Here is a 72089-nt window from a genome sequence, read left to right as displayed (position 1 = left end):
AAAACAAAACGTGTGAACCAAGCAATTGACAACATCATAAAATATTTTCTATTTTCTTTATTGAATTAATAAAATGAGATTACATAGAATATTTTTATTTAGGGTATAAAATCCAACATAGAGAACATTCTATAAGATCTTGGTGTGAGTACTCATCAAAAAGCAAGGATAGGAAGATCATTGTTGTTTTCAAAAATATTGAAGGATACATTGATAGGTTTCAAGAAGTAAGTTATCTAATCCTTGATATTTAATATACGTGTGCATGTAGAATATATAAGATGTATATATATTTGAGTGTATGAGTATGTGTTGACGCTAAAAATTGGCCAACACTGTCTCTCTAGATTGGCAAGAAAAGTAATAGATGAAAGACATCAAATAAGAGAGACACCACAATTTATAGTAGTTCACTTTTCATGTCGCGATAGTAATAGAGCTACATCTACTTTGAGTTTTTATTGCTCGTAAGAATTACAAGAGAATTAGCTAAGGAGAGATCTCATATTCTAGAGAGAGACTAGAGAGAGATGCTCTGACCTTATGGAGACTTAACATAATGCGAAAAAATGAGCTAGCGGAACGCTCCTTTTATAAGCAAGGAGGTCCGTTAAAATATTAATAAAATAATACAAAAAATATGAACAAATCATCATGTGCTAAACTTGACCTTTAATGATGATGTAATGGTTAAAATGACTTTGTATGATAATCGTTAATTTTTAGAGCTCGAATCGCGTTTGTTGAATGATTTTTAGGCTTTTTGCGAAAAAAATTACACTTCGACTTGGGGATGATTTTTTGACTTAAAATCTTGAGAATTGAGATATGATTGTGAAACATGCATAAAAAGAGCTTGAAAAGAGCTTTCCAAGAACTTGGAATCATGTCAATCATAGTAGTATTGAGTAAGTTATAGTTGTTTTATTGATAGTAGTTCAACACCCAGTGCTCAGGTTGACATCCAGCGTCCAAGTGTACATTCTGACATCAACTTGGACGCTATATGAGTGGGAAATCATGAAGGAACTTTATTTGTGATGCTTTAGTGATATTTTGACATCACTTAGCCAATTTCTTAGGTTTGGTGAAGTCATTCACCAATTTTTAGAGTTTTGTATCTTTGCGGAATCGAAATACTCGAAACTACCCAATTTGTAACTATTTTGTTGATGTTTCACTCTGTTGAAAAAGGTGAAATATCAAAGTGTAAATTTAACTTGTCACAAGTCGTACCTCTTGTTTACTATAGATTATAATCAAATGCTTAAGATGGAATTGGAATCAGATAAGCAGATCCCAACGCACCAGGTCATATGTCAACCTGGGCGTTGGGTGCTCATTGTTGAGCTTCTCAAGACTCATTTTGGTACTTCTATGGTATTAGAAATTACGAATGAGGTCTCTCTTCCTATTTTGGACCAAGATAAGAAGAATTCCTGGAGTAGAATTTTCATTTGAGCAGCAGAACCAAGCAAATTAGGTTGGACGTCAACCTGAGCACAGTGACAAACGCCAGTTTCAACCTGTCATTGGGTCCCAAATGCTTTTGTTTACTTCCCGAGAACACTTGCATCTTTGTTATTGACAAAAAAGGAGAAAATGCCTGAGAGACTTCCTGAGAAGAATGCTTAGAACTGACCCAAGTTATGTCAACCTGGCTGCTAGGTCCTCTTTTGGCCACAAAGTGGCTCCATTTGTTTCTCGAAAGCACGCATATCTTAATTTTTTATGAATGTGGAGAATATGCTCAAAAGACTTTGTCAGAATTGTCATTGGAAATGGCAAGGTTGAGAAAATGTCAACCTGGGAGCTGGTGACTAGGCCCAGTGTTAACCTGGGTGCTAGGTCAGTCTTCTAGTGTAAAGACCGCTTAGCTATAATTTGGAAATTAGCAGATAATTAGGATTTAATTATGGAAATTATTTATTAATTTTGAATTATTAATTTATGATAATTTATTTGAATTCAGAATGCATTTTATATGTCATATATAGAAATTTCATAATTTTGCATGTTTTGTGCCCGGCAAAATTGGAACGCAGTTTTTGGCTATTAGAATCACATCCTAGTATTTTTAGTATAGCGGGACAATATAGTTACAAATTGGGAATATCGGGAATAGTCGAAATTTTTGAGTTGACAAAAATACCCTTGTGACCTTTAATGGCTTATAGTGTGGGAAGGGCAAAATTATTTTTTTGCCTATTAGAATTTCGTTTTATATGGATTTTAATTAAGCTTTAAATCAGATTTTTTAAATAAAGGATAAGCTGATATTTATCAAATTAAACTTATTTTATTCTTCATTTTTACAAAAATAGAAAAATTAGACATAAACACTTATCTCTCTCTTTCAACCTCTCTCTCCTTCGAACCCCCTAGACTAGCTAGGGTTCTTGATTTTCCTCTTCAATCCAGTTATTTCCAGCAGCTCATAGTGTAATCCAAGCCAAGGTAAAGTCTCTAGCAACCTCCTCTTTGATTTCTTGAATTGTAAGAAAAGGAATTTTTGCATGAAGTGAGGTTTTAGTTGCTGTTCTCACTGTTGTTGTTTGTTTTTGTTTTCAGAGGTTAAATTATGTTTAGATAGGTTGAATTGAGCATGTTTTAGTGGCTGTAAGTAGGTTTCATCAAGTTTTGAGTTTTAGAACTCAAACTTGGAGCTTTAATGGTGTTTTTCAATTCTGAGCTTGGGTAGTTGTGTTATTGCTTGAAAAATATTTATTGGGGTATAATATGCAGGTCTAGAAGGTTTGGTTAAGTTTGGAATCAATTTAATTATGGTTTAAAGTTTTAAGGGTTTTCTGGGTAAAACTGGCTAACCGGTTTTACAATACCTGTAAAACCAGTTACCCGGATTTTGCAGCAGGATTTCCCAAAAAATTCAGCTCGTCGATTCGTTCAAGTTTCAGGTTTCTGGTTGGTTAATTCCCTGCTAGTTTAGGGTATTTCCATATTAAGTTGCAGTAGATAGGTTTTTGGTTTAAAACCTAAGTCCCGGTTGTGATTTAGCGTGTCACTTATCCATGTTGTTGTCGATGTGATTTAGGAGTCTATAATTTGCCCAGCAGTTGTTCCACTCCAGCTAACCGGCACACCTGAATTCAGAATTGAGGTAAGATTAGTATAATGTCATGCATATGTTATTACATGTTTAGCATACATGTTGTTTATGCCTATTAGATTACATTGATATGAGTAATAATATACTTAGAGTTGTACTGATTACTGATAAATGTATGTTGGCTAAAATATTGATCGATGTTATCACATCAATATGGCTAGAGTATGACTAACATATTGAGTATAGGCTGACATTATGGTTGATAGTATTGTCGTATGAACGTTCTAGACTCAGTACCGTGTGGGACACGGGGATTGGGGTTATGATCGGGTGTATGGGCGCCAGGTTATAACCCGGGATATTAGTATGTTTTATGTTATGCTTTTCTTACTGAGTCTGTCGACTCACAGTGGTATTTCCATGTGTAGGTAAGGGCAAGGCTAAAGCTGATGAGCTGTGAGAGTGAGCAGGTGAAGATTGTGTTGGAATTATTTTACCAGGATCTTAGATTTACTAACAAGTATGTTATTTAACATCCTAAATATGAACTTCTAAAACGATATGAAATAAACACATATAAAGTATAAGAAACCTTCCAGTGGTTGCAGCGGAATATAATGTCTCCTTTCACTCAGATCTCTAACCCTTGTATCCTTTCTGAAGCAGAGTATCACTAAGATCTGAGTCCAAATCTCCTTCTCTTGAATCTGGATTCTTCACAGCCTTACACACTATGATTGAGTATTACTTGATGTGTGTGGGCACTCACTCTTTCACTATAGGCTCGATTAAGAAGAGAGGAAGAGAGGTTTCAGCTAGGGTTAGGAAGAAGGCTTTGAATTTTATCTGAAGGAATGAGATGCATCATCTTTTCCCTAAAGCCATCACTACCTATTTATAGGAAACCACCTAGGGTTAGGTTAGATTTAATTAGCATTAAAATAATGAAAAAATAAATGGTAAATTGCTACATAAGTGGCCAGCCATGATATGGATAATGGGCCCCACTTTGCAATTTTGCCATTTTGTCATTTTTCCATCTCATTTTCTCAAAAATGCTAATTTTCCAATTTAACCACTTAAAATGCCAATTCTAATTATTTAATAACTAAAAATTAATTATTAAATAATATTGTCATTTAATATATTTATTAATTAGACTAATCAAAGTCTCTTAATTAACAAATAAGCCCTAAAAACTCTTTCTTCACAATTAAGCCATTGCTTAGTGAAAATTCATAAACTAGACATAGTCTAATTTTAGAATTATAATTGATTAATCAAAATCAACTAACTGAGTCTTACAAGTAGTATTGTCTCAACTAGTATGGGGACCATGGGCTTATATATCTGAGCTTCAAATAAGCAGACCCAGAATTTACCAAGTAAATTCACTGACTTATTAATTCCTTGTTGCATCCACTCATAGAACTTGGAATTGCACTCTCAGTTATATAGAACGCTCTATATGTTCCACGATATAGATACGCTATTAGTTATCCATTGTTATAATCCCAATAATCAATAATCCTCTATAGATGATTTACATTGTATAGGGATTAAATTACCGTTACACCCTTCAATGCAGTTTATCCTTAAAAAACTTAGCCACCTATAAATGATATTTCAGTGAACTAAACATAATCACTTAAATGAGTACTCAACTATTTATCTCTATTTAGCCAAGCTCGAAGAAAATCATCATTTCACTTCTATGTGCTGATAGAAGCTATAGATTCCATATCTATGTTTAGCGCTCCCACTCAATTGCACTACCATGTTCCCAAAATGTACGTATCACCCTGACCAAAAAGTAAGCTTAACTAACAAATCAAAGAACATGTATAATACTCTTGAGATCGAACCTAATCATATCAGGATTAAGATCATTTGATCTAGGATCAACTAGGTGATATTGAATTGAATAGATTTTACGGTAAGATTATCATATCTGATTCAAGGTTCAATATCGGTCCCTTCCGATGCATACTCCATGCATCCAACCCAAGCTTTACATTAACCACTGCCCTGGAAAGGACATAACACTTATCCAAGGTGCAAGTAAACTATGTTGTAGATTATTATATCAGTTAAACCCTGTATACTGATAAATCTAGGAATATATATTTAATCACATAATCTTGATTACTTTCCACTGTGCTGGCGACACAATAAACAAGAATATAAATGTGATGAGGATTTGGATGAATTTATAAATCAAATAAACAAATAAATGATCACATGAACCAAATGACACACAAATAAGTGATGAAAATACTTCTGTTTCTTTATTGATATTTAAACAATAGAGATTACATTGAAATGGAGTTTTATTTAGGGCATAAACCCAAAAGATTGTACATGTCGAGGCACTTAGGCCTGGAGCGTACGATCTTTAGGACATAAGTGCTTTTGCTGATTTGTCGCTTGGTGACAAAACTTAAATATATAAATAGTAAACTTTTGTAATTGTATTTTGTAACAGGATCCCAAAATTTTATATATGTAATACTTTAAGTTTATTAATTAATAAGAAAGCTTTAATTAATCACGTTAACATGCCTAATTAGTTAGGGTGTTACATCTAGCCTCTAAGTTGGTCTGTTTGTTTCCTGAAAGCACTTGTATCTTCATTTGGGACGAAGATAGAGAAAATGCCCAGGAAACATTTCAACCTGGGTGTTGGGTGCATCGCCAGGTCAACCTCGGCGCTGGGTGCCCAGATGCTTCAAATAGGAAGCATTCTGAAATCGATTTAGATGGCTCTAACATGCTTGTGACAAGTCTTTTTCATGTCTAAGTATAAAGTTTGAGCAATATAAACTAAGACAAAGCTAAAAATTGAAACTCTAGGCACTCAAGTTGGCTACCAAGATGCCAAATTAACATCTTCCGATTCCCAAGTTCGCAACTTGAAGTCTTCTTGCCTTGTTGGTTCAGGATATTGAAGGATGGTGACTTGGAAACAACTTTACGGGATCCAAATATCCATTTTGGAGCTCCCGAAGTTAACCTGGGGGCAGGGCTAGGGACACTTCCTAGAGTTGACTGCTATGACTTAGGATGATTAACGCTATGAATATTTTCCTTCTTACCAAGTGTCAAACAATGATGTCCACGTCATTAGTGTCTGTTTTGGGATAAAAAAATGTATATAGCTATGTATGGGCAGATATATACTTTGCATGATTAACAATATAATATATTAATAAGATTATGCATTCTTGAAATATATAAATTGTTTATATATGGTAGAATTTTTTTTTGATATGTGCTCTGCCCACCATGAGGCCCATCACGCATTCCATTACGCATATGATTATATTCCAATATTTGCTTCCCCTAGAAAAGGTTGGGAGTGAGAGGTTATATCACATGAGTTGATGTTTGTAGTAGAGGTGTCTGTGATTACTTTTCTACCTTACGCATTATCAAGGTAATTTATCTACTTCTCCTTCTCCTTTCTAGCAGAGGTAGCTTCTCTTAACTTCTTTAGTTGAAGTACATCCACCTTTTTTGTGTTGTCCCAAAAAGGAAAAAAATTCTTCAATGCCCAACAGGTCAATAAGCGAAAGTTGGGTGATGCCTACTTCATTGGAATCTTTCATCTTGTCCTCCTCATCCACTACAATCCTCCGTTTCACCATAAGTTACATCCGAAGTTCTCCCTTCTTCGACTCTTCCCCTTGTTTAATTGATTTTGGGATTTCTCACTTTTGTCGAAAAATAGGATCCTTGCCTAAGCATTTCTTGAACATCCACTCTAGAAACTACTGTAGCATAAATCTGAATGATGATTGCTCAGGCGCATCACCAATTTTACCCAAGTTCCATACATTGGGAAGTAAGAAATTTTCTCACCCTTCACCACTATAGATGCTTTAAAACAATACTTCTGCTCACATTTAAGAAGTCCAAATTTGAAATACAATTTGTGTAGTTTTTCATACCTATATTGTAGCCATAGATTTTTTATGACTTCTCGGCGCAAAAAAAAAAAACTCAAAGAATAGAGGTTTATTCAGATCAATGGTTGCTCTAAAACGAAGAGTGTTATTTTTGACATTATCTTCAACATGGGGAGCAGCGCCGTCTCAAACAAACTTGTATAAGGCCTTAGACAAAAATTAAATTATCTAATTTTAACAAAATTATTAATTTTATTAAGATTTATTGAGATTTTATTTTTCACACAAATTAATTTTAAATTATTATTAATTTTTTTTTATATTAATTGCATATTATTCTTCACATGTTATATTAATAATCATGACTATTTTTTTTCTTCGCGAATGAACTTTAATTAATTTATAAAAATCTTTCATAAAAAATGAATCAATATCACAATAAAATAAATATTGTTATAAAATAATATAAAATAATATAAAGTAGATGAGAAGAAAGAAGAAGAAGATGAAGAGAGAAAGAGAAAGTGAATGAGAATTTCTGAGTTCTTTATTCCAATGGGGTGAACCCCTATTTATACAAATACAAGAGTGAGATATTAAGAAACTAAGAAAAAGGGAAACTAAGAAAAGAGTAATGTTAATTACAATTAATGGTAATAAATAAAAGATTTGGACATCCACATAATTAATAATATTTATAACACTCCCCCTTGAATGTCCATAATAACTGTCTTATTAAAAATCTTGCTGAAAACTTGATCAAAGGAAAAAGAGTATAGTGTAAACTAACTCCCCCTCATTTAGGCATTTGTGGAGATCTTCTAATCGACGAATTTCGATCTTGTCTGCTGTCTTCTCAAATGTTGATGTTGGTAATAACTTTGTGAATAAGTTTGTAAGATTGACACTTGATTGAATATGTTGAACACCAATATGCATTTTCTTGAAGCGTATAAAGAAGAATTTCGTGGAATGTGTTCTAACTCTATCTCCTTCAATGTACCCTCCTTTTAGTTGAGCTATGCAACCAATATTATCTTCATAGAGAACTATTTGTGTTGATACTTCTTTATAGAGTGCAATCCATATGTTTCCCGAATATGCTATGTCAATGATCTCACTCACACACATTCTCTACTTGCTTCATAAAATGCAAGTATGTTAACATGATTTATAGTTGCCTCGTTAAAAACCTTGCCAGAAAAACCCAGTGGGACAAAATCTGAGCTAGGGAAAAAGAGTACAATATATATTTCATATTCATAACTATTTGTAAGTTGCCTCGTTCACTACTACACAATTGATATTTGGCAACACTTAATCAAAAACACTTAATAAAAAAGTGTTGTTAATTTATTTACTTTTCTAATTCAACACACTTAAAAAGAAAGTGTTGCTAAATAATTCACACATTTTAGAAATTGTATTTAAAAAATAATTAATAATAAACTGTAGTAACACTTCTAAATAAGTGTTGTAATTAGTATATAAAAAAGTAAAGTATTGGCCACGTACATGCCATGTTTTTAATTCTGAGCTTAAACTGATTTAATTAGTGGATTATAACCTCTTTTAACCTACATCTGACATGAGCTACAACAAAAAAGAAAACATTATTATGTGCTTCTTAGGGGTGTTCACAAAGTATCCGATCCAATCCAATCCGCACGATCCAATCCAATCCAATCCGCAAAATGCGGATATCCGCACTTGTGCGGATTGGATTGGATTGAAAAATCTAAAATCCGCACTTGTGCGGATTGGATGTTGTTTGACCTCAAAAAGTAACCGATCCAATCCAATCCGCACTTAAATATATATTTTTAAAAAATTATAATATGTAATATATATTAATTAAAAAAAAACACAAACTTCTAATTTCTTAATCTTTTTTAGTAATATATTGAGTTGGTGTATTTTATTTATTTTGTAATAAAAAATACAAGAAAAATAATTCTTATTCACATAGACACATACACATAAAGTTTAAATATATATATACTAGTTTATTTATTTTAGTAATTAGATACATATATATTTTAGTGTAAATCTAAAGATAAGTATATATATATATTGATATATATGTATATTGGTTTAATTTGTATATAAATAGAGATGGAAATAGATTAGTATTGGAGATTAAGAAACAATAGTCTTTTTTTAATTTTTTTTTCTATGAAATATTAAATAATTTATTATTAAAAAAGTAACCGATCCAATCCGCACTATTGCGGATTGGATTGGATTGGATTTAAACTCTTATGCGGATCGGATTGGATCCAAAATATGAAATCCGCACTTAGTGCGGATTGGATGTTGTTTGACCAAAAAAGTGCGGATTGGATCGGATGAACACCCCTAGTGCTTCTCAAACAAAACTACCATATATATAGAGAATCTTCTAAAACACTGGATATGAGTAATATAATTCTTTAGATCATTTGAAGAATCCATCAGATTTTGAGCAATCGCATGGGGGTTTAATTGTTGCTCTTATATATTGACAAGCTTGCATTTTCTTTATTATTCTTAATTTAGAATATTTATTTAATTTCTTTTTAAGCATGATGATAATTTTGATCAATTACTTTCAAAAAATTTCTTCAATGTGTTAGGCTCTTCATTCATACTTTGATGTTTTTGAACAACGACTATAATGAGGTAATAAATTATATTAGATTAGATGGTATATTGATACTAAATTAATATATGCATATATTTGAATCAGTTACATGCATATAAAGAAATTATTCATTTGATAGCTTATACTAATTTTTTTTTCTTGTAGTGTTTCTTCCACAAACATATATATACACATCATGGATTAATGGAGAACTTTGGTGTTTTAGCGCAGGGAATGAGTTGAATAGCTTCTAGCGCCTTAAACATGGAATAGAAGGCTTTCGAAAACTAAAGTTGTGGCAAAATAATTTTTGTATTGGTGCTATGTATTCACTAGACTAAGAATATCATTGATATTAGTGTACAATTTTTTTTATGAAGAATTTCTTTGGTACTGTAAAAATGGTTGTAAACTTGCATTTTAATGAAAATAAAAGCTTTCAATTTACTTTCTAATTTTGACAAAAATAAATCGAATTTGAAATAATAATAATAATAATAATAATAATAATAATAATAATAATAATAATAATAATAATAATAATAATAATAAAAATTAATAAGAAATAATAATTAATTATTTTTTTAAAAAATAAAACTTATAAATACAAAAACATATATGGCAACACTTTTATTGGAAATGTTACAACATGTGTTTTTAAAGTAATGACATAAGGTAACACTTTTTTAAGTGTTGTCTTAAACCAATACTTTTGGCAACACTCTAGGAGGCAACACTTTTATAAGTGTTGTCTTTTAATTTTCTTTAGTTAAAAAAAAGTGTTACTAATTGTGTTTTTTCTAGTAGTGGTTAAAAACCTTGCCAGGAAAACCCATTGGGACAAAACCTGAACTAAGGGAAAAAGAGTGCAACATGAATATGTCTCCCCCTCATGCACATATGATCCATAATTCTTTTGGTGATAATATATCTCATAAGATTATTGTTATCACTTTTAAAATATCACCATATATAATCTTTGATCATATATTTTCTATAACTCTTCCAGAGTATGTATGGACTTCTAAATTATAGATGAGGGGTTCGTGGAACATTAATATTTATCCAACTAATTGTATCATTCATGTGTATATACAATCTTGTTCATACTAAAATTTAACATTTCAAGTAGATATGAACATAACACATTAATGATAATATAAATTTCATTTGTGACAATGATGGTACTCCAATATCATATATTTGTTCCATCTTGTTGTATGATCTTAATTTTCATATATCAAATGATCATATATCTATAATTCTTAATACATATGAAGTACTTCAGGACTTCAATACTAATGAACAAACTTTATACATTTAATATTTCTCGATATACAAAAGAAATAAAAGTTTGTTCTTCAATTAATCAAAAACTCTTCAAGAGTCTATCACAACGTATAATTTACGTATTTATACTGCATAGACAACCATACGTATTTTTCAAACAATAATTTACTTACATGTCTTTATTTCATACAAAGATCTTTGTCATATAGTGCGCGCAACTTAGAATTTATATCACTTAAGACATGTATTAAATTCTTCTAGAATTTTTAGATAAGGCTTATTTCAAATTCTCACTATATTAGGAGCTCCAAATAAATAATCTTTTGTTGCAACATTTATGTGACGCTTATAAATCCTCATAAAATATATTCCAGGCTATAATCAAATAATGATTATATTTTCTCAATATTTAAGCCTTACTTCAATCAATCTCATGTCTATGCAAACTTTGTACAACAATTCATTATGTACAAATACATATATGCAAATTTCTCATTAGAAATATTTATTTGCACACCCTACAGGTCTTACTTCACTTTATGTGAGTAAATTTTCCTGGACTGCGTCATAATATTTTGGCCAAAAATCAAAATGTATGTCGATAATTCTCGACAAATCTAATACAATGATCCTTGCTATCTCATGTTAGTTTATTGCATATGCACACATTCAATATTTATTGTCGACAAAAATTTCAATAAATGATAATTTCCTCCCATATTGACATAACTTATAGAGATCTCTTTAAATTACATATTTTCAAATATGTTTATCATTTATAGGTACCTATAACGAATCACTTCAGGGATTCAATTATGATTAAATGTGTTATGTCTAACTTCTCTTGGGAGTCTCTTCGAGTACCGTTTTCATCACGGTTATCATTTTAATACTTTATAACATTAAGGTATCTCCATGAGTACCTCTAGATTTAACAACTTCAGGACAAATCAAATGAACATTTACTAATAATTTCTATATTGTTCATTTACGCTTCAGGCGTTTTCAACTCATTCTATCTCAACTTTGAGTAATATTGATTTGCAGTTGGTATATATCATTTTGAACTATATCGTTCTTATATACTTTGTGCAAGGATCATTTTTTAAAAATTATCATCGATCTCAACTGCTTCTCTCCCCCTGATCGAGAGAATTTTAAGAAATTGTGATATCTAATAATATTAATACACTTGTAGGGATTTCAATATATCACAATGAATCAATATCTATTTAAACTCATATATATTATATGACATTGAACTTCAGGTTCAATAACTTCAGTTTCAAGTTCAATACTTATGAACTTAATTCATTTCTAAGAATGAGTCATACGTGTATAATTAGAAATACATAAATTTACACATTTTGTAAATGCATGATCATATAATCTTATCACATCGATAAGAAACTATGCAATAAAAATCTAACAATGGCTCAAGATTGTTAAAGAAATATAATTTAAATATTTTCTATGTGCAAATATATGCACATTCTTCTTTTGAGCCTTATAAATTAACAATGAGAAGAATCTTTTGTTTCTTCAACAAAATTTAGTCAAATTCTTTGACAATTTATTGCATATGATTGATCATGTCAAAATAATTCAATTCATGAACTTCATGTTCACTATAATTTGTATTTCAATGAAACTTTCAAAAGGTAATGTAAATTCATTACAACATATAAGTAATCATAAAAAGTTTCATTTTTATATACACGAATAATATAATTATATTATTCTCCAAAACATATACACTCTTCAGGAGTCACTATTATGTTTATCAAACTTTATATTTCTTCAGGAATCACTATCATCAATTCAATGATGTCTATAATTTAAAAAATACATGACAACTTCATCATGTTATTGTAATGGTCAAATAGATATAACCGTAATATATCATTCATTTTTCCTGATATCTTTTTAACAAGTCGTCTAATTTATTAATAGACTATTCATCAGTCTAATTATCATGACTTGATATATTATATATTTAAATGTACAATAAGTACATATAATAAGTTATTTCTTATCACTTTTATAACTAGATAAAAGTTATACATCTAAGTACATACAAATATATTTTACTACTCCAAGTAGCAATTGTATGTAAGACTTCTTCAGGAAGCTTTTCAAATAATCATTTTGTGATTCTTTATCACTTTGATTATATTGGATCACTAACAAATATTAGTAAATTATATATCCACTTTCGGGAATATGCAAACTGAATTATATAGTAACTATATATATACATATCCTGTACTAACAATAGTTTGAAACTATTGATTTCAAGAAATAATAAAATATGCATATATTAATTTGCTTCTGGCATTACCAATATATGTGAAATTTATATTCTTTGAAATAGAATTTCATGTCTATTCATTCTCTTCAGGGAATGATATTTAAATATTCTAAAAGTACAATCAATTTGTACAATTCACACTTATTCAATAATCAAATATACTTTTATCTTGATTATAAGTGTGTCCGTACTACAGGTACACGACTACTATTATTCAATCCCACACATGATATATAGATTTCATGCACTTTGATTGTGTGTGGTATTTCATCTTTTGGTTGTTTCCAATTTCTTCTGGAAATATTTGAGTAGCAAACAATGCCATTGATTATTTAAAATCATTACATTCACTTCGGGGAATGACGTTGAACAAGTAGAACATTATTATAAATTTCTTAAAAATTTATTACTTGTTCATATATAAAAAGAAATTACTCAACAATTTCTTTAACAATATTTCAAAGAATATATGAATACAATTTTTGCATAATCTCCAAGATGTATGCAAAATTTGATCTTTAATATATGTCACATGTAATAATTTCCAACATTGCAAGTAATAACAATGTATAGTAACATGACTAATACAAACAATCTTTAAAAGTAGTTGAATTCAATTCGTATCATTCTCTGCAGGGAATGATGAACAATAAATACATGTCTCATGTATTTAAATAATATTAGTCATGCTCACTGTTATTCTTATACTTTGATGTTTCAATGCAATTTTCTTAATATTCTTTTTAGGTATTCAAAACCCACTATAAAATTGCATCAATAATAATCATTTTTAATGATTCTTTAGTTGTATTCACATAAATACAATCATTTTTTTTGACAAATATAAAACATTTACTTCAGGAAATGTTTGTCAAAATGTATATCGATATTAGATTACTTTTCATTGTCCTCAAAGAATACAAGAACACATATATAAATATGTATTCATCTCTTTCATTATATATCCATCAACTATATAATGAATATTACGTTTGCATAATCTTCAGGATATATGCAAGATTTTATTGAGGACGCATAATCATCAGGATATATGCAATATTTTATCGAGGATGCATAATCTTCAGGATATATGCAATATTTTATCGATGATGCATTATCTTCAGGATATATGCAATATTTTATCGATGATGCATAATCTTCAGGATATATGCAATATTTTATCGATGATGCATAATCTTTAAGATATATGCAATATTTTATCGATGATACATAATCTTTCTGGATATATGTATAATTTATATAGATTTTCTCTATCATATCATAGGCAAACATATATTGTAAATATTATGAATGATAAGTACATAATATGTATATATATATGAATCAATAATAAATATATAAAAATATATACATACATATATAATATATAGATATATATATATAGATAAAAAGAAAAAAGAAAACAAAGGATTCTTGAAATTGTTTCAGTCAGATAAGTATATATATAAATATATATTTAGTGTATCGTGACTTTGAAACAATTCAAGAATTTTAACAAAATACTTACATTGGGTCTTAGGAAGAGACTCATGCTTGAAGCTTGGGCAGAGACTCGTGCTGATAACGTGTTATAAAATAATATAAAATAATATAAAGTAGATGAGAAGAAAGAAGAAGAAGATGAAGAGAGAAAGAGAAAGTGAATGAGAATTTCTGAGTTCTTTATTTCAATGGGGTGAACCCCTATTTATACAAATACAAGAGTGAGATGTTAAGAAACTAAGAAAAAGAGAAACTAAGAAAAGAGTAATGTTAATTACAATTAATGGTAATAAATAAAAGATTTGGAATATTTATAACAAATATAAATATAAGGAAGCATTATGATATTATTTAGATTTGTTTTATATATAAATTTTTTATTAAAAAAATTATTAATTATTAATTAATAGTTCTAAAATTTTAGATTTAAAATTAATTGAATTGTAATGTTGACTACTAATAGTGAATATTAATATTCAAATTAATTGAATGAAGAAAGCTTTTTTCATATACTTTTTTAATGTATATCACCTATATTATATATATAAAAAACAATGTATATTACCTTTAAAATTTAGGCTTAAATTTTGTGAAGCCTTAGGCTATTGTTTAAATTGCCTTATGGTTAAGCCGACCTTGACGGGGAGGAAGATTACATCATAGCTGCTTTGAAACCCAACTTATTTAGATCGAATAGGTTCCAAAAGAAAAGGGGATACTTTTTACTTTCACCTAAATAGGAGTTTTGTCAAACCACACTTTTAAAGAGATTAATCTAACAGGCTGCGACGTTACAACTAGAAATCATCCACATATGGACCATAGTCTGTGAATAAGCACATTCAAGGTAGCCTGAACATAAATTGGAGAATCTCTCCATTCAACTCCTTCCTCTTTCCATTCTTGATGCCATTATAGTCCAGTTTCAAAGAGCCATTAATAATTTTTTTTAAAAATTTTATCACGACACAATCAACTTGTTTGGTTCTTAGGGTTCATCAACTTTTCTTAGGTCACAATTGAAGGTGATATCATTTGTGGAAACTTTGAAGGGATTCTTCAAACAAATCACACATATAATCCATTGTATTTGTAATCAATATAGTAGGAACAATGAAATACCAGAGTTTAAATTCCTCTTTTTATGTCCTAAATAAAATCATGCAAAAAGATAAAATATAAAATGGAATACAAATACAAAACCCTAATGAATGGAATCAATTAGAGGATTTTAAAATCAATTTTTTTTTTTTTATATTTAAATCATTTGGATTAGGGAAAGGGACAAGAAAACCAGAAAAAAAATGTTACACTAATATGAAAATAATGTAATAGAAAGGGTAGTTGGGATAATTTACTAAAAGGATTACCTGTACTAGTATCTAGTTGATTTCCTTCACTAAATATTTTTTGCCCTTTATATAAGTAGCACCGAATCTAAAGAGTTTACGTGTCAGCCTTGGATTTTTACCTTACATGCACAAAATTAAAATAAAATAAAATAATTTCTATTTTCTATTTTTATATTATTACTAACATTGGTCTATTATCACTTGGTCAATTACCCTATTTCATAGGAATATTAATAAAGTATAGTGAACTGAATAAGAGCAATTAGCTTATTTAATTTTTGTAATAACAAAAAATAAAATAAAATAAAATTATTTACATTTCTTTCTAACTACATCACTGTATTTAATCCTCTCCTTCAAATTGGAAAAAACCCTAAGGGTTCTTGTAAGAACCAATCGCCGCCGGTCTGGTTAGTTTGTAAACCCAAAAATAGCCCTTACTACGTTCTGTGTCTCATCTCTCTATATATCTTCTCATTTTGTCTTCTATTTTGATCTCAGCTCGCTACTTCTCACTTCCCTTTTCATCTTTCTTGTTATACTTCTGTGTTTTTTTTTTGTTTAGGCTGTTTATTTAACATGAGAACATGTTGCAAAGAATTGTTTCAATAATTTATGATTAGGGAAATTTTTGGAGAAGAAGAAGAAACACAGTTTTTGTGTGGTGCAACTGTTTTTTCTTTTCCCTTTTGGGTGTATGGAGTTCTGGGTTGTCTTAAAGGTGTTGTATAATTTTTGGGCCGTGATCGGGTAAGAGGGAGAAATTCTTAGTTTGTAAATATGGGGTTTCCTTAAAGTTTAAGTTTTTTTCCTTTGGAATTTACTTTAGGAATCTGGGTCTGATTTGTTTTTATGTGGGTAGTGTTTAGTTAGAACTATTTAAGTTTTGTTTGATTTATGGTATTGTAAAAAAGTTTTCTTTAAAGATAATGCTGTCTGAATTGGGAAGAAGGCCAATGCTTGGAGGTAACGAGGGATCGTTTGGGGACGAGCTAGAGAAGGAGATTGGTTTGTTGCTCCGGGAGCAGCGGCGGCAAGACTCCTCCGATGATCGTGAACGTGAGCTGAATATGTGTAGAAGTGGATCAGCTCCTCCAACTGTTGAGGGCTCTTTAAATGCCGTGGGAGGATTGTTTGGCGGTGGAGGTGGGGGCGCTGCAGCTGCTGCTGCTGCCTTTGCAGAGTTGTCTGCAGCTAAGAATGGCAATGGTTTTGTCTCTGAGGAAGAGCTAAGGTCTGATCCAGCTTATCTTTCCTACTATTACACGAATGTTAATCTAAATCCTCGGTTACCACCTCCTTTGCTTTCAAAGGAGGATTGGAGGTTTTCCCAAAGGTTGAAAGGAGGGAACTCAGCTTTGGGGGGGATTGGAGACAGAAGAAAAGGAAATAGAGCTGATGATAACAGCGGTAGATCGATGTTTTCGATGCCGCCTGGTTTCAACTCGACGAAACAAGAGGGAGAGTTTGAGTTGGAGAAAATACGTGCCTCAGGAGAGTGGGGTGGCGATGGACTGATTGGTTTACCGGGTTTAGGACTTGGGAGCAAACAAAAGAGCCTTGCTGAAATTATTCAGGTCAGTTTATTCTATGGTCCTGCTCAATCTTTAACTGTATTTTCATACTGATATTGACTCTTATTTTATGTTATTATATTCATTTATTCTTCATGATAGCCTGAGCATCGAAGGCTGCTTTTAACAAGCTTATTGCCTAACTGATTTTTTTTGTCATCAACAAACTGCAATTTTTTTTTTCTGGAAATATTGGTAATTTATTAATGACATGTGGTCGCATGTGAGATTATCTATTGGTGTCTAGTTAAAGTTGGTATTTTTATTCGGATGCATCTGTTGTTTATAAATAGCAAAAATGTTTTGACTCTTTGTTGATTCTTGACATTTTGTTGTCCATAGTCAAGTTATCTTATGTAAATTATGACAATGATTCGATTACTGCTTTTTTTTTTAATGGCTTATTTAAACTGGATTTGGTCCTTTTCAAAAGGGCCAATCTTTGAGGTATTAAACTGGTAAAGGAATTTACACCCATTAACGTTTTTGTTCCTGTTACACAGAGATCTTTGTCAACACTTGTGTAGTCATGTTGTTGACATTGAGTGAATTTTGACTGGTAAGCTTATCTGTAAATAAACTTCATGATGTGTGTGTGTGTGTATTTCCTCTGAAATAAAACATGTAGCGGAAGACAATTTACTATGGGGAGGTACATTTTGAATATCTTAATTAGTATTTAAGATTTAAGAAATTGGTGGAAGGTTATTTATGTAGCCCTTTGTGCATCTAACTAATGTACTTTGAAAAGAGTCTGATCAATTTGATAAATTGGCATTCAAAAAATTGCATGCAGTCGAAGTGCGTGTGTGGTTCTTCATGTGAATTTTTGAAAAAGACTAATTGCAATTTTGCTATTTTATTCCTTTCCAATTCTATCATTATGGTGTAGTGTATTCTTTATTTTTTTTTTCTTTCTACTGTATTTTAGATCATGCTTATTTAAGTTTGCTGTCAATGCAGGATGACTTGGGGCGAGCAAGTCCTGCTGGCGGGCTTCCTTCTCGCCCTGCAAGCCGAAATGCTTTTGAGGAAAATGTAGACAACGTAAACTCTGCTGAAGCTGATCTGGCACATTTGCATCATGAAATGAGGACTTCTGATGGTGCAAATGGTAGTAAGGGTCAACAGTCTTCATATAGTTATGCTGCTGCTCTAGGTGCTTCCTTGTCCCGAAGCACTACTCCTGATCCCCAACTTGTTGCTAGGGCTCCCAGTCCTTGTCTTACACCTATTGGCGGAGGGAGGACTAGTGTCTCAGAGAAGAGAGGCATTACTAGCCCAAACTCCTTTAATGGTGTCTCATCTAACACTAACGAGTCTGCAGATTTGGTAGCTGCTTTGTCTGGAATGAACTTATCAACAAACGGTGTGATGGATGATGAGAATCATTTCTCATCACACATGAGACAAGATGTTGATAGTCATCAGAATTATCTCTTTGGCTTACAAGGTGGTGAGAATCATAACGGCCAACATCCCTACCTCAAGAAGTCTGAATCTGGGCAGATGCACATGTCATCTAATCAACAATCAGCAAAAAGTTTGTATTCTGACTTAGGGAAGAGCAATGGGAGTGGGTCAGACATGAGGAAGCCAATCGATCTTCACAAATCTGCTTCAAGCAACTCTTACTTGAAGGGGTCTCCTACTTCCACCCTCAATGGTGGAGGTGGCTTACATGCTCCATATCAGCAATTGGATGGTACAAATCCATCGTTTTCTAGTTATGGGTTGGGTGGATATTCTATGAATCCTGCATTAGCATCCATGATGGCTAGCCAACTTGGTAGTGGTAATGTGCCACCATTTTATGATAACGGTGCTGTGGCTTCAGCTGTGCAATCTCCTGTAATGGACTCAAGAGTGCTTGGAGGAGGTTTGACTTCTGGACAAAACCTAGCAGCTGCTGCATCTGATTCACACAATCTTGGTAGAATGGGGAGTCCAATGGGAGGAGGTGCTCTTCAGTCCCCTTTTGTGGATCCTATGTATCTTCAGTACATGAGGACATCTGAGTATGCTGCAGCACAGCTTAGTGCCCTTAATGATCCTTCTGCTGACAGGAGCTACTTAGGTAATTCCTATGTTAATTTACTTGAACTTCAAAAAGCATATCTATCTCTCTTATCGCCACAGAAATCTCAGTATGGTGTTCCCTTGGGTGGGAAGTCTGGTGGTTCTAATAATCTTGGTTACTATGGGAATTCTGCATATGGTGTTGGCATGTCTTATCCTGGAAGTCCTGTTCCGAATTCTCCTGTTGGTCCTGGTAGTCCTATGAGGCATAGTGAGCTTAATATGAGGTATCCTTCTGGAATGAGGAACTTGCCTGGGGGTCTCATGGGAGCTTGGCATCTGGATGGGGGTAACATGGATGAAAGCTTTGCATCCTCACTGCTGGAGGAGTTCAAGAGTAATAAAGCCAAATCATTTGAACTTTCAGAAATTTCTGGACATGTTGTTGAGTTCAGGTTGGTACTTTAATAATTTTATAGTATAATTTTAGATACTGTTCCAAAGGTGGTTATGTCATCTCTATTTGATTAACAGTGCGGATCAATATGGGAGTCGCTTTATTCAACAAAAACTTGAAACAGCCACCATAGAAGAGAAGAACATGGTTTATCAGGAAATCATGCCTCAAGCTCTTGCTTTGATGACTGATGTATTTGGCAATTATGTAATTCAGAAGGTACTTCTATTTATTCATTCTTTTGTAGTGCTGTGCTTTTCTAATTGGTATAATTATTTTACAAAAGATAAAAACAATTGGTGTTTTTCATACAGTTTTTCGAGCATGGGCTTGCACACCAAAGGAGGGAGCTAGCGAACAAGCTTTTTGGCCATGTCCTGACACTAAGCCTTCAAATGTATGGCTGTCGGGTGATCCAAAAGGTAGATTATTTTAATTGATGGGTGTTAACATTTTGTTGTTTCTGGTGTAGCCTGTGCTTCAGCCTGCATGATATGCTAGAATTTGTTTGGATTAGTTTAATATTAGCTCAGTTATGTGCTAATATTTTTATTATAATTTTTTCTGACATTCGTATATTCTGGTTATTCAAGAGTTTAACTTCAAGGTAACTATGTTGTGGTTAGTATCCTTACTTGCTGATCTGATTCATAAGATGCTTGTGCTATGTTTAGCTAAAATTGATGAATTTTATTATACATTCTACAGTGTGTTACCTGATCTGCCTTATGCTAATTTTTCAGGCAATAGAAGTTGTTGATCTGGACCAGAAGATTAAAATGGTCAAGGAGCTTGATGGTAATATCATGCGCTGTGTTCGTGATCAGAATGGGAACCATGTGATCCAGAAGTGTATTGAATGTGTTCCTGAAGATGCAATTCAGTTTATTGTTTCAACCTTTTATGATCAAGTGGTTACACTATCCACTCACCCTTATGGGTGTCGCGTCATACAGGTTCTTAAGCTTTTTCTACTTCATCTTTTGTTTAGCAGACAGTAAATTGGTGGCTTATGCTGATTTCTTTATTTGGCAGAGAGTCCTGGAGCATTGTGAGGATCCAACAACACAGAGTAAAGTGATGGATGAGATTTTAGGAGCTGTTAGCATGTTAGCTCAAGATCAGTATGGAAATTATGTTGTTCAGGTTCATTATCTTCCCCTCTGGTAGTTGTGATATGAATGCTCATTTACTCTAATGTTCACGGATTGGTTTAAACTGTATTTTGATGTTCTATTTCGTATGAGCAACTTTAAGGGAAAATTCTTCTTGCAAAGTCCATTTAGTCATTGAAGTATAGGAGATGGGAAATAACTTTTTAGTTCTTCTGTTTGGTTTTGTTTTGCTGTAGTTTTCTTTTCTGTGATATGATTCTTACTGTTTTCTCATAAGCTTTGTTGTACCCTCTACTTACTGTTAACAGCATGTGCTGGAGCATGGAAAACCTCATGAGCGTTCCGCCATCATCAAGGAATTAGCTGGGAAAATAGTTATAATGAGTCAACAGAAGTTTGCCTCTAATGTTGTAGAAAAATGTTTAACATTTGGTGGCCCTGCTGAACGTGAGTTATTAGTAAATGAAATGCTTGGCTCTACTGATGAAAATGAGCCTCTTCAGGTTTGTCACATTGATATTGTTATTCTACCTACTTTTCGTTAAGCCTAGTTGGCATAACCGTGCAAGCATAAAAGTTGTGATAAATTTATAGTAGAAGGTACATATTTTGACCCGTTTGTAATTGTATAATACCTGTTAATATGTATACCATCCTTTTCAGGTGGTTAGTTTTGGAAACACCTAGACACAATTTAGTAGTATAACTCTACATGTATTGTGAGAATCAAGATTGAATGGGATAACATTTATCTTCTCGGCATGTGAAACCAACTTGGTAAATATATGGTGGATTTGTATAGTGAATCTGGATTAGGAACATCAACAATGAAATCAAAATATGGTTGTAAGATAATGCATTTATTAGTTTAATATGTTAATTGTTGCATGTCTCAATATGTGTACCTGACTACTTTTTTGTCCGTCTCAATGAATATGCTCGACCATCTCTACTCAACTGTCTGTGTTAATGCAGGCAATGATGAAGGATCAGTTTGCCAACTATGTCGTACAGAAGGTATTGGAGACTTGTGATGACCAACAACGCGAGTTGATCCTTTCGCGTATTAAAGTTCATTTGAATGCATTGAAGAAATACACTTATGGGAAGCATATTGTTGCACGTGTAGAGAAACTTGTTGCTGCTGGAGGTACATTCATTCTTCTCATAAATTTTAAAATGCATAAGCTTTTGAGTTCTTTAAATTATTCGACATTTGTGGGTATATACCATTTTTATTGCATGCGGTAATTCTCACATAACATGTAATTGCTTCATAGATGCCATTTTGGCCAACAAACTTGGATTACTGTGTATTCTTCTTCCTAGCTTGTAATGTCTTTACAACACACTAGTAAATTGATAGTCTAAATGGTTTTTGGTTACAGAAAGGAGAATTGCAGCTCAGTCTCCACACCCTGCTGCACTGGTGGCTTAGGAAAGAAAGTTGTTTGTACAGCTAACTGAGGCTAGTGTGAGATTCCCTCTTGTTGTCGTCCTCCCCCGGTAGTTAGGAGCAAGAATGGCTGTACCTATCTTTCAAGACAGGTATTGAGAGCCTATTTGGAAATAAAAGAAAAAAGATGTTGCTTGTACTGAAACAAAATTGTACATTGTGTAGTTTAAAAAGTTTATACATAGAATCGATCGAGCAAAGGTCAGAGGTTTCATCAGATGTGGAGCGCACACACTGATAAAGATACCCTGCAGAGATAAGCAACTATACAAGTTCTTTTTTTAAGGGTGTAAAAAAAATATTAAGAAAATGATAAGAAGATGTTGAGGTAGTTTGTTACGTTAACGTGACTGTACAAATGTTTCCATTTCAATGTGGAGAGCTGTTTATGTTTTAGGTGAGAGAGGCCAGAGTTTCTTTTCAATGTATGCGTATTGACTTTTCTTTTTGATAACACAATTTTCTTATCTTCCCAAATGCTTTTCTTCTTGTATTTTTTTCTTTAAATTGTTTTCTTTTCTTTTATCTTCACTTCCGACTACAAAATATATATCTATACGACTATACCAACAGAAACCATGTTATTAATATAATACCATGAATATCATAAATTTTCATATACATATGTTTACTAGTACTACAAAATATGTACAGTACAAAATTAATGAAGGCGTCGCTTTATACTTATTTGAAGTTTATGGTATATATTATATAACATTAGGCTTTGCGGGCCAACCAAGTTTATTATCCTAGTATTCATTGTTGTTGCATATGGTCATGAAGGATGTCTTATAAAACATCATTATTCACTCCTTGTAAATATTGCGAAACAAGCCATATTATTATCACACAAAGAAACAACCGAATACAAAGTTTTAAGCCGAAAATTGTATGATCATCATTTGCTAATACTAGGCCTCGTTTTCATCATTAATGTTCCCAAAAATGAACACTAGACCTTCACCCTTCTAAGTTATAAGCTTAAATTTGCCAAACCAAATCCTCCAACTTTCATAACAATTTGTTTTTAAAATACTTTTGACTATACTCAAAGTGTAGGAACTAGGAAAAGGAATTTAAAAGTGGGAAAGCTTCAATTACAAGTTACAAACGGAATGAAAAAGCTTACTTGGAGCATTTCCCACACCAATCATCACATTCACATTACATTAAAAATCTTCGTCCTCTACAATTTTTTGGCCGAATCCTCTTGGACCAGCTCTTGCTTTTACCTTCTTCTTCTTACCACCCTTCTTGGATTTAGCTGCCTCTTCTTTCTCAAACTTATCTCTCTCCCTTTTCTGCAAGAAATCCGTCACACCAATGTAGATAACCTGAACCAGAAAACCAAATCCACCAACACCTACAACTTAGCTATAAGAGTCCATCTTCACAAAATCACAAATTTAGCCCAAAATCACAACTTGATTTTCATTTTCATGCTATAATACAGCTCGGAGGAAAATTAAAACTTACCCCTACTGTGACAATAGATAGACCAACAAAGGCAATAATGAGAAGAGCAGAAATGATGTTGGCAGTGAGCTCGTCCCCGGTGGAGACAATTTGCTGAGAAGTCTCAAGTGGGGTGGCTTCTAATGGAGGAGTTTCACCGGCCGTGGCATAAATTCTCCAAATTGGGTTGTTTTGTTTTCTGATTTTGAAAAGTGGGTTGTGGAAAGTTTGAGTCTTTTTGGATGAGAAAGTGGTTATGGGTGAGAAGGATTGCTTATGGGGTTTAAGAAATAGACAAGGTTTGTGGTGGAGCATGGAGATGAAATCTGGTGGTGATAGAGATATGGATGTGGTGGCAGCCATGGTTCATCTGCTACCACTTCACTCTCCCTTTCTCTCTCTTGCTCAAGTTCCGAGCCAGAGGAGCTGTTACTTCTACTACTTGGACTATTTGGATTTCTTTTACAAAAAGAAAAAGTTCTATTTGGATATTGGATTTGAAAGGCCCAAATGCTCCTCGGCTTCTTGGAACAACAAACTATAGTTGGAAGAGAAGAAAAGCCCAATATAAAACAAGGCAGGCCTCACAAGTTAGAATTTGGATTTAGAGATAAAAAAAAAAGAATGGTCAATAGCTTCTTCTCAAAGGGAATTTGAACAAAATTAGATTTGATCATAGTCGGTAAGTACTAATGTATAAATAGCCAGAATAGTTTAATAAGGGAACATTTGGTTAATGGATACTAGAATTTAAAGGTGTTTGATTTAGTGCAAGGTGAGAATGTGTGTAGGATTAGTCAATTATTAATTTATTATTTCATACAAAATGAGATTTGTCTAATTTTCTTTTATAGATTAAAGTTCCAAGGACAAGAACAATTTTGAACTCTGGTGGGACACATAAGACACTTTAATATTATTATTATTTTTTTTAAAAAAAAATTATTTTTATTTGGTCTTAGTATTTTTTTTTTATGACTTTTTTATTATTATTGTTAATAATACATTGGAATATGGAGCATTGGAAAACTTACAATTTCTTATTTCACAAGGAAAAGAAAAATTGTCTGACCTTTACACTAACTTTAAAAGCCACTAATAAGATTAAAAAATAAATGAATTGAAAGGCACTAATCAAACCAATCTCAACTCAGTATCTAAAACAAAGCACACAACAATCTCATGACTAAATTATCATATTTATTAAAAATAACTAAATAATGTAAGAAAGAACCGACCCCGAATTCTCATCCGTACGATATAAGCTCGGAAATGGATCAACTTGATAATCAACCGTCGATCATTAAATTGAGGGCAACGGCAACGTTGTGTTGTCCAAGCTTGTCCACGTCTTCCGTACCAGCTGTACACCAATATCTCTCTTTCTATTGGTTTAATTAATGTTAAGCAAAATAATTAGACACTAATTAATTAAAATTTGTTAGGGCCAAAGTCGGTGATTAATATTTACAATAACTTTAAATTACTGAAACAACCCTAAAAGCGGAAGCGCGTTGCTTAGTTACTTTTGACTCTTTCTAACTAACAAACATAAAGAGTGGTTGACTTCGTTCTAGTCGCAAGGTTATTTTCGGTAATTTAAAATGCCTTATCTGAATGAGGAATTATAATTGTCTAAATTGGCCTGGGTAGCAGCGAATTGAGATTAAAAAAGTGAAATAGATATTTAGAAGATCAAAAATATCTGGCTAAGTCGTCCACGTTGGCACAATCACTAGACCCAGGTGGAATGAGATATTGCACTTTTTCACAAAGCGTAATAAGAAAATTAATACTAATTTTTCTTCCTCATTTTCTTTTCTCCCAAACACACACTCCTCAATCCCCCGAATCTCACGAAAATATCTTCGAAACTCTGAAACTCGTTAATTGTCTTCTTCTTAGTCTGACCTTCTCCTTGTTTTTCTCTGATTCGATCTAATTCCGAACTAGACTCTCAAACCCTAAACTAAACCTCAAGACGTTTCTTTATATAATAATTAATTGGTTCAAAAGAAAAATTGAAACGGTGACGAACTGAAGAAGTAATTTTGGATTTTGATATGGGTGAGGAGGTGAGGATGGGTGAATACGAGGGCGGTATAGACGATGGTGGTGCTGATGAAGAGCGAGTTCTGGAATGGGAAGCTGGGTTACCGAGCGTTGACGATCTAACGCCTTTGTCGCAGCCGTTGATCCCTCCGGAGCTGGCGTCAGCGTTTAGTATTTCGCCGGTGCAGTGTCGGTCGCTGGTCGATGTCAATCGCGCGTCGAGGGATACGTTATCGTCGCTTCGTGGTATGCAATCGCAGGCTTTCTCGTCGAATAATTTCAAGTCATTTGGTGACAGCCCTGATTCTATGGTAGTTGAGAACGACGAGAATGAGAACGAGAACGAGAACGATGATGATGATAATCGAGATGGTTCTGGATCCGATTCAAGGAAATCTAGGAAAATTGACTCTGTCGAGGAGGCTGATTTAGCTCTCCCGACTGATAATTCGACCGACGACCCTTCAGCTCGGACCCTCAAGAGGCCTCGCCTTGTATGGACTCCTCAGCTCCATAAGCGGTTCGTCGATGTCGTGGCACATCTGGGTATCAAGAACGCGGTTCCTAAGACCATTATGCAGTTGATGAACGTGGAGGGCTTGACCCGTGAGAACGTGGCTAGCCATTTGCAGAAGTACCGGCTCTACTTAAAGAGGATGCAGGGTTTATCGAACGATGATCCTTCGTCTTCGGACCAGCTCTTTTCTTCCACACCGGTACCGCAGAGCTTTAACGAATCCGGTGGGAGCGGTCACTCGCATGGAAACGGACACTTGCAGATACCGATGCCGATTCCATACCAGTCGATGATGTCTATGCCGGTTTTAGGAATGAGTCATGGTGGCCATGGACAAATGGGCATTCCCGTTGGGGCTCCCAATGGTGCCGTGGGTTACCATGGGTTCGAGTCGCATCATCCGTACAGCATGTTGCAGCAGCGAGATTGGTCTGGAAATAAGTACGGTTCAGTGGTAACTTACCCACATGTTGCTCCAAGTGAGAAATAGAACTCTTGATATATTATTGACACCATAACCTGAGGTGAGTTGGTTTCCTCGTAGCCAAACTCTGTTGTAGATGTCATCATAGTTGTCTGATATTGCCTTTTGTGTACTCGATTATGTATTTAAAATACATAATGAATGAGTTTGATTTTGAGAAATATTTTTTTATTCGTTTATTATGTTATCTAAGATTATGCTTCATGAATTGAACCAATCAGTATGATTACTTAAACTGTTGGTATCTGGCTTCCAAAGATATAGCTATAGGGATGCAGCGTTTATGTAAATTGGTTTTATCCCACAGCGTTGCTGTTTGGTAGCTATTGAACTTTGAGTCTCCTGTCTTGTTCATACTGTATCTGTATCTATATTTGTATTTTTACCCTCTATAATTTTACCCTTTCTAGGACAAATTTTCACTTTCCTGTCTTGTTCTATTCGTATTTTTACCCTTTTTAGGATAATTTTTTTTTACGATTGCATGTATGTGCAGTGGTATTTAGATGAGTGCGTATTGATAGCAGTAAAAGAAATACCTTTTTATAGTCTGCCCATTTTGAACTAGGTCAATATCATTACTTTTTGGGGCTCCCACACCTGCTGTTCGCCTTTAATTGGCGAAACTTTCTGCTGAAGGTGGCAAAAGAATTTCAAGATGATTTATTATATGTTTTTGTGTAGATTCAGAAGTTGAGCAAGTTGGTTGAAGTTAACTCTTGGTGCTCAACTAGTAAGGTTGCTAGATTGCTAATCTTGAACTTGACAGGCATGTGAAGGGAAGGGTTGTTAGGTGCTACATGAAGACACTAGATGCATACTTGATATGATATGGGATCACAAAACGTGCTTAAATACATACATATCAAATATATTATATAAATTCTTTATAGTGCAGGAGATACACGGAGTTGTACTTCTAGTCCTCATGTTGACAGCTCGTCATTAGGTCTACATTAAATCTGTTTTTCAATTTATATGTGCCATTCGCTTTTTCTATTAATCAATGTATGAAACTTCTTTCTCAGCAGCAAAGCAAAAGTTCAGCTGTTCTACCTGGCTGAGTTGAATGCTTTATCAACTTTTAGCCTCTTGTCATGTACGAAATTCCTTCCAATTCTATATATGTGCAAATTAGCTGATTATAATATCAATTGCTTCTCTAAGGTTGACCTGTTAGGAGTTTCTGCTTTCTTTTGATGGTACTCTGAATTGCAAGTTTGTATAATTCCTAGTACATTTGTTGAAGACCTTATAACAGAATAGTTTAAAAATCAACATATCATAATATGTTCACTCCTAATCTTCTCATGAACTAAAATGAACATTATTAAATGCACTTTCAGACCACATTTGTAAAATTTTCAGCTCTCGAGGAACTTCCTAAAAGAAGCTTTTGCATTGTTTTGATTTAGCTGGTCCCTGATGTGGTTGTTGGAAAACTTATAATATCTTTGACCATTCACAGTGTGTATAATCAAGGAACTTTTTTCAAAATTTTTAGCTTTCTCTTGTTCAAATGTAAAATGTATATTATGTGTGTACTGGAGGGTGCATTTGTGATGTAGATGCATTGATCTATTTCGTTGAACTAAATTGACTGGTGTCGCTGTTCTTTTTCTGCCTGAAGTATGTGGAAATTGGTAAACATAGCCAATTCAGTGAATAATGCTGAGGGTTCCCTCTAGTATGTTTTTGTATTTTCATTGAAGGTCACATACTCTTTAACCCAATGGTATTGCATTTTTTTGTCATGCTTTGCCTCCAATTATGGTGGTAGTAAGAAATAATTCCATTTGAAATACAGAACTCAGAAAGATTAAAGAAATCTTTTGCTCATGATTCTGGATTTTGGAGCATTTTCCAAAATGTGTTCTTCATTTTAGCTAGGAACCACACTTTAGATAACTGTTTTAGTTAAGGAGATAAGAAAGTAAGTGGGTTAGATATGGAAAAATTATACAACATCGATTAATAGAGAACTTTGAAAACGATTCTTCGTCATGAACTTTTACTGGAGCTCTTCTCTTCATTATGTATTTTACCTGAGTGGGTTGTTCATTGGTGGTATCCAATTGCTAATCTGGAGTGAATCTTTAAGGAGGGTGAGTGAATTATTTCAAAGTTGAGTTTAGATCTACGTTTTTTTCTTTCCAAGTGTGAGTTTAGATCCATGTGTTTTTCTTTTCAAGTGTTTGAGTACATTGTGTGCTCTCTTATGATTGCTGAATTAATATCGTGTGTACGTTGCTTGCAGATGCTTATTGTTCGACATTATTATGGAGGGCAGTTCATTCAAGTCTGCGAGCCCTCTACAATGTTAATTACTTATGAATTGCTGATATAGAAATCAACGTAGTGCTGTTGTTACTGTATTTTTGTGATGATATTTGAAATAATTACCATTGTGTTTTTACTGTTATTTTCTTTTCGATTTGTGATCATGTTATTATATTTCACGGGGACTTAACTTGCTAGATGTGTTTAGTAAAGAAACAGGTGCTGAACTTACTCTGTACGAGCTTCGACTGTTACAAGATCGACTTGTTACTTTTCTGCTTAAAATGTGTTGCTGATGTTGGTTTTGTTGGATATTTGGTTTAGTATTTTCATTGCTTCTAAAGAATTTATTTTTCACTCGTAGCAATAAAGGAATAGGCATGACTTTATATTTGTGTGACAAAATCATCTTGAAATTGTTTGATACAAGAATGACTCTACTATCATTTAAGCAAATATTACAGGTAATTCTGTACTAATTACATGTCAGGTCTCTATCCAACTGCAGCCAGGAAATTTTCTCAACTTTTTTCTGTTTATAGTTTTCTTCAACCTTGCTACATTTGCCCAGTTACCTGCATCAGCATATAGATTTGATAGCAGTAGTTTGTTGCCTGCACTCTCAGGCTCTAGCTCCCTCAAATGCTTAGCTGCTATTTCAGCAATATCTATATTCCCGTAGTTCCTGCAAGCCCCAAGTAATGCTCCCCATATAAACAAATCTGGCTCAATTGGCATTGTCTTAACCATGTCATAAGCTTCAGTGAGTTTTCCAGCTCGACCGAGGAGATCAACAACACAAGCATAATGCTCAAGTCTTGGATTGATTTTGTACTCTTCTTGCATCAAGTTGAACAGACTTTGTCCAAGATCAACCATGCCCATATGGCTACAAGCAGTGAGAACTGCAGTGAAAGTCAGGTGATCAAGTTTCTTGTTGTCTTCCTCCATCATCTGTTTGAAAAGCTCAATTGCTTCACCGCAGAATCCATTATTTGCGTACCCAAAAATCATTGAGTTCCAAGTTACTGTGTTTCTTTCTGTCATCTTGAAGAACAATGCCCTGGCATCATGTATGAATCCACATTTAGCATACATGTCAACTAAAGCACTTCTTACGAATATATTATCTTCAACACCAGTCACCAATGCATAACCATGAATCTCCTTCCCTCGCGCAACATTTGCCACAACCGAACAGGCAGACAAGAGACTACTCATAGTAGCTGAAGTTGGAGATAACCCATGAGCCAACATCTCCTTAAAAGTATCAAATGCTTCATCATTACGAAAATTCTTCACCAATCCAGATATAATTGAAGTCCAAGACACAACATCAGGTTTGATCTCTCGATCAACCATCTTCTTAAAAAGTTGGGAAACCATTACCTCATCACCCTTTTGAGAAAACCCAGCTACCAAAGTGTTCCAAGTTACTATATTAGGTGTTACTGCTCCTTCTATTTGCATTTTCCCTACCAAATCTAACGCTTGTTCAGGTAATCCACGTTGAGCATAGCCTGAAAGAAGAGCATTAAACGCCACCAAATCTTTTTCCTCCATGGTATCAAAAACCCCGCGTGCTTTCTCTACTTGTCCAGTCTTCGAGTACATATCAATGAGTGAACTGTTAACAAAAATGTCATAGTCAAACGAGTGTTTAAGTATCATAGCGTGAAGATTCTCTCCTATTCGTGAATCGGAGAGGTGACCGCAGGCTTTGAGAACGCTAGGAACGATAAATATGTTGGGCTTAATACCCATTTTTTGCATTTCTCTGTACAAATTAAGTGCCTGTTGATGAAATCCATATCGAGCATAGGCCCCAATAAGGACAATATAACGGCGAATATTTGTTTCAGGAATTTTGTCGAACACTTTTCGTGCATTGTTTAGTTTGCCACAAACAACGTATAATGCTATAAGCTTAGAAGCGATATGGGTGCGACGAATCAACCCATTAATAATTAGGTGAGAGTGGAGCACTCTTCCTGAGTTCAAGTCTCGATCACGGTCATAGATTTCGATGACCTTCGCATATGTATCAACTGATGTCTGAAACAATTTACGATGGATTATGATGGGATTGCTCCGATGGATTACGAATAACGTCGGCCCTCGAATGCAACGGCGCATTGCATAAGCAGTTACCGGTGGTGAAAACTAAAGAATTAAGAACCCAACACTAGAATTCTGTCAGAACGAAAAAGAACTCATTTTGGCTTGTTTTGACATAAAGGCAGGACTCGCATCCACCTAAAAAAAAGAATCAGAATCATTAGATCAATCACAGGATCATGGACTAGAAACATCAAATTAGGAATGTCAATCGGGTTGAGTTGGGTCGGACCCAGCCCAATATCACTTTGGCCCGACCCGCCCCGGCCCGACTACACCCTTCAACCTGTCGGGTCAGGCTCGGTTCGATATAAATGGGTCGGACCCGACCCGACCTGCCCATTCCTATCTATTTATTTGTTTTTAAAGAAAAATAGTTGGATTCATTTGGTAGTAAAATTCATTAGGTAAAAATTTAATTTCTTTTTTTGTATGAAAATTAGTATGATTCAATTATGCATAATAGAGGAAAATTTGAGATTGGACTTTTGTTCCTAATAATATTAGGTACAACGATAATAACTACTAACTGTAAACTCAAATACTAAACACTACATTTTGTCCTCCACTTATATTTTGTTCTCATCCATGTCCTCACTCATATCCTAAAAATAAAAACAATGTATATTCTAATAATCAAGATCAACTACGTAAGGCTCCCGCAAAAAATTAAAAACAAAGAAAAGTATAGTAATAAAAATGAGTTTTTTCATTTTTACACTTGAAAACAATTTTTTTTTGGTATTTTTACGGAATTCTACATAAAAACTTTCATAACAACTAACAAAACACATAGCAACCCACATAAAAATCAATGGAGAAACCACCGAAGCAACCCAAACCGTAAATTTGAAAAAAAAAAATTAAAAAACAGTATATAGAATAATTTTCCTAATACTAGCTTTTGAACGTGCGTTGCACGTGTAACATATATTATTAAAGATCGTATTCAGCTCTGATTTATATTTTTTTTTTGACTAAATGTAGACATGAAATATTAAATTTTCCTTATTTAAAAGAATACGTTCAAATAATTTGATTAATGCAACACATGATATGACAAATAAATGATCGATGTGTTTAGCTTAAACTATATAATATATATAAATAATGAGAATGCTAAATACACATTTAAATTTTACACATTTATTATTTATAATAATATGAATTAAATATTATTTATATATACTTTTAAGTATTATATCACATTTTATTGTACTTGAGATTAATTATACAGTGTAAAATATGTGTAATTTGAATATTTCTCAATATTTATAACTTAACTAATTTTAATGTGTTAACCAATAATTTTGGAACAAAAAATATATAAAATAATAAAAATTTATATCAATTTAATTATAGACTTTGTTGGTGAAATAAAAATGGTATAGTAAAAATAGATTTAAAGGTTAAAAAAAGGATAACATAAAAAGAAAAAAAAAAGAAAGGTCTCCCCTGCTATGTTAAATTCTATTTCGGATCTTCTGTTTAAAAAATAATAAAAATGATCACATGATAATTCAAATGTTAAAAAATAATCCCCTTAACATATTTTTAGTGAATTTTTTTCATTAAAAAAAGTAACAGTATTATTTATTTTTAATAATTATAATTTTTAAATTATTTAAAATTTAGTTGAAGCTCAATTAAAAAAAAGAATTGCTTAAAACAAAATTCAACTAAAATTGTGTCTAAAAGATTATAAAAAAAATTGAGATTCCAAATTAGAGTTTATGTAAAATAGAGGAGACCTTTTTTTTATTATCCCAAAATAAAAAATCTAAATATTAAAGAAAAATATATTTTTTTTTTTCAAAAAAAAATATAATAAATTATAGAAGTTTTGATTTAATTCATTATATATATTTTTTTAAAATAAGGGATATTTGCGGCGAAACTTTTTTAACATTTGTAATTGTGTACTAATAAAAAAAAGTATGGCAGAAGTACCTTACATGTAATACCCGGAATTAAGAAATGGATTAGCAAAACCCTAACTAGATAATTATGTATAATTGAGGAAATTATATTATTATATAATTTAATATATGTGAAATTATATGAATTTTATTATGTTAAGACCCCGTTGGTGAGCCAGGGGCATTTTAGTAATTATGACCCGAGAAGGGTAAAATTATGAAATTAATTTGATTACGTGCTTAATGGAACTATATTATTATATAGTATACCTGTGTTGTCTCTTCAGGTGTGTTCTGACAGGTTAGCGCGGTATAGTCACAACCGGGAATTTCGGTAGGCACCGGGTTCGGGCCCGAAATGTAAATTGGATTGATAATTTGGCATTTTATTTGATGAATGATAATCTGAAATTTATTTGAAATTAATTGAGTATTGAAATGACTTATTTACCCTTGTGAGGGTGTAGGTGTGAATAATAAGCCATGAGGGCATTTTGGTCATTTCACCCCTAATTATTATGTTTGATTAAAATTGATTTTTGATGAAATGAAAAGCAATTTTCTGGTTTTGCTTTCCTCTTGGCCGACCCCCTCTCTCTCCCAAACCCTCTTGTTATTTCAAGTTGAATTTGAAGAAAATTAGTGTGAATTGGAGCTAATTTTTGGAGCTTGATTGTGGGGATTATTCTTGCTTAGTCTTGAGGTATTCTCTACAGTTTTTAATTGAGTTTCTAATTGATTTTCCTTGCTGAATTTTATGCTTTAATAGCATGTATAGTTGATGTGTTCTTGTGTATGCATGTTGTTAAGTTTGGTGTTTAATCTTGGTGAAATTGCATGATTTAGTTGGGACTTATGTTTGTTGAGTTTGGAGTAAGATTTTAGGGTATTTTCTAGGTTGAAAATACATGTTTTATTTGGTCTTGAGGCTGTTTGGAAAATATTGGAAAGATGTTAGTTTGAAGCTCAAGTTTAGAGCTTGAAGTTTTGGAGTTTAAGGCATGATTTTAATTATTGTGCAATCTGAAATTATGGGGTTTATTGTTGAATTTTGATGCATAAATATGTGTTTTAGACCCTATAATATTTCCTAGGCGCTTTCTAAGTGGATTAATTGTGATTTTGGTTGTGAAAAGCAAGCTTGAGTTCATGGAACTCAAGCTTGGTGCTTTAATGGCACTTTTTGATTTTTAGTGCAATTGTTGGGTTTAAGTTGTGGAATATGTTTATTATGACATATATTGATGCTCTGGAAAGTTTGGGAATGTTTGGGAATGATTTGAGTGAGTTTTGGGGGTTTAAAGATTGAGAAATTTCGTGTTCTGCCCAGACAACCGGAATTCCGGTTGGTTCATCCGGAATTCCGGTTGGAGTTCATCGGGAAATGCTGAAATTTGTTTTGGCCATAACTTTTGACTCGGGACTCCGTTTGGGACGTTCTTTATACCGTTGGAAAGCTCTTTTCGAGCTCTATGTGATTATCTATATTTGAAATGCCATGAATTTATTTTATGAATGTGAAATCAGGGGTTAACCCTATTTGTGAAAATCCCGGATTGTGTGTGACTAGGATTACCGGCACCTGGTCAGGAGCACCCGGGGATTTGGAATCTCTACTATTGCGGGACAACAGGTAAGACAGTGATTAGCACGTAGAGTATGCGCAGTGGCGCTTATGTTGAGAATGATATGCATGAATGTTAAGTAACCGGGATTAGGGTTATTGCCCTAATAGGAACGGTCTAATAGCCTAGGATTATTACCCTAGTGATATATGTGTATAAATGCCATGCCATGTTAATTGAAATGAGATTTAAGGATTATGTGCTCAAGGCATAATCAGGTTGGACTCGGTACTCATAACCGAGATGAACCGCTTCTAAGGCCTTAATGTATTTAGATGTGTGAGAGTAACACGTGGGTCTACGTCACGTAGATTTAATTAGATGTGTGAGCGCAACACATAGGTCTACGCCACGTAGACATAAATGGGCATGATGAAATAATGATCAGGTCTGTGCTATACAGACATATGTGAATGAGCATAATATATTTGTTATGATTTATCTTGTCTGCTGGGCTTGGCTCACGGGTGCTCTCTTTGTGCGGGAAAGGGTAAGGCATTGGGCGATCGGCCATGAGTTTCGGGAGCGGGGGCGAAGAATGTACATGTTCATGCCACTTCGGACAGCGGGTTATGGGTCTAACGGTGTTGACTTTTGTATTCGTTTTGCCGCTTAGGTCGGCTAGTAAGAAAGAACTTGTAATAAGTTTGTAAATATTTTTGGGATCCCAACTATTTTGAAAAGTTTAAATATATTACAAGTTTATTTTCAGTCTGTTTAATATAAAAGTTTAAATTCTGCGCTATTTTAATTAGTAATCCCGGTTAGGGGATTAGGGCCTTATAAGTATTTTGGGTAGCGTGCCTAATTATTTAGGGCGTTACAATTTGGTATCAGAGGGCCAAGGTTTTTAAACTTCCTGTAGACCGGCCGAACATGTACATTCGTCGTCAGAGATAGGCTCGACTCATGGTGCAGTAAGTATTGAGAGTAAATACTTGACTGTATGTGTGATCATCTGTTTACCGCTTTCCATTTTAGGCAGTATGCAAGCATCTAGAGTATGTATGTGTTATGTGATGCCATGCTATAAATGCTATTTGTTTATGTAAATATGTATGAGGTAAATAGATGAGTTAGGGTTTAAGGCAATAAGTGCGTAAGTGTGGTATTGGTGCTTAACTCGCTGGGGTTGTTGATTACAGGGGTACTAGTAATGGACCTCGCGATCATCTGAACCACGGGCGAGCAAGTAGAGCCGGGGTTACCCAAACCGATCCACCGAAGCTGCCTCCACCTCCGCAAAATCCGGGAGATAATGCGGGGGCGGTTAATCTTAATCCTCCTGTGACCGGCGGCGGATGTTTCATGAAATGCGAAGTGTCATACTTCGTCAAGAGGAAGAGTTGCAACGTTTAAGGCAACAAGCCGCCCTAGTAAATCGAGGGTTACCACCAGCTCTGTGCCGGTGGTGGGTAACCAAGGGTATATTATGCGCACCGGGACTACGTGTTCGAGCGGTTTGTGAAGCCGCAACCTCCGGCTTTTACGGGAGGCATTGATATTATTAAGGCCGATCGATGGATGAGCTCTTGTTACCCGTATCCTCGATAATATGGGGGTGACGGGAGCGAGAGGGTGAATTGTGCGGCCTTTATGTTTCAAGATCATGCCCGCGTATGGTGGGATATAGTGAATCAGACTCGAGATGTCAGTGTGATGACATGGGAAGAGTTCAAGAAACTTTTTGAAGAAAAGTTTTATAACGTTGTAGTGAGGACTTCACAGAAGATTTTGTGAAGTTGACTCGGGGGAAAATGTACGTGACGGCGAATATACTACGGAATTCGATCGGTTATCTAAATTCTTGGTGATCTGGTGCCTACAGATTTTACCAGAAAGCAGAAATATATTCGAGGACTAAATGCTACAATTAGTCGGGACTTGAAGATTACCACATCACATGACACTCTGTATAAGAGAGTGGTAGACTTGACCTTAATTGCAGAGGAGGCCGAGCAGCAAGTAATGAAGGAGCGAGGCGCAAAGGATGCGCCATGGCATCAAACCCTCTGCGGTGGTAATGTCGTAAGGGGACCGACGGTGGCAACCACGAGCACGAAACGGAAGGTGAGGCTTCGGAGCTTCAGGGGAAAATAGAAAGTTTCGGGGAAACGAGAGGTGGCCGGATCGGGGTCGCGGGTCCTCATTCCGATCATATCCGAATGTCCTAAATGCAAGAAGCATCATCCTGGTGAGTGCCGAGCCAAGGCATGTTTCCAGTGTGGCATGGTGGGCCACTTTATCAGAGACTGTCCCCAAGCCAAGAGAGAAGAGCCTAAGAAGAATGTTGCTCAGAACCCGGGGCGACTTTTCACTATAACTCAGGCAGATGCTGATGCTAGTCCGTCAGTTGTGACAGGTCAGTTATCTATTAATGGTTGTGCTTATACTGTGTTAGTTGATTCGGGAGCTACTCATTCATATGTATCGAGTAGAGTGATAGAAAGTTTACATAAGCCATGTGATATTTATGTTTCGGGGTTTGGAACCCTGTTACCCTCGGGAGACCTGATAATATCCACAAGGTGGATTCGGTCCTTGTCTTTTTGGATTGACGGGTGTGAGTTGACCGCCAATCTAATTGAGCCGCAATTATACGATTTTGACATAATCCTGGGAATGGATTTTCGTCTAAATATGGAGCGATGATTGATCGCAAACGGAAGATGGTGGTGTTTGAGCCGACGGTGCTAACCCGGCGGTGTTCGTGGGTAAAGTTCAAGGGGCACGCATACCGAGAATATCACTGTTGAAAGCTAAAGACCTGATGGGTAGAGGTTGTCTAGGGTTCATAGTTACTACAGTGGACACTAGCCAACCTGTGACATCAGGGCCTGAGAATACGAGATTGGTATGTGAGTTCCTTGATGTCTTTCCAGAAGATTTGCCGGGATTGCCACCTGTTCGGGAAATTGAATTTGTTATTGAATTGGCTCCGGGAGTGGATCCAGTGTCTAAAGCACCGTATCGAATGGCTCCAGCTGAGTTGAAGGAATTGAAGATACAATTGCAAGAGTTACTGAATCTGGGATTCATCAGACCGAGCTACTCACCTTGGGGTGCTCCGGTTTTGTTTCTGAAGAAGAAAGATGGAACCCTGCGAATGTGTATTGACTACCGGGAGTTGAATAAGCTCACCATCAAGAACAAGTATCCTTTACCTCGAATAGATGATCTGTTCGACCAACTGAAGGGAAGACGGTATTTTCCAAGATCGATATTCGCTCAAGCTATCATCAGTTGAGAATTCGAGAGGAAGATATCCCGAAAATTGCGTTCCGTACTCGGTATGGACACTATGAATTTCTTGTGATGTCGTTTGGACTCACTAATGCCCCGCGGCATTCATGGATTTGATGAATCGGGTGTTTAAGGATTACCTGGATAGGTTTGTGATTGTGTTTATCGATGACATTTTGGTGTACTCTGAGACAGAAGAAGAGCATGAGTTGCATCTCAGAGCGGTTTTGCAAAGATTACGGGATCATAAGCTTTATGCTAAGTTCAAAAAGTGTGAATTACGGATTTATCTCGTGTCTCATTTTTGGGGCACGTAGTGGATAAAGATGGGATCATGGTGGATCCGGCTAAAATTGAAGTTTGTACGGGATTGGCCGATGCGAAGTCGGCTACGGAGGTCGAGGAAGTTTTGCACGGTTTGGTGGTTATTATCGTCGGTTCGTTGAGGGTTTTTCAAAGATTGTTGTACCCTTAACGGAGCTGACCCGAAAGAACCAGAAGTTTGTTTGGACTGATCGGTGTGAGAAAAGTTTCCTGGAGTTAAAGCAACGCTTGATTACCGCTCCTGTACTAACTCTTCCTTCAGATAAGGAAAAGTTTGTGGTATATTGTGATGCCTCGAGACAGGGTCTCGGCTGTGTGCTTATGCAGGCTGGGAGGGTAATAGCTTATGCTTCTCGGCAGTTAAAGGAGTACGAGCAGAGGTACCCTACTCACGATTTAGAACTCGCAGCAGTGGTATTTGCGCTAAAGATTTGGCGGCATTACCTTTATGGCGAGAAATGTGAGATATATACTGATCATAAAAGTCTGAAATACTTCTTCACCCAGAAGGACTTGAATATGAGACAAAGACGTTGGCTAGAATTGGTGAAGGATTATGATTGTGAGATCCTTTATCATCCTGGTAAAGCCAATGTGGTTGCTGACGCTTTGAGTAGAAAAGGTCAGAGTCAGTTGAGTACTATGAAGCAAATCTCCCGACAGTTAGCAAATGAAATGACTCGAGCTCAGATTGAGTTGGTTGTGGGGCAATTGGCTAATATTACCCTACAATCCACTCTTTTAGAGAGAATTAAAGAAGCACAAAAGCAAGATTCAGAGTTGATAAAAACCCGAGCTAGGGTTTTGGCTGGGAAGGCTAGTGATTTCTCAGTAGATGAAACGGGAATGTTGAGATTTGGAAGTCGAGTTTGTGTGCCTATGGTCGACAAAGATGTACCAAGACCTGAAAGCCATGTTTTGGTGGCCAGGCATGAAGAATGACATCGCTGAGTATGTTGCAAAGTGCCTTACATGTCAGCAAGTGAAAGCTGAACACCAGCGACCTGCAGGGTTGCTGCAACCACTGAAAATACCAGAATGGAAATGGGAAGATATAGCTATGGACTTCGTGGTAGGTATGCCTAGAACAACGGGACAATTTGACTCTGTGTGGGTCATAGTGGACAGGTTTACAAAGTCTGCTCACTTTTTACCTGTTCGGACGAATTTCTCCATTGATCAGTATGCTGAATTATATGTTAGAGAAATTGTTCGTCTGCACGGTGTCCAAAAGTCCATTGTGTCGGATAGAGATCCGAAGTTTACATCGAGATTCTGGGAGAGTCTGCATCGAGCTATGGGAACTCAGTTAAAGTTCAGCACAGCTTTTCATCCTCAGACGGATGGGCAATCCGAGAGGACCATTCAGATTTTAGAGGACATGCTACGGGCATGTGTGCTTGACTTTGAGGGATCATGGGTAAAGTACCTTCCCCTGATCGAGTTTTCTTATAATAACAGCTATCAGGCAACAATCGGGATGGCTCCTTATGAACTTTTGTATGGAAGAAGATGTAGATCGCCCATTCACTGGGATGAAGTGGGTGAAAGAAAGTTCTATGGTCCCGAAGCTGTTCAGAAAACAAGTGAGGCAGTTGATAAGATTAGAGCGCGAATGCTCGCGGCTCAGAGTAGGCAAAAGAGTTATGCTGATCCAAAGCGTCGAGATATTGATTTTCAAGTCGGGGACATGGTATTTCTCCGAATATCTCCGATGAAAGGCATAAAACGCTTTGGGAAGAAAGGAAAACTTAGCCCGAGGTTCATTGGACCTTTTGAAATCCTTGAGAGGATAGGGCAAGTAGCGTACAGGTTGGCTATGCCCCCAGCGCTGGCAGCTGTACATAATGTGTTTCATGTTTCAATGCTTCGGAAATATGTCTCAGACTTGTCCCATGTTCTGAGTTATGAAGCATTGAAACTTCAGCCGGACTTGTCATACGAGGAACAACCAGTGCAAATACTTGATAGAGGAGAAAAAGTCTTGAGAAGCAAGACAGTGGCACTGGTGAAAGTACTGTGGAGGAACAGTAAAGTAGAAGAGGCAACTTGGGAACTCGAGACGGATATGCAGCAGAAATATCCGGAGTTGTTCAGGTAAATTTCGGGAGGAAATTTCTATAAGGAGGGGGTAATTGTAATACCCGGAATTAAGAAATGGATTAGCAAAACCCTAACTAGATAATTATGTATAATTGAGGAAATTATATTATTATATAATTTAATATATGTGAAATTATATGAATTTTATTATGTTAAGACCCCGTTGGTGAGCCAGGGGCATTTTAGTAATTATGACCTGAGAAGGGTAAAATTATGAAATTAATTTGATTACGTGCTTAATGGAACTATATTATTATATAGTATACCTGTGTTGTCTCTTCAGGTGTGTTCTGACAGGTTAGCGCGGTATAGTCACAACCGGGAATTTCGGGCCGAACCGGGTTCGGGCCCGAAATGTAAATTGGATTGATAATTTGGCATTTTATTTGATGAATGATAATCAGAAATTTATTTGAAATTAATTGAGTATTGAAATGACTTATTTACCCTTGTGAGGGTGTAGGTGTGAATAATAAGCCATGAGGGCATTTTGGTCATTTCACCCCTAATTATTATGTTTGATTAAAATTGATTTTTGATGAAATGAAAAGCAATTTTCTGGTTTTGCTTTCCTCTTGGCCGACCCCCTCTCTCTCCCAAACCCTCTTGTTATTTCAAGTTGAATTTGAAGAAAATTAGTGTGAATTGGAGCTAATTTTTGGAGCTTGATTGTGGGGATTATTCTTGCTTAGTCTTGAGGTATTCTCTACAGTTTTTAATTGAGTTTCTAATTGATTTTCCTTGCTGAATTTTATGCTTTAATAGCATGTATAGTTGATGTGTTCTTGTGTATGCATGTTGTTAAGTTTGGTGTTTAATCTTGGTGAAATTGCATGATTTAGTTGGGACTTATGTTTGTTGAGTTTGGAGTAAGATTTTAGGGTATTTTCTAGGTTGAAAATACATGTTTTATTTGGTCTTGAGCTGCTGGAAAATATTGGAAAGATGTTAGTTTGAAGCTCAAGTTTAGAGCTTGAAGTTTTGGAGTTTAAGGCATGATTTTAATTATTGTGCAATCTGAAATTATGGGGTTTATTGTTGGATTTTGATGCATAATTAAATGTTTTAGACCCTATAATATTTGCTAAAATTTGCTTTCTAAGTGGATTAATTGTGATTTTGGTTGTGAAAAGCAAGCTTGAGTTCATGGAACTCAAGCTTGGTGCTTTAATGGCACTTTTTGATTTTTAGTGCAATTGTTGGGTTTAAGTTGTGGAATATGTTTATTATGACATATATTGATGCTCTGGAAAGTTTGGGAATGTTTGGGAATGATTTGAGTGAGTTTTGGAGGTTTAAAGATTGAGAAATTTCGTGTTCTGCGCGGACAACCGGAATTAGGTTGGTTCATCCGGACTTCCGGTTGGAGTTCATCGGGAAATGCGGAAATTTGTTTTGGCCATAACTTTTGACTCGGGACTCCGTTTGGGACGTTAACTTTATACCGTTGGAAAGCTCTTTTCGAGCTCTATGTGATTATCTGTATTTGAAATGCCATGAATTTATTTTATGAATGTGAAATCAGGGGTTAACCCTATTTGTGAAAATCCCGGATTGTGTGTGACTAGGATTACCGGCACCTGGTCAGGAGCACCCGGGGATTTGGAATCTCTACTATTGCGGGACAACAGGTAAGACAGTGATTAGCACGTAGAGTATGCGCAGTGGCGCTTATGTTGAGAATGATATGCATGAATGTTAAGTAACCGGGATTAGGGTTATTGCCCTAATAGGAACGGTCTAATAGCCTAGGGTTATTACCCTAGTGATATATGTGTATAAATGCCATGCCATGTTAATTGAAATGAGATTTAAGGATTATGTGCTCAAGGCATAATCAGGTTGGACTCGGTACTCATAACCGAGATGAACCGCTTCTAAGGCCTTAATGTATTTCGACGTGTGAGAGTAACACGTGGGTCTACGTCACGTAGATTTAATTAGATGTGTGAGCGCAACACATAGGTCTACGCCACGTAGACATAAATGGGCATGATGAAATAATGATCAGGTCTGTGCTATACAGACATATGTGAATGAGCATAATATATTTGTTATGATTTATACTGTCTTGCTGGGCTTGGCTCACGGGTGCTCTACTGTGCAGGAAAGGGTAAGGCATTAGCTGATCAGCCATGAGTTTCAGGAGCAGGGCGAAGAATGTACATGTTCATGCCACTTCAGACCAAGCGGGTTATGGGTCTAACAGTGTTGACTTTTGTATTCTGTTTTGCCGCTTAGGTCGGCTAGTAAGAAAGAACTTGTAATAAGTTTGTAAATATTTTTGGGATCCCAACTATTTTGAAAAGTTTAAATATATTACAAGTTTATTTTCAGTCTGTTTAATATAAAAGTTTAAATTCTGCGCTATTTTAATTAGTAATCCCGATTAGGGGATTAGGGCCTTATAAGTATTTTGGGTAGCGTGCCTAATTATTTAGGGCGTTACATTACCTTACGATTTTGTTGTAGTATTACTATTTTTTTATTGTTAAGTGTCAATTTAGCCCGTTAAGTGACAACTCAGAAACTTGTAGTGACATATTTCTTTAGCTTATTTAATACGTGATCTAATAATGTGTCACCACGTGTTTTTGAATTGACACTTCAATCAAAAAATAGTACAATTGTAACAATTAACAAAATCATAAGATAAGATATTTTTGCTACCTTTTTTTATTAGGGTCACATGTGTAACAATTGTAAATATTAAAAGAATTTCGCCATAAATATCCCGTAAAATAAAAATGCTATGGTGGAAATATGTTCAAAGGAAAAAAATCAAGGTTTAGACAAATTATTTCTTGTTATAGTATTGGTATTTAGACATCTTTAGAGCACTTAGAAATAAGATATAATAGACTCAACAAAATAGTTATGGGTGATTCCTACAATGCATCCTCTTAAAAAATGTGTAATGGTGCACCTCTATTTGTTTCGGTATGCAGAAAATTTTTTAGTCTAATTGTTTTTATAATCACATACATTATAATTATTTGAGATATTCTATAAAATTTTGAGAAATTCAGAATAATTTATAAAATAGAAAATAATATTTAAACAGTCTATTTCATATACGTATAAAATAAAAATCATGATTTGTTTAATTTAATTTTTTAAAATCTTGCAAGTTGTCTTATATAATTACAACTTGTATTGTCATAAAAAAAATTAAATAAAAATTTTTTCTCTCGAAACCAATATTAGTGTATTAATATATTCCTTTTAGAAAATACATAGAATTTTCTAATAGTTATAATAGCTTAAAATATGATGTTGGTGATTCTACAATACATCCCCTTAAAATAGATGTACTGATGCACCCTCTATTTATTTCGGCATCCAGAGAAAATATTTAGTTTAATATTTTTTTTATATACATTATAGCTATTTAAGATATCCTACAAAATTTTGAGAAATTCGGAATAATTTACAATATAGAAAATAATGTTCAAACACTCTATTTTACACGCATATAAAATAAAATAGTCATGCGTGCAACACACTGTTTGAACGCAATTTTTGGTGTGTTAAATTTTTTCGAATTTCTTAAAATTTTGCAATATGTCTTAAATAATTATAATTTACATGATCATGAGAAAAAACTTGACTAAAATATTATTTCGGATGCTAAAACAGATAGAGATGTATCGGTGTATCTCTTTTAAGGGGGTGTATTATAGAATTTTCGAAAGAGATTTTTCAAATTGATGAAGAAAAAATATATATAGTTATAATAGCTTAATTAAAAGATGTTTAACCAAATTAATGAAGAAAATATATATATATATAGATATTTATATATACCTTAGCTTGGAATGTGAAAAACGGACAAAAATAGCACTTTAAAAATAAAAAATGAAAAATGAAAAATGAAAGTTACCCTCTCACATCACATGCAAGGATCACTCTATACCAAACTACTCTTGGAAAGTAATAAAAACGCACCGTTTTGGTTGACGTTTTGGATCAATAGTATATGTATTCACTCTTTTTATACATGTAAGAAAAAAATTAACTAATTATCATTGTTGGATTAACATTATTATTTTTATCATTCACTATTGCAAAAAAATAAAACAATAATTAATTCTAATAATAAAATAAATATATATTTATATATATATATATAATTGTTATATCAATAATCAATAACATTAATAAAAAAAATTGATGTTCACTACCAAACAAAAAATGACTTGTTTTTTTCATTTGTGATCTCCTTTTTTTTTAATGTTTATGTATTATTTATTTATTATTTTATTTTTGTGATTTTTTTTAATTGTTATCTTTTTATTTTTTTGTATAGTTATTTTTTTATTTATTTGTTATTTGTTATTTAATTTATTTTTTAAAATTTTATTTATTTGTTATTTTTTTTTTTTTTATGTTTTATGCAAAATTAAGAGAATTACATTGTCCAGATTCCTTCCTACACCTTCGCTCATTTTGACAATCTTAGAGACCGTGTGTTAGTTATAGGGGTCTTATACCTCAACCTTCCTTAATTGGGTCATCAATAACAATGCTTTTTTTTTTTATTCTTTTCTTTTAATTTTTTATGAATGATATTTTTTTCTATTATTTTTAAAAGGCTAATTAGATTTTTACCCCCTAAATTTTAACATGTATCAAATCATGTTCCCTGAACTTTTTTTGCAGTTAAAAATTCTCCATGAACTATTGAGATTATTAGATTTAAGGACTTTTGTCTAATTTCATTCAATTTTACTATTTCAGTAATTGTTTATATACTAAACTATGCTCCCCAGACTTTGATATCTACCCAATCATGCCCCTCGAACTTTGACATGTACTAAATCATGCCCCCTGAACTTTCATCCATGTTAGAATTTTTTTACTAAAATTAGACAAAAGTCCTTAAATTCAACAATCTCAATAGTTCAGAGACATTTTTAACGACCTTAAAAGTTCAGGGGGCATGATTTGATACATGTCAAAGTTCAGGGAAAAAAAAATCTTAATTAATCTTTTTAAAATGATCTTTTGTAGTATGTTTTTTATTTTTTGCTCATAAATATATTTTGTTTTTTTATCAATGATTTTTTCTTTTTAATTTTATGAATGATCTTTTTTTTTTTCTTTTCAATATCATGGAAAATGGATACGATGATATTTTCTTTATTAAGTACATATCTGTTGACCTCAAAAAGTGATCAATCGACAGCGGGGTCGTATGGATTTGGCAGGTCACTATAGCTCCACCAAGAGGAGGCCAGCCTTTTGCAAGTTGAGGACAACTTTGTACACCATTTCCTTATAGAGGTCAGATTCCCTTTGTCAAACGAAAGCTCCCTTAGTCCGAAAGTCACTTCTTGGCCGACCCGCTTGTGCACAGATCATGACCGGCCTATAAGCTCACCCTGGCCGACCTATAGGCTTTTCTTGGCTGGTCAAGGATGTTGGTACAACTCCTTGAGGACTCGCTTCACTCCATTCAGTTGCTGCTTGACGGTTTTGCTATATCTTGCATGGAGGCCCTATTCTGCTATTAACAGGGTTGTACTCCACCCGTACTCTATCTTTAGCTTACATGGACATGTCATATCAGGTGGACAAAATTTGAGATCATTTTTATTTATTTTAATTAGAATTTTAACTTTTGTTCAATTATACATAAATTTATAAGTTTTTTTAATTTTTTTTTATTTTTGTCTTATTTATACTGTCTATATATTTAGTTAATTGTTATTAATATATATTTATATATATAAATAGCGGCTTTTCATATTATTTATTAAATCAAAATTTACGAGACCCGATATTGAAATATACTAATCTCCCCCATTAGCAAAATCATTACTAATCACTTAAGGCTAACTCAAGTGGCCATACGAGAGTGTGTGTTAGAGGTCCTGAGTTCAAATCACAAATTATGTTGTAATATATAAACGCAAAAAAAAAGTCCTTACTAATGGTAAGGCCTAATATAATACTGTACTAAAACCTACTCTAGTCAATAGCAACCATTTTCACTACTATAAACAAAAACAACAGCTATGTTTTAGCTATGTTTTAGAACAAAATAGAAAACCCAAGTTAATTTGTATCAGCCCCATAAAAACACATGAATAGTTACTTTTCAAAAAAAAAAAAAAAAATCATTAGCATATAACCCTAATCGATTACATACATTCGAAATTGTAAAAACACAATATTTGATAAAATATAATCAGAGAAATGGAAAAAGTAAAATATTGTTCGATAAATCTTGAGAACATTAAAATTAATGCAATTGAAAAGTTACTTCAAACCCTAATAATAGCATATAAATATTATTAGTAAAACAAGTAATGTTGCCAATAGAACTCACGGATTTTGTTCTGTACGAGTTCAGTCTTTAATCGCCATTGGAGACCCTTGCAACGCCGGAGTCTTTAGAAAAAAATCATGAATCAATGAAATATATTTATGGATCTAAAGTTTGGAATAGAGAGAAAGAGATTTTGAGCTTACAGCAACCGCAATACAAGCAGAAAATTTATCTACGATGCAAGTAACAGAGAGAAAGAAGACCATGAAAATCTGTATATGAAATTCTCAGATTTTTTATTTAGGGATTTAATCGGGCCGGGCCGGATCGGGTGAATGACTCGAATTAAGTCCGATTGTCACGGGCCAAAGACCGTTCTGTGTCGGGCGAAAAAAGCCCAAATTTCCATTCCTAAATTCTTAGCCGAGTCAGATTCAGTGTGCTGTAATTCGTTTACGCCACGAGTTGTTACCATCCAAAAACTCTATCAAAGGCTTGAGGCTAACAAAAGCTTAACATAGTGCGTGGTAGTGGAGCTGAAGGAACCAACTCACATTTGAGTCTTCCCCATATGCCTTGCCTCACCACCAGGGCTATGATATCCTATAAAGTGTTATCGTAGATTCCTTGATGGACATGTGTGGTTTGGCTTCGCCGTTGCCTCTAACGCGGGACCGTACAAGCCTCTGTTTCTTTAACGGGTTATATCGATTTTCCTTGTGTCAGTTGCAAAATCCTGCGAAATCTTCATTGCCCATTTGCAGTTACAGCTCAATTGGTGGCCTGAACGTGTTTTTATCAGCTGGTTTGTCCTCCACATCTGGTTTCTGGGATTTCAAAAGGAGACGGAGAAGGGAACGGTGCATTACAAGGGCTAGTCGTAGAGAATCTCCTTATGAAGTTTTAGGTGTGTCCCCATCTGCATCTAGCGACGAAATCAAAAGGGCTTATCGGAAACTAGCTCTCAAGTTTCATCCTGATGTGAATAAGGAGGTAACTGAAGGCGACTCAATATTGTTATTACATATGATTTGGTGCTTTGCTAAATTGGTTTTGCTTTGTTTCTTCTTCTACTTTGGTTAGCTTTGCCATTGATGATTTTGGTTCAATATGTTTTGTTATTTCTTCTTCTACTTTGATTTGCCAAAGAGTGAATTCATTTGGTGCACGATATGCTTTGTTATTGGGATTGGGACTGAGACAAAGAAAGGCAATGAGAGTGAGGTTCATTCTATGTTTCTTCAGTTTAGACATTATGGATCTTCCATTTGAGTGTAGATTTGCCTCTATAAAACTTATACGCAGAAAGGAAAATTATTTGTCTGCCTCCATTTTTGGTCTCATTTGTCTAAAAGTAGTCTTTTCACAGGCGAATGCGCAGGAGAAATTTATGAGAATTAAACACGCCTACAACACATTGCTGAGTTCAGAATCACGTAGGAAATATGATTATGGGAACCGTGATTCCAATTATTCCTATTCATCAACTCAAAGAAGTAGAGTTTCACAAGATGAAGAAGAGTTCTATGGCCTTGGTAAGAACTAATTGTTAACGTAAACTTCAATTGTGTATAATGGCATGCCAACCCTGTTTCAATATGGGATTTCATCTACACATGTCTTGCAAGTTTGCCCAAAATCAGAAATACAGTCAAAAACAAAGTTTGATGACCTGTTGTCCATACATATCCTCATTCTCATAGTTAGGTTTTTTGTTTACAAGTTCTTATTAATAACACCTTCATTATGCAGGTAATTTTTTGAGAGATGTTCAAATAACAATAGGTAGATTTGTCTACTTCACGAGGGCATCATTCCATTAGTCACGAACCATGAACTTACCTTCTTTTACATCTGACTGAAGATATTTGTTTTGCCTTTCTTATGTTGAGAGTAATTTAAGTCTCTCTGGTGACAGAGGATTTATTCAAAGATCTTCAAGAAGAATTTAGGAACTGGGAAGCTACTGCCTCCAAAGGAAAACCAAAAAGTCTTTGGGAGGAATTAGCAGTAAGAATTTTTATATATTTTTACTTTAACATGAAAACCATAGGAAGTTAGACACGGGGTACCTCGTATTTAACATGCGAGTCTACACTTTACAGGAAATTGGAGAAGAATTTGTGGAATTTCTTGAGAAGGAACTCAATATATCAGATGATGAGGACAAAACAGATAATTACAATACAGGGCCTCAGAAAGGCAATCCTTCAAGAAGTCCTGGGACAGAGAAAATGGAAGGTGAAATTCGAAATGAGGCAGGAAAAGGGAGCACCATTGAGGACAACATTGATGAGATAGAGGCTACCCTTGCTCAGTTAAAAAAAGAATTGGGTTTGTAAAGTATTAGAAATTTTATTATTTGCCACTTTTATAACATCCAAGAAAGTGAATTCTCAGCTCTAAACAACACAATCGATTGCTGTTTTGGCCATAATAGAAGGAAACGTTACTACATCTACAAAATCTGTTTGATTAGCTCATTGTTGTAGCAAAATCAGAAAAATAAGCATTAAAACTGTATCGAGCCAGTAAGCTGTCTAATCTGTTTGATTAGCTAATTGTTGTAACAAAATCATAAAATAAGCATTGAAACTGTATCGAGCCATTCAGCTGTCTGTGTAAAGTGGGGACAATAACATTCTAGAACAGCAAAATCTTATGTGGCTTTAAAAAAACAAAGGTTAGTCCGTGATGAAGATTAAAAGTAAAGCAAATTTATTAAGAAAATTTTTCATTCCATTTGAATCATGTCTAGTGCAAACTAACACCAATAAATTAACTCAAGTACACTTAGTACAGTTGAAAAGTCTTTGATCTTTATCTTCAATATGAAATCCTAGACAATCGCAATGTAATCGATGAAACAAAAAAGACTAAATCTAATCACATCTCAAAATCTCTCTCCAAATCGGAAAAATAAAGCACCGGTGCCCGAGTTATGATCAACAGCATACTCAGCTCTCACTAAACCTAGTTTCACGCCACAACCATAAGATGAACCTTTACCCATTCTCCTGTATACTTCTGTGGGATTTCCCTTGACATCCTTAGAACTTCCAAGATCGTTCCCATGTTCGGCAAAAGCATATACATGTGTACCTCTCACTGGAATCCTCAGCTCAGCTGCAAGCTGTAATAAGCAAAAATAGAAATGAAACAATCCGGTTTGTGATCCTTTCCCTCTCCAAATTTTAAGGTAAAAAAAGGATTATCATAGTAAGTTAAGACTTATGCGAGCTCCTACCTCAAGGATGTTTCTTGCTGCGCCTATCTCACCCATGTTATAACCTCTCACAGAATAGGGGCCACCAAGGGTGAAAGCATCATAACTTGGAAGGTCACCGACACAACCACCATAGTGCCCATGAAGTACAAGAACAGGTGGGGGTGGTTTACCAGCACCTTCCTCCACTTCTTTCAGCTGGAAAAATCGAGTGAGTGTCAACTGGTGACGATTAAAGAACGGAAAATTGCTACCAACGCCAAGACCTTGGTCCACCTACACATAAAATAGATTTTGCAAGTTAGAGAATTAAGGCAATTACATTATGAAGATCAAACAAACGGGAAGAAAACTTGAATTATAAGTAGAATGTAGACAAACTTGTTTTTCCTAACCTTTAAACCCAGATTAGTGTGCTTTATAGTTTTTTTGTTACAGTTTAGACATTACAATTTAAGAAAACTTTTAAATAACAAAAAATTATTTTAATATGTATATTTATTTCATTTTTTTTTTTTTTGAAAGGTAAAATCAAATCTTTATTAACCTTCGAAATCAGTCACCAAAACAGGTAACAAATCAGTTGGAATGTTTTCCATACTGAAAGTACAATCAGGATGTAATATGTATATTTATTTCTATTACTTGCAATAAAGAAAAAAAAACAAACCCTTACTTTTCAAAAATCAGTCCTTGTCAATCTAAAAAATTTGATTTTTAATATCAAAATATAATATAGAGTAACTAGTCTTATTACTCTCCCTATAAGTGTCCAGTTGAAGTAGATATTGTTCACGTTTCAGAGAGCTTTTACTTTTGCTTATACAGAAGAAGATAATTAAAAAAAATTGGCTTATTTTTTTCTATGTAAATAACAATAATATAAAAAAAATTTCAGGAAAAGTTTTTTTTATTTCCTGTGTTTGGATAATCAGTAAGAAGGCCCTTATAAAGGTAAATTAAGATTTATGAAAATGATTCTAATTTAGAAAGTAACTATACAAAAGGGTTTTTGGGAGAAAGACTCTAGCCTCTCCTAAAACAATCATTTAAATTAGAAAATAACTTTTTAGTTTACCCAAACACTTCTGAAGGTACTACTTTTCAATTCTAAAAAAGCTTATTCGAACAGGGTCATTTATATATTTAAAATTAACCTTTTGACACGCCACTTTTCAAAGTTAACCCAATCAGTCTCAAAAGAACTTTGGAAGCAACCTTGAATCTATTCCAACATTACCAGTTCATATTCAAATCATGTCATGGAAAGCACAACAGTAAATTATGACCAAATGACCCTCACCTGAAATACATTTCTCTGACCAACAATGGTACCATTTACGAACTTGGTATTATCACGAGTAATATTTGCCTGCAAAAAGGCCATCCGATCAATGCCAGTGCCGCTGAGGGTTGTCGGAGGTCCATCTACAGTGACTCCTCCACTGGGCAAAACCCTTTGCCCATTTGGACAGATATGACTACTTTCATCACGCGTAGTAATCTCTTCCATTACAAGTCCATACGTGAATTTGCTCTGACGGGTAAAATTCTGCTAGGCACATACTCAAATAAGTAAAACAGCTTCAAAACCAAAAGATAAAACTGCTTACTTACAATATGCAAGTCTGAGAAAAGAAGAAACCAGCAATATTACCTCTGTGATATTAGCCTTGGCACCAGCTCGATCAACCCAGATAGGAGGAACTTCGTCCACTCCAGGCCCACCAGTAAAGACTGGACTTAATTTTCGACTGTTAAAGCAGCTCACACGTAGAGTTCGGTTGCGCGGATTATAAACACCGTCTAAATATGGATGAACATATTCAAGCTTGAAAGCAAGATCATCCTGGGGACACATTATCATATACAGTTGTTAATGACACAATCTTATAGCAGACAATAGTGGGACACTCGTCAAATCATACAGTACAAACGACAGAAGGTATGAACTAAGATCACCTGGGGATTGACAAAGTTGCTGGTGGTTACAGAACCAAGAATTGACCTATTAAGCCCTTTGATGTTACGATGTTCGAATGTAACAGTTCCACCAGGCTGCAGTGAAGCCTAAAACACCCAACATGGAAAAACATAATTTTCAGTACTGAAGCCTAGAACAATAAAAGGTTCGTAAAAATTTTCAGACACTTACTAAAGTGGGGTAGCCTCCACGCCCAGGGACAATACTCCATTCTGTACTTACTTCAGCTGTCTTCTGTTCAAGTTCTTTAAGCTTAATTTCCACGATTATGCCTCCATCAACTTTCTCATCAGGGCGTGGGTTCACTTCAATATTAGAAAACAAAGCTAGCGAATTTATGTTCCTCAAAGCTTGCTTTCCTGCTTCTATGTTAAAAACATAGCTTGGTCGAAGCTACAAATTTCATATCAGACAACCACCAAGAATTAAACCAAAGCAACGATCAATATAACCAATAAAAATGCAGCCATTTAACATTAACCGTGTCTAATGAAATAATCAACCTTCTCAAGCTCAAATATAAACACAAATATAACTGTTAGAATAGATGAAACATTTCTACAATGTGATATATAAATACCTGTCTAGGCAATTCTCTCTTCACCACAGGGATTTGAGTGTTCCCTTCAACGACATTGCCAAGCTTGTCCTGGAATTGTATGACCAACTGTGTTATGTCCCCTTCCACAACCTCACAAACAACCTCTTTGGTATTTAAATTCCCAAAATTGACGACCTGGGCACACGCATACCCTTCATCATGGTACCATTTCTGAACTCGGTCACGGATCCTCTGCAGAAGCCTCGCACTGACCTTACCCTGGTCTCTCAGCATCTGAAGCACCTCGTTGTATACTGGCATCGGCAGTAAACATGGCCTAGCCCTGTCGATTCTCCGCTTGTAATCCTTCTCCTGGTTCTTAAAGTACTCTAGCTTCTCCTTCTCAGTCATATCCGGGTCCATTTCAATGGGTTTCGTCTGCGGCAACAAACCCACATTGATACACCGGAACTTGTCCGCAGACTGCCACGTACTCTCGGTGAACGATATCGTCACTCCGATGCTCCCATCAGGATTGGTCTTTCCTTCCATATCAACCTTCTCGAACATTCCACAAGTCGCCAAGGTCTCGAGCTCCTTCTGAAGCTGAGCCTTTGTATAAACCCCGTCGGGCCTCAACGAAACCATCTCGAAAAACGAATCCTCAGGACCTACGATGACCCCTCTCCGGCGATCCAAGAAGAAAATATCGGAAACTCTATATTTCTTAAACCCACTTAGCTTATTAAGCTGCACAACAATGTTGGCAGGCAACCCGTGAGAATCCCACTCCTGGTTCTGCGATTCGTCGGCCATAGCAGCCGGGGCAAAGAACCTTCTCCAAAACGAGCCTCCATCTCCACCTCCACCTCCACTTCCAAACCCATTTCCGCCACCCCCACCGCCGCCGCCAGCACCATTGCCACTGAATAAATGAGAGCCGAGGTTAAAGACGATGACGATGGCAGAAGAAGTGGCGATAACCTTGGGGAGATTCTTGAGAATAGGAGAAAGGGCTTCAAGTTTCAAGGGTTCAGGGTTTTGGGAAGAGGCAGAGGAGGAGGAGGAATAAGAGAGCTGACATTTTCGAGAAGAGGAGCGTTGGGGGGCGGAGGAGGTAGCTGAAATATTTGGCAATTCAGGTCGAGAGGTGAAGGAAGAAGGGAGCCTGATCGGAGTACGGAGGTGAGCCGGTGCCGAAGCGAAGACCGGCATTGTAGGTTTGGAGGGGATAAGGGAAAGAGGGGTTGTTGGGTTGCGAACCACAGTAGTACTCAAAAAAGGGCTCAAACGCCTCTTTAATAATAATTACTACTAAGGGCTTTTCTTTACAATATTCAACGGCGAGATCCACAATGTTAATTTCTCTAATTTTTATTGATTTTGTTTCTTTTATTTTAATGGGTAAATAGCGGTAAGTACCTAAAGTTTTGTGTATGTAAGCGGCATAAATTTAATGATTTTTTTAGTGGCATAAGTACTCAATATTTATAAAACTGTAATTTTTCTCTATTTTCGTCAGTACAGTATTTTTCGTACAGACCAAATAATTTAAAATTTGGGTCTTATATGTGTCCAGTTTAAGACAATAACAGAGATGAAACGGTAAGAAAATTACAGTTTTATAAACATTGGTTACTTACATTGGGTACTTATGCTACTAAAAAAAATTATTGGATTTATGCCGCTTACAAACCTAAAACTTTGGGTACTTATGCCACTATTTACCCTATTTTAATCATCAATTAACTCGTAAGAACATGGTAAAAATTAGAGGATCACTTGCTGAAGTGAATATATAAAGTAATATTAATGTTATTATTTTTTTTTTTGAATTTTTTTTTTATTTTTACACTTTTAAATATTTTTTTTTATATTTTTACTGTATAAAAATTCTTATTAAAAAAACAATATATGAAGTAATTTTTTTATTTTTTTTTTATAAAAAGTTAAAGTTAAAAATTTAGTGCAATAATAATAAAGTGTGATCATAATTATAGCATTAAAAAATGTATTATATTAGGCCATCAAATTATAATATATTTGCATTATTTAATATTTTGCCATAATATACTATCTTTGATACAAAATTTAATGTTTAATTAATATTTTTATTAAAAATATAAAATAATAATTTTATTATATAAAACACTAAAAATTAAATGTAAATATTTATAATTTAATGTAATAGATTTATCAATAAAAAAGATATTCACAGTATAAATTATATTTTTAATTTCATACTTATATAGGATATGTTTTGTTTTCCGGGTTAAATATTACATATTACATTTTTGTTGTAGACATTACTATAAATTTTATTAAGTATTAATTTAGCTTAGTAAAAGATTACACGTCAATATATTTGTATTCCGACTTTATTTTTATTTCTAAAAAAACATTAAATAATTTTAAAATAAATAACAACAGATGTTGAAATATCATGAAAAAGAACCATAGAAATATGTATTTATTTATTTAGTTTTTTTTCAATTTTAAAATTATTTAATAAATTTTTTTATTGAAAATGAACAACTAGTCAATTGACACATATTAGTTAATTTAGTCATATTTAATAAGGTTTAACGAAACTAAGATTAAAAGCTGCAAACCATTCAGAGATCACTAATACTAGTGAGTCTGAGATCAAGATATGGAAAATTGCATGGAAGCTTCATGTCCCTCCCAAAGTGCACCAACTCATGTGGCGTGCTTTATCTGGTTGTTTGGCTACTAAGGTTCAACTTACTACCAAACATATCCCTCTAGAGCAAGTTTGTCCTATGTGTAACCAGGTGCCTGAGACCATTTACCATTTGTTGGTGCAATGTTCTTTTGCACGGTCTTGTTGGCATCTTTCAGTTCTAAATTGGAGTCATACGCCTATGGAGTCTTTTTGGGATTGGTTTAGCCACATTCTGCTACAACACTCATCCACGGCCCAGGAAGAATTGCTCATGGTTCTTTGGGCGATTTGGTATGCCCGAAATGAGGTGGTTTGGCGGGACAAATCAATGTCAGCGGCGGAGGTTATTCTATTGGCAAGAGTAGTCCTTAATCAATGGAGAAATGCTCAACAAAGGAGAATGGGGTCTTTACTTGTTCCTACGGGTTCAAGAGCGGACTTAGAGCATTGGGTGAAACCAGTTATGGGAAAGATTAAGGTTAATGTCGATGGTGCAATCTTTGCAAATGATGGTCGATTTGGAGTGGCAGGGGTGGCCCGGGATTCTCAGGGTCGATTCATTGAAGGCTTCACAGTTTTACGAGAGGGGTGTGTGGATTCGGCTATGGCTGAATTGGTAGGGGTTAAGGAGGCCTTGAGTTGGATAAAGAGGAAACATTGGAGTCCGGTTGAGATTGAAACCGATTCTTTGGTTGTTGTCCAGGCAATCCAAAGTACGATGGAGATACCTTCTCCTTTTGGCCTTCAGGTGGCGGTTTGTCGTTCTCTTTTGGCCGAGTTGCCGTTAGTCTCAATTAATTTTGTTAAACGTTCTGTAAACAAAGCTGCACATTGTCTTGCTCGTAGCTCTTGTTTGTATCCAGATCGTATTTTTAGTGAGGATGATGTTCCTCCTGATTTTCTTTCTATTGTAATGGTTGAATCTTCTTATTAATAAAGTTACCATTTTCCTTAAAAAAAAAAAAAGATTAAAAGCTGCAATAAAAACATAATATATAATATGTAGAAAATAATAACATTTAACATTTAATTTGTAAAAAAAATAACATGTGGTATATAAATGTATGAAATTGAAAAGTAAAATATTTATGCCACAAATATCCCATAATAAAATATTAAAAATGACATGAAAATAAATATAAAAGTAGTGCATTTGATCCACAAATATCCCATAATAAATATTATTGATGTCTTATCACACGTTTTATTTATTGTATACAACAATTACAATTTTTTTTAAAAAAAAAAAATCTATAAAAATTGTCCTATAATAACAAGTTTAATTAATATACTATTTATGGAGATAACAGGCAAGTAGGGAACATAATAATGGTTCTAGTTTATAGTCATTATTTTTTTGGTTGTCCCGTGTGAATCAAACTAAGTACCACAAGCTTGGTTACTCCTAGTTATCACAAGTTTGGCTACTCCTAGTTGCTAATATTTGTTATAGGAAGTTTTTCCTTTAATCTTGATACGATACTTTGTTGTGATCTAACAATTGTAGTTTCTTTATTTGTGTGTTGGAATATAAAGGGAAATCGGAAGGGCCTTCTGGGAGCACACAGTTTTATCTCTCCAGTCTCGTGGTATCGAACATATCTTTCGGGTACAAATTACTGAAGGCGGAAGGCTTTACGACTGTGGAACCAAGATATGTTCATGGAAGGACATATCCAGGTGGGATTGGCCCACTTTTCGTTTGTTGAGGGTCTCACTGATAGGTCTGTGGTGCTGACTTGGAGTCCATGTATCCAATACCAAAAACGCGAATAACAGTTATAATTTAGTTCGCACGTCATCAAGGCCAAAATTTGGGATAACAATTATATTGTGCAATTGTTATATTTTATTGTATACAAAAATTATAATTTTTTTTTAAAAAAAAAAACAAAGTGTATAAGAGTTTTCCATAATAATAATAAGTTTAATTAATATACTATCATAAAAATTTAAAATCGTTTACTTATTTGTACAATCTTAATGTATCGACGATGTATAATTTTATGATGACCTGTCTTGCTACATGTTACAATTTTGATTGCATGTCATACAACCCAAAATTTGGGATAACAATTATATTATGCAATTGTTGATCTTAAAATATAAGGGTAGCAATTCGATCATTCTATACATTTAAAAAATCTCATAGTTATTCAAAGTTATCATATAGTGTCTAATTTGAATGAGATCAATGATAATCGAGATTATTTAGATTTTTTTTTTAGTGCAAAACTTTTTCTCTATTTATTATGCATAATTTTCTTTGACAAAGAGCCATAACTTTTCGTTTGATTATTATTTAGGGAAATTTGCGGCATAAATACCATATATTTTATACACTTAAATACTATATCTTTTTTTTGGCAAATTTAATACCAAACGTTGTATTTTAAGCCTCTTTGTTACTACTATTTTGTTAGTTGTGACTAGGTGTACACGTGTAAGGCCCAGATTAAATCTCTATTTTCTTAAAATGTTTAGTTAAAATTAAAAATGGGTATTTTGATTTTATATGCTTAAAAAATTAAAAAAATTTATAATTAAACCAAAAATTTAAACCCTAAAAAAACTATACCTTTTTTTTCAAAACCCCAAAAATACCCCCCTCACAATTCTCTCTCTCTGCATCATCTCTCTCTCTCCATCTCACCCCAACCGCCCACCCTCACCACCACCTCCGACCTCCATCCTCCGACCTCCGACCCTCACCGCCACCTCCGACCACCCGCACCAACACCCCGACCCAGCCCCACTCTCTCGGACCGCCCAAAAATCGCACCCCGAAACCCACTCTCTCTTCCTCTCTCTCTGAAATCGCAGAAAAAAAAATGGTCCCAGGTCCGATGGTCGGACCATGGGTCCGATGGGGTCCGACCAATCGAACCCATCGGACCCATGGTTCGACCATCGGACCTGGGACCATTTTTCTCTCTAAAAGCACAAAAAAAAAAAAATGGTCCCAGGTCCGATGGTCGGACCATGGGTCCGATTGGTCGGACTGTTGGAAATTATTTTACCAGGATCTTAGATCTACTCACAAGTATGTTTATTAACATCCTAAATATGAACTTTCTAAAACGATGAAATAAACACATATAAAGTTAAAGAAACCTTACATTGGGTGCAGCGGAATAATATGACTCCTTCCGTTCAGATATCTAGCCCTTGATTCCTTTCTGTAGCAGAGCATTATCAATATCTGAACCTGGATCTCTTTCTCTGAATCTTTGATGCTGAAACTCCTTTGCTGATGATCTTTCTTCACGATCTTCCTCACTATGATTGAGGTATCACTTGCTGTGTGTGGGCACTACTCATACACTAAGAATTTCGAAATTCAAGAGGGAAGAGAAAGAAGAAGTGGCAGCTAAAGATAGGGAGAGAGAAAGGCTCAGGTTTTTCTCTGAAGGAAAAATAGAAAATTTAAGTGTGAATTTCCTGAAGCCTTCACTATCTATTTATAGCATTCCACTAGGGTTAGGTTTGAATTATTTGGCATTAAAATAATGAAAAAATCAGTTTAAATTTTCTACAAAAGTGGCTGGCCCTATACAAGTGGATTTGGGCCTCACTTTTTGCAATTTTGCAGTTTTATCTTTTCTGCATCTGATTTTCTCAAAAACGCTAATTTTCTAATTCAACCATTTAAATGCCAATTCTAACTATTTAATAACTATAAATAATTATTAAATAATATTGTCATTTATCATATTTATTAATTGAACCATACAAAGTATCATAATTAACAAATATGCCCCTAAAACTCTTTCTTTACAATTTCGCCCTTACTTAGTGAAAAATTCACAAATAGACATAGTCTAATTTGAGAATTATAATTGATTAATCAAAACCAATTACATGAGTCTTACAAGCAATATTATCTCAACTAGTGGGGGGACCATGGGTCTATATAACCGAGCTTCCAATAAGTAGATCAAGAATTTAGCACTAAAATTCACTAACTTATTAATTCTTCGTTGAATCCACGCATAGAACTTAGAATTGCACTCTCAGTATATAGAATGCTCTATATGTTCCACCATATAGACACATCATTAGTTATCCATTGTTATAATCCTAATGTGATCAACGATCCTCTATATGAATGATCTACACAGTAAAGGGATTAAATTACCGTAACACCCTACTATGTATTTTATCCTTAAAACACTTGACCCCGTATAAATGATATTTCAGCTTATGTGAAATGAGATCTCCACCATTTATTTTCGTTTGGTCAAGCTCGAAGGAGATCATCCTTTGCTTACTATTCGCCAGATAGAAGCTATAGATTCCATGTTTATGCTAGCGCTCCCACTCAATTGCACTACCGTGTTCCCAAAATGTACGTATCACCCTGACCTAAAAGTAGGCTTAACTAACAATTCAAAGAACACGAATAGCCTCTCGAGATTGAGCCTAATCATAACAGGATTAAGATCATTTGATCTAGGATCAACTAGGCGATATTGACTTGAATAGATTTTACGGTAAGTTTAATTAAATCTAAGTCAAAGTTCAATATCGGTCCCTTCCGATGCATACTCCATGCATCCAACCTGAGCTTTACTTTAACCAATGTTCTGGAAAGAACATAGTATTTCTCCAAATACAAGTAAACTCTTGTTGTAGATTATCATATCAGTAAAACCCTGTGTCTGATAAATCTAGGAAACTTTATTCACATAGTCATGTTTACTTTCCAATGTGTTGACGGCACAATAAACAGGATCAAGTATGTGAAAAGGGTTTCAGATGAATTTATACATTATGTACATATAATCATGAAATAAATCATGTGAACCATGCAACATTAAATGTTATTTCTGATCTATATTAATAAGCAAATCTGATTATATTGAAATGAGTTTTATTTAAGGCATAAAACCCAACAAACTCCCACTTGCACTAATATAAAACAAAAAGTGCGTTTCAAATAATCTCAACACCTTGATATACAAATCAAGTGTAGTAGTAGTAAACTCCTCGTAATAGGATCTAAAAGGTTGAATTAACCACAACCTTTTCTCCACCATTACTCTTCCTTAATCACAAAATCATTGATAATGTGAAATTCCTCTCTATATGTCTACTCTCTTGGGATACTGGATTCTATACCTTTGGCAACTACTTTTGGTTAATCAGGAAATTAACACTAGTAGTTTAAGGCAGTTTGGAATGATGCCAAAATGTATAGAACTTTCCTTAGACTGAATAAGTACCTTTCCTGCAGCTTTAACATTCAGTCTCTCTCTGGTAGACCTAGAGACTTCAGATAGGTTTTTACACTTCTCTGAAATCACTATTCCACCCCCAGAGTAACCACCATCTTATCAGAAAAATTTACTAGCACAAAGGCAAATTTTTTGAAATCTGATATGGTGTAGTCTAAGAGTTTTAAACACACCCTTATAGACTAACATATAGTTCCTCTTCTTAATCTTAGGATTTACTTGATTGTCTTCCAATGTTCTTCTCCTGGATTAATCTGATACCTACTCATTACTCCCACTCAACAGCAGGTGTCTGGTCTAAGGCATACAAAAGCATATCTAAGACCTCTCACTGTTGAAATAAGAAATTCTTTCATGGCTTTATCTTTTCTGAATAGTTGAGACTTTTCTTTAGATAAATAAAATCTATGCCTTAGAAGTTGTGAAGCTTCTATAGATTTCCATTAGAAAGAAAATGCTTCAGCATCTTACTAAAGTAAGTTGCTTGCATTAGAGTAAGTAATTACCAGGTATACCATAAGCCATAGGTTTAGATAAACTCAAACCTATAATACTAGGAACAGGAAGTTTGTTAAGTCCATTGAATGGACTTATAAACGAAATTTCCTTTTATGTCCTTGTAATAGAAAGCTTTAGGTTATTCCATGTGAATGGATTAAACCATAGTTCTATTGGCTTTCTTCTTATTTTCTTATCTTGACAATCCATTACTTGTTTAAACTCACAATGGATTTTAATCACTAGTGTCTCCCAAGTCATGAGAAGGTGAGTTCCTAGAAACTCTCCCACTACGACAAGGTACCGTGAATTATGTCGAAGAAAACTAAATGGTATTAACCTCTTTGGTTGTGACAAGACAACAGAGGCAGTGGGATCATCATATATTATATAAGATGATAGAACACTTTTGGAATCAAGAATTAAATATCTCCTTTATTTGCTACTTGTTTTTCAGACTTAGTCATTTTCTTAGAAAAGTAGTATTTGTTTGAATAAACACTTTCTTATCTATTGACAATGGGATGGTCCATCCCTAATCACTTAGAATAGCTAAGAAACCATGGTTAACAGTTCTAGCTTTTCTTAAGATTTTGATTAGGTCATCCATGAATCTAGTAATGATTTACATTAAGTAGCCAACCATTACATCATTCTGAAATTGTATTACCATAGAAGGATTTAGGCAACGACTAGTAACTAATCATCAACACGCAACTCGAAATTTTTGGGGAGGTAAGTTTGGATATAATTCAAAAATCAATTTAATGATCTTTGAACTGCATATCTACTAACTATTTCTCCACCCCTATCAGTTCGCAAGATCTTTAACCACTTACCTTAATGGTTTTAACCATTGCTATAAATTAATGAAATTTTTCAAACATTTCAAATTTCTTTGCTAAAAGGTATAATCTAGAGTTATCGTTTTAAGAATACAACGAAAAACTCATATCCACCCCTGAATGTACATCCATCTGCGAATGAGATGAACTACTTTCAGTGGATATAGGCATATTAACTCTTTGCAGAGATCGATTTTGTCAAATCCACTATGAACAAGATACAAATGCCATAGATTAAAAAAAATGTGGTAGTGTCTATGATGACATAGGTTTAGTTACATCAAAGAGTTCTTAGAATAGTGCAAGTGGATCTTGGTCACAGAATACCTAACTCATATTCCATACAGTTTTAATCCATTAATAGAATATGGATATTAAACACTTGAGAAAGTGTAACTGTATTGTATTCTGGAATTAGAAATATTAGAAAATTTCAATTTGGAATCTAAAATTAAAGTCAAATACTTGAATTTACACCAAATATTATGAGTAATTCTTTCTTGGACCACCACTACTAATACAAACTCTAAGTCAGATTTGCCCATACAAGTAGGAGATTTCTAAGATTGAGGATTTATATCAATTGGGAATAGAATTTCGGGATTATAATCATATGCGTCATTTAATTTTTTAAGAGAAAATATAATGACATGAAATGATTTATAGACCATTCATCCAATGATATGTTTTTAAAGCTAATTCGAAATGAATAAGCTAAGAGGAATTAGGATAATTTCGTTTATAAATAAGAATCCAACGATGCTTCGATTAGCGAAAGACAAAATAATCTTATTTATGTAATCTTCTTGTTTCATATTGTAAAAATACTAGTCTAAGGTGTCATCAATTGATGAACAGTTAGATGTCGCATATACAATACTTATCTTTCGAGATCTTACACTATTATGTATGTCTAATGGTGAAAATCCACTAGGGATTTATCTCATTAGATAAACAAACATGTTGGACCAATAATGAAGATTCGAAATTAAACTACAACTTAATAACAGAAAATAACATGGTTCAATATAAATTCATACACAATTCAGAAATTATAAACATATAGCAAGTAGGAATGACTAGTGAAAATACTAAAACATACAATCCTAAATAATTTCCAAGGTTTTCAATAAACTGATACAGTGTCCCGGTAGGCGAGAGTCAAAGCATCATTTATTGAATAGAGTTGTCAGCTCATCTAAAATAGAAACCATTCTAGCAACCTTTTATTCGATCAAAATAAGAATCCAACGTTGTCCCGGTAGGCGAGAGTCAAGGTTATTCTCATTTTATGAGCTTCCACCATTGTTTCATGTTTCATAAGTTTATCTCTAAGTAGTCACCGTAGGGGAGAGTCTAATAGAGACGAAAACTTACAAAACACTTATCAAATGAAATCTTACGGTGTTAAATGCGTTCAATGAATAACCATCCATAGGGGGACGAAGTCTAGCGTCTCGAGGTTATATTGAAAACATTTAACTTTTGTAAGACCAACAATGGAGATCGAATATCTTAATAATAATCAAGCTCATTATTTAAAGTGAGTTGTATTTTCTTTGATTCTCTTTATTTAATTTATTTATTTTAAATATATATTTATTTAAAATTTCCAATTTATAATGAAAAATTCTAAATATAAATTTTAATTTAATATTTATAAATTTTACTTAGATGGATATGAAAATAACATGTATTTCTTCCATCTTAGTAATAATTTCTAATAAATATTTAGAAAAATATTCAATTTAAGTTGTTACAAAATTAATTTAAATTAATTTACAACTCAAAGTTAATTTTCTATAAATATATATTGCATTTCGAAAAATTAAAGTATATAAGCATACAATTTTCGAAAAATGCATATTAAAATAAAAAATAAATCCTGGAAAAATTATTCTAATTTAATGTTGGCCCAAAATTAATTAATAAAATTAATTTACAACAAAAAATATAATTTTCCTATTTAATTAAATATATAAGAAAAATTTCAAATATTTAAGTATGATGATGAAAATCAACTTAAATATTAATTTTCTATTTAATTAAATACACTAGAAAAATACTTCAAGCAAAAATATCATCTATCTAGATTTTCCTTTGACTAATTAATTCAATTTCTAATAATATACTTTAATTCAATTTATTTTAAATTAATCAATAAATGGAAAAAATCATTGATTTAAGTTGATCCAAGAATTAATTAAAATAAATAATTAATTTACAACTTAATCTATTTTTCAAGATAAAATTCGAAATTCTAGCATTTAAGAAATGCAATTTCGAAAATTGATTAATAAAATAAAGAAAAAATATATTTTGAAAATTATTTAAATTTAGTTGAAAAAATAAATTTCAACTAAAAATAATTTTCTATTTAATTAAATGTCATGAAAAAGAAATATTTAAGTATGATGATAAAAATCAACTTAGATATTTAATTTTCAAATTAATTAAATGTATTAAATTCAAGAAATAAATAATTAAGTGTAGAAAAGGCTTAATTATTAATCTCTAGTTTAATACTAGGAAAAATATACTTAAAATAAATTGTACCAAAATTAATTATATAAATAATTAATTTCACAATGTATAATATTTTCCTATTTAATATTAGAAATAATAAGTAGTCTAGAAATAACTATCTAGAAAATATCTTATTTGACTAAGTATCTTTTCCACAAAATTTGAAAAAATATCTAATTTAAGTTGTATTAGAAAAAATCTAGAACTTAAATATTTTTCAAATTTAAATTTAATTAAATATCAAAAATTAAGTTGTAACCACTTAATTTGAAAATATTTCATTTTAAGTTAATATTCGAAAAGATATTAACTTAAAAAATATCTAAAGAATCTTAATAACCAATGCCTAAAATTCTTCAACTTAATTTTGAAATTTGAAATTCAAAAGATATTGCATTTAAGTTGGTTAGTTGTAGATAACTAAATATCAACTTAAATAAGAATATTTAATGAAAAATTTAAATTAAGTTCCAGAAAGAATCTAGATGGTTATAATTCTATATTTAATTAAATACAAGAAAATACATATAGTTTAGCTTAGAATAAAAAATTCTTTAAACTATAATTTTCTTAAATTAATTTCAAAATAAATGAAATTAATTATGTTGCTAATCAATTTTTATTAGGTTAAACTAGTGTAATTAACCTAGTACAGTCATTCAAATCAGGCAAATGGGCCTTCACAATTGGGGTGGTTTGTGTGAGGGGGTGCTGGGTTCAGTATGTCGTACCCACTTCTATGGCTCCCAACTCTCACACAAGGCCCAAAAGAGAGGAATTTAACCTTAATAAGAACAACTGTTATTAATTGAATAAGCCCAATAACTAAATGGGCCTAAATAAATTCTATCAAGAACTATGATAATTTATTTTAGCAACAACAACCTATATGTATCTATAATCAAATTAAACACATAGGCTCACACAGGCACACTTTGGATGGGTCCTATCATGTTGCTAGGTCATACACAGATGAAAGAAGATTGTAAATATACCTGTTACAAATTATTATCTCGACTAAGGAGCCATCAGATCATTAGATCTGGCAAAAGGTAACCATGGCTATTTGCAATCAAGTAATAATAGGTTTTAAAAACTTACACATAAGCTAAAACACATACTCCTGCAACAAGGTTAGCTGGATAGTTGGATGTAGGATTTATTTAATTTTAAATTAAATAATTAATTTCGAAATAATTAATTAAATAAATAAAATATTTATTTTTCGAAAATTTAAAAAAAATAAAAAAATTCGAAAATTTAAAAAAATTTAAATTTAAAATTAAACCTACAATTTTTGAAAAATTAGGTTTCATCCAACCTAAATTTCATTTTAAAAAAAAAATGATAACTACTTTTAAATTTTAAATGTTATTTTATAAATAAAAATTAAATAAAAATTAGAAAAGATAAATGAAATATCTTTTCAGATTTTAAATTTAATTTAAATAAATAAAATAACAAAATTTAAAAGTTAGCAAAATATCTTACATCTATTTAAAATTACATGATTATAAATATCTTATTTTAAATTTAAATAAGGTCAAAATATCTAAAAAGATTTAAAAAAAATCTTAAAAGATAAGATATAATTAAAAATATCTTAAAAGATAAGATATCTTAAAAATATCTTAAAAGATTTTATAAAATCTGACCTTAAATTTAAAAAAAAATAAGATATAATCAAATTTAAAAATAAGATAGATTTTTAAGCAAGAAGATAGATACTAATTCTATTCAAATTCAAATTACACTAATATCTTGAATTAAATTTAAAAAAAAATTAAATTAATTCAAAATGATAATTAGAATTGAATTAGGAATAGTAATAGTATATATACAAAACCATACAAAAAATTGGAAGTTAATTCCATGAAAAAGTATGAAAAATTGAAGAAAAAAGAAAAAATTCGAAACTGTACGGACAGTTCTGCGATCGCAGGAAAATATCAAAGACAAATTTCCCCGATTTTGTCAAATCTTCAAAAAATCATAACTAATTCAAATAAAATCCAAATTCAGTTCTGTAAAAGGCTAACTTGCTTAATTTTTTCCATACTATCCAATAAAAATAATTCTAGAAACGAAATCACAATTATTTTTTACGAAAATTTCACAAACATCAATCAATCATCAAATAACACTCAATACAACATGATACCATCCAAAGAACATACAAACAATCGTTTTAAAGTCCAAATTTCTTGCAAGTAAATCAGTTACCATGGCTCTGAGGCCAGTTGTTGGAAATTATTTTACCAGGATCTTAGATCTACTCACAAGTATGTTTATTAACATCCTAAATATGAACTTTCTAAAACGATGAAATAAACACATATAAAGTTAAAGAAACCTTAGATTGGGTGCAACGGAATAATATGACTCCTTCTGTTCAGATATCTAGCCCTTGATTCCTTTCTGTAGCAGAGCATTATCAATATCTGAACTTGGATCTCTTTCTCTGAATCTTTGATGCTGAAACTCCTTTGCTGATGATCTTTCTTCACGATCTTCCTCACTATGATTGAGGTATCACTTGCTGTGTGTGGGCACTACTCATACACTAAGAATTTCGAAATTCAAGAGGGAAGAGAAAGAAGAAGTGGCAGCTAAAGATAGGGAGAGAGAAAGGCTCAGGTTTTTCTCTGAAGGAAAAATAGAAAATTTAAGTGTGAATTTCCTGAAGCCTTCACTATCTATTTATAGCATTCCACTAGGGTTAGATTTGAATTATTTGGCATTAAAATAATGAAAAAATCAATTTAAATTTTCTACAAAAGTGGCTGGCCCTATACAAGTGGATTTGGGCCTCACTTTTTGCAATTTTGCAGTTTTATCTTTTCTCCATCTGATTTTCTCAAAAACGCCAATTTTCTAATTCAACCATTTAAATGCCAATTCTAACTATTTAATAACTATAAATAATTATTAAATAATATTGTCATTTATCATATTTATTAGTTGAACCATACAAAGTATCATAATTAACAAATATGCTCCTAAAACTCTTTCTTTACAATTTCGCCCTTACTTAGTGAAAAATTCACAAATAGACATAGTCTAATTTGAGAATTATAATTGATTAATCAAAACCAATTACATGAGTCTTACAAGCAATATTATCTCAACTAGTGGGGGGACCATGGGTCTATATAACCGAGCTTCCAATAAGTAGATCAAGAATTTAGCACTAAAATTCACTAACTTATTAATTCTTCGTTGAATCCACCCATAGAACTTAGAATTGCACTCTCAGTATATAGAATGCTCTATATGTTCCACCATATAGACACATCATTAGTTATCCATTGTTATAATCCTAATGTGATCAATGATCCTCTATATGAATGATCTACACTGTAAAGGGATTAAATTACCGTTACACCCTACAATGTATTTATTCCTTAAAACACTTGACCCCGTATAAATGATATTTCAGCTAATGTGAAATGAGTACTCCACCATTTATGTTCGTTTGGTCAAGCTCGAAGGAGATCATCCTTTGCTTACTATTCGCCAGATAGAAGCTATAGATTCCATGTTTATGCTAGCGCTCCCACTCAATTGCACTACCGTGTTCCCAAAATGTACGTATCACCCTGACCTAAAAGTAGGCTTAACTAACAAATCAAAGAACACGAATAGCCTCTCGAGATTGAGCCTAATCATATCAGGATTAAGATCATTTGATCTAGGATCAACTAGGCGATATTGACTTGAATAGATTTTACGGTAAGTTTAATAAATCTAAGTCAAAGTTCAATATCGGTCCCTTCCGATGCATACTCCATGCATCCAACCTGAGCTTTACTTTAACCAATGTTCTGGAAAGAACATAGTATTTCTCCAAATACAAGTAAACTCTTGTTATAGATTATCATATAAGTAAAACCCTGTGTCTGATAAATCTAGGAAACTTTATTCACATAGTCATGTTTACTTTCCAATGTGTTGACGGCACAATAAACAGGATCAAGTATGTGAAAAGGGTTTCAGATGAATTTATACATTATGTACATATAATCATGAAATAAATCATGTGAACCATGCAACATTAAATGTTATTTCTGATCTATATTAATAAGCAAATCTAATTATATTGAAATGAGTTTTATTTAGGGCATAAAACCCAACACGGACCCCATCGGACCCATGGTCCGACCATCGGACCTAGGACCCATTTTTTTTTTCTGCGATTTCAGAGAGGAAGAGAGAGTGGGTTTCGGGGTGCGATTTTTGGGCGGTCCGAGAGAGTGGGGCTGGGTCGGGGTGTTGGTGCGGGTGGTCGGAGGTGGCGGTGAGGGTCGGAGGTCGGAGGTGGTGGTGAGGGTGGGCGGTTGGGATGTGAGATAGAGAGAGAGAGAGAGAGAGAGAGAGAGAGAGAGAGAGAGAGAGAGAGAGAGAGAGAGAGAGAGAGAGAGAGAGAGAGAGAGAGAGAGAGAGAGAGAGAGAGAGAGAGAGAGAGAGAGAGAGAGAGAGAGAGAGAGAGAGAGATGATGCAGAGAGAGAGAGAATTGTGAGGGGGTATTTTTGGGGTTTTGAAAAAAAAAGTATAGTTTTTTTATGGTTTAAGTTTTTGGTATAATAATAAATTTTTTTAATTATTTAAGCATATAAAATCAAAATTCCCTTAAAAATTTAACTTTTTAATCTAATATATCTAACTTAAATTTAATTTTCATAAAATTATTTTAATAAATTAAAATAAAAAATAATTAAAAAAACAAATGAGAATACGAATCAATCATCCCACAAATAACCCTAAATCTCATCCTTCTTCTTCCTGCCTTCTTCAACCAACAAAAAATAAAAGAAAAAAAATTACGTACAGGCAGTCAAGCACAAAAAGAAAATCAAATAATGACTCTGCTACTTTTCTTCTTTTCTTCTTTCTTTCTATATATTTTGCTGAGAATGCGAGCCTAAGATTCTTAAAGGAAAAAACAAGAAGAAGAAGATGATGATGATGATGAAGCTCAATCTGAAGGCTTTCCTTGGGCTTTCAGTGTTGTTATTGTCGGGTTGGTCTGAGTGAAAACGTAACTTAGCAGCGAAGAGGGCAGAATCGGCGGCTGAGAGGGCGAAGAGGGTGTGGCGGAGAAGGTCATGATTGCGGCGGAGATCGGAGAAGATAGGGGAGAGGAGGAGATGGGTCCAGCGGCGATAGACGAGGGAGAGATTGGGTATGGAAGAGGGTGGGACACAGTGTTGGGTTTTATGCCCTAAATAAAACTCATTTCAATATAACCAGATTTACTTATTAATATAGATCAGAAATAACATTTAATGTTGCATGGTTCACATGATTTATTTCATGATTATATGTACATAATGTATAGATTCATCTGAAACCCTTTTCACATACTTGATCCTGTTTATTGTGCCGTCAACACATTGGAAAGTAAACATGACTATGTGAATAAAGTTTCCTAGATTTATCAGACACAGGGTTTTACTGATATGATAATCTACAACAAGAGTTTACTTGTATTTGGAGAAATACTATGTTCTTTCGAGAACATTGGTTAAAGTAAAGCTCAGGTTGGATGCATGGAGTATGCATCGGAAGGGACCGATATTGAACTTTGACTTAGATTTAATTAAACTTACCGTAAAATCTATTCAAGTCAATATCGCCTAGTTGATCCTAGATCAAATGATCTTAATCCTGTTATGATTAGGCTCAATCTTGAAAGGCTATTCGTGTTCTTTGAATTGTTAGTTAAGCCTACTTTTAGGTCAGGGTGATACGTACATTTTGGGAACACGGTAGTGCAATTGAGTGGGAGCGCTAGCATAAACATGGAATCTATAGCTTCTATCTGGCGAATAGTAAGCAAAGGATGATCTCCTTCGAGCTTGACCAAACAAAAATAAATGGTGGAGATCTCATTTCACATAAGCTGAAATATCATTTATACGGGGTCAAGTGTTTTAAGGATAAAATACATAGTAGGGTGTTACGGTAATTTAATCCCTTTACTGTGTAGATCATTCATATAGAGGATCGTTGATCACATTAGGATTATAACAATGGATAACTAATGATGTGTCTATATGGTGGAACATATAGAGCATTCTATATACTGAGAGTGCAATTCTAAGTTCTATGCGTGGATTCAACGAAGAATTAATAAGTTAGTGAATTTTAGTGCTAAATTCTTGATCTACTTATTGGAAGCTCGGTTATATAGACCCATGGTCCCCCCACTAGTTGAGATAATATTGCTTGTAAGACTCATGTAATTGGTTTTGATTAATCAATTATAATTCTCAAATTAGACTATGTCTATTTGTGAAATTTTCACTAAGTAAGGGCGAAATTGTAAAGAAAGAGTTTATAGGGGCATATTTGTTAATTATGATACTTTGTATGGTTCAATTAATAAATATGATAAATGACAATATTATTTAATAATTATTTATAGTTATTAAATAGTTAGAATTGGCATTTAAATGGTTGAATTAGGAAATTAGCATTTTTGAGAAAATCAGATACAAAAGGTGTTAAAACTGCAAAATTGCAAAAAGTGAGGCCCAAATCCACTAGTATAGGGCCAGCCACTTTTGTAGGAAATTTAAACTGATATTTTCATTATTTTAATGCCAAATAATTCAAACCTAACCCTAGTGGAATGCTATAAATAGATAGTGAAGGCTTCAGGAAATTTACACTAAAATTTCTACACTTCTGATTCAGAAAAAACTGAGCCTTCTCTCTCCCTATCTTTAGCTGCCACTTCTTCTTTCTCTTCCTTTGAATTTCGAAATCCTTAGTGTATGAGTAGTGCCCACACACATCAAGTGATACCTCAATCATAGTGAGGAAGATCGTGAAGAAAGATCATCAGCAAAGGAGTTTCAGCATCAAAGATTCAGAGAAAGAGATCCAGGTTCAGATATTGATAATGCTCTACTACACAAAGGAATCAAGGGCTAGATATCTGAACGGAAGGAGTCATTATGTTCCGCTGCACCCAATGTAAGGTTTCTTAAACTTTATATGTGTTTAATTTATCGTTTTAGAAAATTCTTATTTAGGATGTTAATAAACATACTTGTGAGTAGATCTAAGATCCTGGTAAAATAAATTCCAACAACTGGTATCAGAGCTATGGTAATTGATTTACTTGCAAGAAATTTGGACTTTAAAACGATTGTTTGTATGATTTTTGGATGGTATCATGTTGTATTGAGTGTTATTTGATGATTGATTGATGTTTGTAAATTTTCGTGAAAAATAATTGCTGTTTTGTTTCTGGAATTATTTTTATTGGATAGTATGGGAAAAATTAAGCAAGTTAGCCTTTTACAGAACTCAATTTTGATTTTATTTGAATTAGTTATGAATTTTTGAAGATTTGAAAAAATCGGGGCTGTGCTGAAATTTTCCTACGATCGCGAAACTGACCGTACAGTTCACAATTTTTTTGTTTTTCTTCGATTTTTCATACTTTTTCATGGAATTAACTTCCGA

The 72089-nt window shown here is 33.7% G+C and overlaps 6 protein-coding genes and 1 long non-coding RNA gene across 15 annotated transcripts; 4 read left to right on the top strand and 3 right to left on the bottom strand.

Moving 5' to 3' along the window:
- Positions 1–16313: 16313 nt before the first annotated feature.
- On the top strand, positions 16314–23152 carry LOC115719309 (pumilio homolog 2). Of its 2 annotated transcripts, XR_004012144.2 has the most exons (10): positions 16324–17631; positions 18592–20102; positions 20182–20323; positions 20419–20526; positions 20848–21060; positions 21140–21250; positions 21528–21722; positions 22195–22369; positions 22608–22767; positions 22841–23152. XR_004012144.2 is itself a non-coding variant. In XM_030648292.2 (9 exons), the coding sequence occupies exons 1-9, from the start codon at positions 16984–16986 to the stop codon at positions 22655–22657; spliced, it is 3153 nt and encodes a 1050-aa protein (XP_030504152.2). In that variant the 5' UTR covers positions 16314–16983; the 3' UTR covers positions 22658–23152. The 2 variants fall into 2 exon arrangements, 1 of the variants encoding a protein (XP_030504152.2); XM_030648292.2 differs by having other exon boundaries at positions 16314–17631; positions 22608–23152.
- A 343-nt stretch (positions 23153–23495) lies between these two features.
- On the bottom strand, positions 23496–24663 carry LOC115719310 (uncharacterized). The gene is made up of 2 exons (XM_030648293.2): positions 24152–24663; positions 23496–24009 (listed from the first exon to the last, which is right to left on the bottom strand). The coding sequence occupies exons 1-2, from the start codon at positions 24491–24493 to the stop codon at positions 23845–23847; spliced, it is 507 nt and encodes a 168-aa protein (XP_030504153.2). The 5' UTR covers positions 24494–24663; the 3' UTR covers positions 23496–23844.
- Positions 24664–25912: 1249 nt separating this feature from the next.
- LOC115718944 (transcription factor BOA) lies at positions 25913–29848 on the top strand. 7 transcript variants are annotated; one of them, XR_009686343.1, is made up of 4 exons: positions 26194–27223; positions 27868–28132; positions 28215–28282; positions 29441–29848. XR_009686343.1 is itself a non-coding variant. In XM_030647773.2 (2 exons), the coding sequence occupies exon 1, from the start codon at positions 26194–26196 to the stop codon at positions 27187–27189; it is 996 nt and encodes a 331-aa protein (XP_030503633.2). In that variant the 5' UTR covers positions 25913–26193; the 3' UTR covers positions 27190–27223; positions 29441–29848. The 7 variants fall into 7 exon arrangements, 2 of the variants coding, with proteins under 2 accessions (XP_030503633.2, XP_030503634.2); XR_009686344.1 differs by lacking the exon at positions 27868–28132; XR_004012096.2 differs by having other exon boundaries at positions 27868–28282.
- LOC115718943 (pentatricopeptide repeat-containing protein At5g59600) lies at positions 29831–47343 on the bottom strand. The gene is made up of 3 exons (XM_030647772.2): positions 47273–47343; positions 47130–47191; positions 29831–31719 (listed from the first exon to the last, which is right to left on the bottom strand). Exon 3 carries the CDS (start codon positions 31597–31599, stop codon positions 29950–29952), a length of 1650 nt encoding a protein of 549 aa, XP_030503632.2. The 5' UTR covers positions 31600–31719; positions 47130–47191; positions 47273–47343; the 3' UTR covers positions 29831–29949.
- Positions 41239–43131, top strand: LOC133035058 (uncharacterized). The gene is made up of 3 exons (XR_009686345.1): positions 41239–41494; positions 42364–42426; positions 42903–43131. It is a non-coding gene; the product is annotated as an uncharacterized LOC133035058 (long non-coding RNA).
- Positions 47344–47650: 307 nt separating the features above from the next.
- LOC115718945 (uncharacterized) lies at positions 47651–49809 on the top strand. Of its 2 annotated transcripts, XM_030647775.2 has the most exons (5): positions 47651–48062; positions 48439–48604; positions 48822–48854; positions 48988–49079; positions 49175–49535. In XM_030647775.2, the coding sequence occupies exons 1-5, from the start codon at positions 47700–47702 to the stop codon at positions 49409–49411; spliced, it is 891 nt and encodes a 296-aa protein (XP_030503635.2). In that variant the 5' UTR covers positions 47651–47699; the 3' UTR covers positions 49412–49535. The 2 variants fall into 2 exon arrangements, with proteins under 2 accessions (XP_030503635.2, XP_030503636.2); XM_030647776.2 differs by lacking the exon at positions 48822–48854 and having other exon boundaries at positions 49175–49809.
- Positions 49787–54194, bottom strand: LOC115718942 (protein TOC75-3, chloroplastic). Its single transcript, XM_030647771.2, has 7 exons — positions 52860–54194; positions 52451–52672; positions 52258–52365; positions 51953–52144; positions 51599–51847; positions 50317–50571; positions 49787–50202 (listed from the first exon to the last, which is right to left on the bottom strand). The coding sequence occupies exons 1-7, from the start codon at positions 54033–54035 to the stop codon at positions 49963–49965; spliced, it is 2442 nt and encodes an 813-aa protein (XP_030503631.2). The 5' UTR covers positions 54036–54194; the 3' UTR covers positions 49787–49962.
- Between the last annotated feature and the right edge of the window lie 17895 nt (positions 54195–72089).

Source organism: Cannabis sativa, chromosome 2 (assembly GCF_029168945.1).
Source record: "Cannabis sativa cultivar Pink pepper isolate KNU-18-1 chromosome 2, ASM2916894v1, whole genome shotgun sequence".
NCBI lineage: Eukaryota > Viridiplantae > Streptophyta > Magnoliopsida > Rosales > Cannabaceae > Cannabis > Cannabis sativa.
This window is presented reverse-complemented; position numbering and strand designations above follow the sequence as displayed.

What these genes read in the sequence shown, in the direction of transcription:
- LOC115719309 (XM_030648292.2), top strand. Translation starts at nt 16,984, where the DNA reads ATGCTGTCTGAATTGGGAAGAAGGCCAATGCTTGGAGGTAACGAGGGA. An exon ending in ATGGGTGTCGCGTCATACAG is followed by an intron (nt 21,061 to 21,139) that starts GTTCTTAAGCTT and finishes TTTATTTGGCAG; the next exon opens with AGAGTCCTGGAGCATTGTGA. An exon ending in GAAACTTGTTGCTGCTGGAG is followed by an intron (nt 22,370 to 22,607) that starts GTACATTCATTC and finishes TTTTGGTTACAG; the next exon opens with AAAGGAGAATTGCAGCTCAG.
- LOC115718945 (XM_030647775.2), top strand. Translation starts at nt 47,700, where the DNA reads ATGGACATGTGTGGTTTGGCTTCGCCGTTGCCTCTAACGCGGGACCGT. An exon ending in ATCCTGATGTGAATAAGGAG is followed by an intron (nt 48,063 to 48,438) that starts GTAACTGAAGGC and finishes GTCTTTTCACAG; the next exon opens with GCGAATGCGCAGGAGAAATT. An exon ending in AGATGTTCAAATAACAATAG is followed by an intron (nt 48,855 to 48,987) that starts GTAGATTTGTCT and finishes CTCTGGTGACAG; the next exon opens with AGGATTTATTCAAAGATCTT.
- LOC115718942 (XM_030647771.2), bottom strand. Translation starts at nt 54,035, where the DNA reads ATGCCGGTCTTCGCTTCGGCACCGGCTCACCTCCGTACTCCGATCAGG. An exon ending in GTGGAGGCTACCCCACTTTA is followed by an intron (nt 52,366 to 52,450) that starts GTAAGTGTCTGA and finishes TGGGTGTTTTAG; the next exon opens with GCTTCACTGCAGCCTGGTGG. An exon ending in GTCAGAGAAATGTATTTCAG is followed by an intron (nt 50,572 to 51,598) that starts GTGAGGGTCATT and finishes TTTTATGTGTAG; the next exon opens with GTGGACCAAGGTCTTGGCGT.
- LOC115718944 (XM_030647773.2), top strand. Translation starts at nt 26,194, where the DNA reads ATGGGTGAGGAGGTGAGGATGGGTGAATACGAGGGCGGTATAGACGAT.
- LOC115718943 (XM_030647772.2), bottom strand. Translation starts at nt 31,599, where the DNA reads ATGCGCCGTTGCATTCGAGGGCCGACGTTATTCGTAATCCATCGGAGC.
- LOC115719310 (XM_030648293.2), bottom strand. Translation starts at nt 24,493, where the DNA reads ATGGCTGCCACCACATCCATATCTCTATCACCACCAGATTTCATCTCC. An exon ending in TATCTATTGTCACAGTAGGG is followed by an intron (nt 24,010 to 24,151) that starts GTAAGTTTTAAT and finishes TTTCTGGTTCAG; the next exon opens with GTTATCTACATTGGTGTGAC.